Source organism: Arachis stenosperma, chromosome 4, assembly GCF_014773155.1.
Source record: "Arachis stenosperma cultivar V10309 chromosome 4, arast.V10309.gnm1.PFL2, whole genome shotgun sequence".
Classification (NCBI taxonomy): Eukaryota; Viridiplantae; Streptophyta; class Magnoliopsida; order Fabales; family Fabaceae; genus Arachis; species Arachis stenosperma.
Genome location: NC_080380.1, coordinates 46,604,229 through 46,676,317, shown reverse-complemented (window position 1 = coordinate 46,676,317; position 72,089 = coordinate 46,604,229). Strand labels below are relative to the sequence as shown.

The 72,089-nt window shown below is 37.3% G+C and overlaps 2 non-coding genes across 2 annotated transcripts; both read left to right on the top strand.

The window, feature by feature from the left end:
• Positions 1–18,742: 18,742 nt before the first annotated feature.
• On the top strand, positions 18,743–18,850 carry LOC130978586 (small nucleolar RNA R71). The gene has a single exon (XR_009086208.1). It is a non-coding gene; the product is annotated as a small nucleolar RNA R71 (small nucleolar RNA).
• A 17,103-nt stretch (positions 18,851–35,953) lies between these two features.
• Positions 35,954–36,061, top strand: LOC130977451 (small nucleolar RNA R71). Its single transcript, XR_009085141.1, has one exon. It is a non-coding gene; the product is annotated as a small nucleolar RNA R71 (small nucleolar RNA).
• Positions 36,062–72,089: the final 36,028 nt, after the last annotated feature.

The following is a 72,089-nucleotide window of genomic DNA, read 5'->3' as shown; positions in this document are numbered from 1 at the left end:
AAAAGAAGCTATTCAAACATGGATCTCTTCGGATCCTTGAAAGAGGAATGAAGAGATTAGCTAGAAATGCTTTCTCATGCTGGACCAAATTGAGTGTGGATGGGTATGTGGCTATAACCCTCTAAACATTTGATTTGGGAAGTTCATGTGGTATAATCAGTGACCACACTTCATCTCTTCTCATGAGCAATTGACCAAGGAATTGGCTATTGATCAAGATTTGAGAGATTGAATTGCAAGAAATTGTGATTCAATCACTTAAGATTGCCAAGGAGATCAATGAGTGCATTGATTGAGGAAGAGATGAAAATGAAATTGATCCGGAGAATGCAACATCTCCTAAGCCCAATGAACTCCCCATTTCTGATCTTACCCATTCTCTTTATGTTTTGCAATTTACTTTTATGAGCAATTCCCCCATTCCCATTTACAATTCTGCTATTTACTTTCAGTCATTTACTTTCTCGCCATTTTAATTTCTGCAATTATCAATTCTATTCATGGATTCGCTCAACTAGATCATTTCTCTAATTAAAGTTGCTTGATCAATCAATCCCTGTGGGATTCGACCTCACTCTATTGTGAGTTTTTACTTGACGACAAATTCGGTACACTTGCCGAATGGGAATTTGTTGAGAGACAAGTTTTACCCCGATCAATGAGTTATACTTGAAATTAGAATGCATGAATATGTAGAAAACATGGTTAATGGACAGTTAGATGTAGTATTATGATTACATGGATTGCCTAAAGTTAGGTGGAAAGTTTAAGTTAATTAAGGATTCAGATTTTAGTCCACTTGGCCAAATACAATCCTACCTTGACCCTAACCCCATTACAACCCTTAAAAGACCTCTTGATATGTGTATTTATGCATTAAATTTATGTTCATTGTTAGATGAAGAGCAAGCCTTAGAAAGCAAGGATAGTGGAGAATTGAGAGAATCGAACCTTAAATACTTGAGTGATTAGAGTGTATACACTACCAGTGAGGGTTCGATGCTCAATTCCTTGTTCCCTGCTTTCATAAGCTATTTTCTTCTACAAGTCTATTTGTGCTTCATTTTTATGATTTGAATTAGTAAAATCCAGTTCATATTTGTTCTTGAAAGATTTGTTTATTTTTAACCAAGTAGGTAGAAACATCTTAACATGTAGTTATTCATAGGTTGCATTCCATACTCTCTATCATTCCTCTTCATCTTTATAGCTTCTCTTGAGCTTAGCATGAGGACATGCTATTGTTTAAGTGTGGGGAGGTTGATAAACCACTATTTTATGGTTTATCCTGTACTCAATTGAGTGGTTTTTATCAACTCTTTACCCACTTATTCATACTATTTGCATGGTTTTACATTTGCCTTCCTAATTATGTGCTTTGATTGAAAACATGCTTCTTTGGACTTATAATTTCTAATATTAATCCTCTCTTATCACCATTAGATGCCTTGATATGTGTGTTAAGTGTTTTCAGATATTATAAGGCAGGAATGGCTTGGAGAATGGAAAGGAAGCATGCAAAAGTGGAAGGAATACAAGAAGTTGGAGAAATTGCTAAGCTGTCCAGCCTGACCTCTTCGCACTCAAACGGCTATAACTTTAGCTACATAGGTCTAAACGATGTGGTTCCAGTTGCGTTGGAAAGCTAACGTCTGGGGCTTCAATTTGATATATAATTTGCTATAGCTGCCCCGACGCCAGGCGACGCGAACGCATGGGTCACGCGGACGCATGACCTGGCAGGAGCGCAACCCGCGCGGCCGCGTGGACGACGCGACCGCATCACTTTTCCGCGACCTGTACGGACCAGAAAGCGCTGGAAGTGACTTCTGGGCTGCTTTTGACCCAGTTTTCAGCCCAGAACACACAGATTAGAGGCTGTAAAGTGGGGGAATGCATGTATTCATAATTATTCACTCATAATTCACTTTTCATGTTTTAGATGTAGTTTTTACAGAGAGAGGTTCTCTCCTCTCTCTTAGGATTAGGATTTAGGACTTCTCTTAGTTTTTAAGAGTGACTTTCGATCCAGGTTCAATGTTCCTATTTATGTTTCTCTTTTATTTTTATTTACTCTAATACTTTTATTTGTATTTGATTTATGTTGCCCAATTGGCTTATGAACTTTTCATGTTAAGATTTGAATGTTCTATTTATTATAATTTGAGGTATTTCAGTTTAATATTACTTTCTTTTAATTACATGATTATTGCTTCCCATCTGAAGGCATTTTTATTCGAGTAGTTTCAATTTTCTTTTCTTTTGGCTTTGGTTAAATAATTGGTGACTCTAGAGTTATCAAACTCATTGTTGATTGAAAATTGGAATTCATCCACTTAACTTACCTTCATAGTTAGAGGTTAACAAAGTGGGAGAAAAATCCAATTCTCATCACAATTGATAAGGATAACTAGGAAAGGACCTCCAGTTCTAATACCTTGCCAAAGGTTTATTTTACAGCTATTATTATTTTATTTTACTTGTCATATAATATATTCGCACCTTACTTCCAAAACCCCAATTTTACCTTTTTCATAGCCAATAATAAGAACATACCTCCCTGCAATTTCTTGAGAAGACGACCCGAGGTTTAAATACTCGGTTAACAATTTTTAAAGGGGGTTTGTTACTTGTGACAACCAAAACGTTTGTACGAAGGGATTTCTGTCGGTTTAGAGACTATATCTACAACGCAACTGCTTTTTATGACATTCTTTACTGGCAAAAAATCCTAACGTCAATCAGTAAAAATAATAACCTTAGAACCAAGTAAATAGGACCTAAACTTATCAACAGCATATACAACAGCTAATAATTCCTTTTCTGTAGTTGTGTAATTCTTTTGGGCATCATTTAACACCCGACTGGCATAGTAAATGACATGCACAAGCTTACCATGCCTCTGTCCTAAAATAGCTCCTATAGCAAAGTCACTAGCATCACACATTAATTCAAATGGTAGATCCCAGTCAGGGGGAGCTATAATGGGGGCAGAGGTAAGGTTTGCTTTTAGAGTTTCAAAAGCATGCAAACAATCAGAATCAAAGACAAAAGGAACATCGGCAACCAAGAGGTTGCTTAGAGGTTTAGCAATTTTAGAAAAATCCTTTATAAATCTTCTATAAAATCTTGCATGACCCAAGAAACTCCTGATTGCCTTAACATTAGTTGGTGGTGGTAATTTTTCAATTACTTTCACCTTTTCTCTATCAACCTCAATCCCCTTACTTGAAATCCGGTGTCCAAGAACAATACCTTCTGTAATCATAAAATTACATTTTTCCCAATTTAAAACAAGGTTTGATTCTTGACACCGTTTCAAGACCAGAGATAAATGCTTAAGGCAAGATTCAAAAGAATTACCAAAAATAGAAAAGTCATCCATAAATACCTCAATAAACTTTTCAACCATATCAGAAAAAATTGAAAGCATACACTTCTAAAAAGTTGCTGGAGCATTGCAAAGTCCAAAAGGCATTCTTCTGTAGGCAAATACTCCAAAGGGGCATGTGAATGGTGTCTTCTCCTGATCTTGAGGGTCCACTGCAATTTGATTATATCCAGAATATCCATCTAGAAAACAGTAAAATGCATGACTGATGAGCGGATAATTTATACGCTTCTTGGCACTGTTTTTAGTATGTTTTTAGTACATTTTAGTTAGTTTTTGTATGTTTTTATTAGTTTTTATTTAAAATTCACTTTTATAGGCTTTACTATGAGTTTGTGTGTTTTTCTATGATTTCAGATAATTTCTGGCTGAAATTGAGGGACCTGAGCAAAAATCTGATTCAGAGGTTGAAAAAGGACTACAGATGTTATTGGATTCTGACCTCCCTGCACTCGAAGTGGATTTTCTTGAGCTACAGAAGTCCAATTGGGGCGCACTTAATTGCGTTGGAAAGTAGGCATCCTGGGCTTTCCAGAAATGTATAATGGTCCATACTTTGCCCGAGATTTGATGGCCCAAACTGGCTTTGCAAATCAGCTTCAGAATTCCCGGCGTTTAACGCCGGAACTGGCACAAAAATTGGAGTTAAACGCCCAAACTGGCAAAAACGCTGGCGTTTAACTCCAGGAAAAGTCTCTACACATGAAAGCTTCAATGCTCAGCCCAAGCACACACCAAGTAGACCCCGGAAGTGGATTTTTACGTCATTTACTCATTTCTGTATACCCTAGGTTACTAGTTCACTATTAATAGGACCTTTTTACATTGTATCTTTACCTCATGACACTTTACACATTTCTTATTGTATCTTCTATGGCATGAGTCTCTAAACCCATGGTTGGGGGTGAGGAGCACTGGTGTGTCTTGATGGATTAATACAATTACTACTGTTTTTCATTCAATCACGCTTGCTTCTATTCTAAGATATCACTTGTTCCTAAACTTGATGAATGTGATGATCCGTGACACTCATCATCATTCTCACCTATGAACGTGTGCCTGACAACCACCTCCGTTCTACCTTAGATTGAGTAGATATCTCTTGGATTCCTTAATCAGAATCTTTGTGGTATAAGCTAGAATTGATGGCGGCATTCAAGAGAATCCGGAAGGTCTAAACCTTGTCTGTGGTATTCTGAGTAGGATTCAAGGATTGAATAACTATGACGATCTTCAAACTCCTGAAGGCTGGGTGTTAGTGACAAACCCAAAAGAATCACTGGATTCTATTCCAACCTGATTGAGAACCGACAGATGATTAGTTGTGCTCTGACAGAGCGTGTTGAACATTTTAACTGAGAGGATGGGAGGTAGCCATTGACAACAGTGAAACCCTACATACAACTTGCCATGGAAGGAGCCTTGCGTGCTTGAAGAAGAAGACATCAGGAAAGCAGAGATTCAGAAGATAGAGCATCTCCAAAACCTCAGCCTGTTCTCCATTACTGCAAAACAAGTATTTATTTCATGTTTTTTTACTTTTCACAATTAAACCTGAGAATTATTGATATCCTAACTAAGAGTTACAAGATAACCATAGCTTGCTTCAAGCCGACAATCTCCGTGGGATCGACCCTTACTTACGTAAGGTATTACTTGGACGACCCAGTGCACTTGCTGGTTAGTTGCGCGGGATTGCAAAAGTGTGATTGCAATTTCGTGCACCAATGACCAGCTAACCTCTCAAGCATCTGATCAATGAAAGGCAGGGGAAATGATCCTTCCTTGTAGCAGTGTTGGGCCTCCTGTAGTCTATACACATTCTCCATCTTGTGACTGTTCTTGTGGGGATAAGCTCATTCTTTTCATTCTTGATCACTGTCATCCCTCCTTTCTTGGGAACTACCTGCACAGGACTTACCCAAGGACTGCCAGAAATAGGATAAATAATTCCTGCTTCCCATAGTTTCATTACCTCTTTTGGACCACCTCTTTCATGGTTGGATTGAGTCTCCTTTGTGGTTACACAACTGGTTTGGCATCATCTTCAAGGAGGATCTTGTGCATACACTTGGTTGGACTAATCCCCTTCAAGTCACTAATGGTCCACCCAAGAGCTGTTTTATGACTCTTGAGCACTGAAATAAGCGCCTCTTCCTCTTCAGGCTTCAGGGAAGAGCTAATAATCACTGGATATGAGTCATTCTCACCCAAGAACACATATTTCAGAAAAGGAGGTAAGGATTTGAGCTCAAGCTTGGGGGCTTCCTCCTCTGCTTTAGGCGTGTGAACCATAGCCTTCTAGGGTGGTGAGTTATCAACTTCAACTAATTCATACTCAGAGATAGGATCCAGAATGTCATCAAGCACCTCAGCTTTCAGTACCTCTTGAACAAGTAGTTCAATAACATCTATTTTCATACACCCTTCAGAATCATTAGGGTGCTTGAAAGCTTCAAAAACACGAAGGACCACCTGTTCTTCATTGACCCTCAAGGTTAATTCATCGTTTTGTACATCAATCAGAGCTCTACCTGTAGCTAAAAAGGGTCTACCAAGTATAATAGAGGATTTTACCTCTTCTTCCATGTCTAATATAACAAAATCAACAGGAAAGATGAACGGTCCTACTTTAACAAGTAAATCCTCAACAACACCCACAGGTAATTTAATAGAAAGATCAGCAAGTTGAAGAGAAATACGAGTGGGTTTTACCTCCTCAATTTGAAGCTTTTTCATTACTGAAAGTGGCATTAGATTGATGCTAGCTCCAAGATCACATAAAGCTCTCTGAATGGTGACATCTCCAATGGTGCAAGGAATGACAAAGCTCCCTGGGTCTGGCATCTTCTCAGGAAGGTTGTGTTGAATAATGGCCCTGCATTCCTTGGTTAACACCACTGTTTCTTGTTCCTTCCAGTTCCTCTTGTGGGTTGATAAACCACTATTTTATGGTTTATATTGTGTTTAATTGTGTGGTTTTATTATGATCCTTACCCACTTATTCATTAATTTAGCATGCATTTATATTTCCTTCCTGAAATTATTACATGATTGAAAACTGCTTCCTAGAGACTTTTAATTCTGCATTTTAATTCTCCTTTATTCCATTCGATACTGTAATCTGTGTGTTAAGTGTTTCAGGCTTTATAGGGCATGAATGAGTTGGAGATTGGAAAGGAAGCTAGCAAAAATGGAAGGAGCATGAGAAAGTGAGGAGATAACCAGCGAGAAGTGACGCGGCCACATGGCTCACGCGTTCGCGCGAAAGAGGAGAAATCGCAGTGACGCGGCCGCATGGCTCACGCGACCGCGCGGATTTGAAAAGTACACGTGACGCAGAAGCGTGGACGACGCGAACGCATGGCAGGAAAAAACGCGAACGACGCGTCCGCATGGATGACGCGATCGCGTGACGAGCGCGATTTGCATAATCTGCAAAATTCGCTGGGGGGCATTTTGGACCTTATTTTGACCCAGTTTTCGGCCCAGAACAGCAGACTAGAGCCAGAGAACATGCAGAAACCAGAACAACAATTCATTCTACATAGTTTTAGTTTTAGATCTAGTTCTTACTCCTCTTCTAGGTTTTTCTCTCTAGACATTCATAGTTCTTAGGATTTTATTTTTCTATCACTTTTTGCATTGGGATACTGAGAAGAGTTATTACCTCATCAAGACTTTGTCATTCTAGTTCGTTTTCTTTACTTGGCTTTACTCTTCCATGTCCTTTGCTTTGTTAATTTTACCATTAGAATATTTTTAGGATTATTTAATACAAGGATTACTTTTATTTTTAATTGATTATTTTGATTTTTATTTTCAATGTCTTTCTTTAAGTCCTTTTTATATGTTATGAATTTTACATTCACAATGAGCGAGTAGTTCCCTAACTTGATGGGGGGTTGATTGAAAGGAACCCTTGAGTTGGAAAGCTTAAAAGAAAGATTGTAATTGGGTTTATTGTTGGATTGCCCTGTAGTCATTAACACCAATCCCTTTTAATTAAGTGGGTTGCAACTTGTGAACAGACGTAGCATTCTAACTTGTTTGACTTCCCTTACCTAGTAAGAGATAACTAAATAGGATAACCTTTAATTTTCAATTAATCTAGAGAGTAACTCAACAATAACGGGGATTCCAACTAATCAACTCTCAGTCAAGGCTTTTATTTACATTATTCAAATTCTCTAATTTAATTTCATGTTTACTCAACTCAAACCTTTTTGAAAACATCTGATTAATAAAATAGCACACTTTTCTGCAACTCGTTGGGAGACGACCTGGGATTCATACTCCCAGTATTTTAATTTCAAATTTCTGTGACACCTTTCTAAATTGGTAAGTGGATTTCTGGCGAGTTAAGAACTATACTTGCAACGTATATATTTTAATAATTTTTAATTCGCCAATTTCTGCTCGCATCAATTTTTGGCGCCGTTGCCGGGGAGTTGCAATAGAGTGCTAAAGTTATTAATTAGAATTTATTTATTTGCATTTTATTTTATTTTTGTCACTATGAGCTGTACGTTTCTTTCGTTAAATGACGCGTTCACTTCCTGATTCAAGCTTGCCAGTATTTGACCCTGAAATTGAAAGAACTCTTTCACGTATAATGCAAGCTCGGTGTCGGCGACTCCTCTTTGAGGACAAACCTGAACTGTCATCTAAGGAAGAAACAAGCTCCCTCTCTACTGATCCAGTTCATTTACGTGCAGGTGACATGGCAGTGCCCAGAAGAGTCACTATCCAGGAGGAAGGAGCCCCTGATTTTACGCTCCAACCATTCCAGGAACACCACCCAACAGTAGCTGTAGATTTTGAAATAAAGTCTTCACTACTCAACTTGATGCCCAAGTTTCATGGCTTACCTGCTCAAGAGCCTATCAAGCATCTTAGGGATTTCCAGACTACTTGTTCTACTGTTAAGCATTATGGCATTGATGAAATCTCTATTCTGTTGAAAGCCTTCCCATTTTCTCTGGAGGGAAAGGCAAGAGAGTGGTACTACACTCAACCCGCAATAACTGTTTCCAACTGGGATACACTTAGGAGAGAGTTTCTGGATAAATTTTTTCCAGCTGAAGTTGCCGATAAGCTGAGGAAGGACATGTCTATGATCGTTCAGGATGAATCTGAGACCCTCTATGAATACTTGGAACGCTTTAATAATCTTCAAGATGCATGCCCCCATCATATGATTGACAAGATAGTGTTGCTCGGTTACTTTACACAGGGTCTAAAATCTCAAGATAGGACCACACTGGAAGGTGCTAGCAATGGTTCTATGAAAAAGTACAAGACTACGGATGAAGCATGGCAATTGATCAGCGACTTAGCTGACTCTACTAAGAATCATAGGCAGAGACAAAGTCGGTCAAAAGCTGTTGCAGAGGTATCCACTAGTAAAGAGACTGCTGTTATAGCTCAGAGCTTATGTGAAATGACTAACTTGCTAAAACAGATGCAACTGAATCAACAATAACCTCAGCAAGTTCAGCCTTCTCCACCACAGCACAGCCAGCAGTTGGTTCCACAAAGAGTATGCGAAATCTGTGCAGATTACAGTCACTATATCGATGAGTGTCTGCAACTCCAATCAGAAGACAACACTGTAGCAGCCACTCATAACTTTCATGACCGCCCCAATCAAGGGTACAATCAAGGTGGCAACTATAACCAAGGATGGCAGGATAACTCTAACCAAGGTTGGAGAGACAATTCTAACCAGGGTTGGAGGGACAATTATAACAGAGGAGGCAGGGATAATAATGGAAATCAGAGGTGGAATAACAATAACAATTTCAGGCAGCAGAATCAGAATCAGTCCTACAGAGCACCTCATTTAAGACAGCCTCAAGCATCTCAGTAGACCTCTCAGATCACTTACCCCTCTTCATCTTCTAATGATGAATTACTACAAGCCATTGATCGGAGACAACAGACCATGGAAGACAACCTTACTTCTACTCTGAATGGTTTGAATTCTACTTTGCAAGCCCTTGTCTCACAGATTGGATCAATGAACAACTCCAACAACCAGTCCTCAAGCTCTGGTGGACTCCCCTCTCAATCATTACCCAACCCAAAGGGTGGCATTAATGCCATCATCCTAAGGTCTAGAACCACACTGCAGGAGAGGAATCAGGAGGAGCCAGGCCCACCAAAACACGCCTCAGCTGAAGAGGTAATAGAAATAGAAAATGTTGAAGAGGAGGAGGACATACAGGACATAGCTGAAGAAGAAGAAGCTCAACCACAAGAGGAAGCACCAAATGGCGCAGACACTGCAGAAAACACCACTCCCATTCCATTTTCACAACTTGCAAGGAAGCCAAGGAAGCAGTTGGAACCCAATCCCAAAATGGTAGAAATCTTCAAAAAGGTTGAGGTAACTGTTCCCCTTTTTAATGTTATTCAACAGGTACCTAAATATGCAAGGTTTCTAAAAGATTTATGCATACATAAAGACAAAATTAATGAATTAGAAACTATTCCTTTAGGAAGTTCTATATCTGCTTTAATGAAAAATTTACCTGAAAAGTGTAGTGACCCAGGTCCTTGTATAGTTAGTTGTACTATTGGTGGTGTAGTAATTTATGATTGCATGTGCGATTTAGGAGCATGTGTTAGTATAATGCCTTTATCTGTATATGATGTTTTGAGGCTCCCTCCCTTAAAAAGGTCGGCAGCTCATTTTGTGTTAGCAGATAAAAGCATTATTACAGTGGCTAGAGTTGCTGAAGACTTTTAGTGAAAATTAAAGGGCTCACATTCCCCACTGATTTTTATATCTTGGAGATGCCCCATAATGACTCAGATAAGCCATCATCAATCCTACTTGGGAGACCATTCCTGAAGACATCAAAATTCAAATTGGATGCTTTTTCAGGAACATACTCTTTTGAAATAGATGGCCGAATGGTAATCTTCAATCTGAATGAAGTCATAAACAACCCTCCAGAAGATCATTCTATCTTCCAGTGTGACATCATAGATGAAACCGTAGCTGAAGTTCACCAGGAAGAGTTTGAAGATAAGTACCTAGGACAAGGTCCAAGTGTCGGGAATTCTGAGGACAATGCAGGCACTCTACCACTGCCACCAGTTCCAGATAATCCAGAGTCAGATCATGACCAAAAGTTGGAATTGAAATCCCTTCCTCCACACCTCAAATATGCTTACCTTGAGGACTAGCGGAAGTTTCCAGTTATCATTGCACAGGACCCCACTCCTGAACAGGAAGAGCAGTTACTTAGTGTGCTGAAGAAGCACAAGAAAGCAATTGGGTGGGGTTTAGCAGACATAGTAGGCATCGATCCTCAAGTTTGTGAGCACAGGATATTTTTAGAAGAAGGAGCAAGACCTGTTCATCAACCCCAAAGAAGACTGAACCCCACTATTTTAGAGGTTGTCAAGAAGGAAGTGACCAGACTATTAGAGGCAGGTATTATCTATCCCATTTCAGACAGTGAATGGGTTAGCCCAGTACAAGTGGTACCCAAGAAGTCTGGAGTAACTACAGTGAAGAATGAGCATGGAGAGCTCATAGCAACCAGAGTACAGAATGCCTGGAGGGTCTGCATTGATTACAGGCATCTCAACCAAGCCACCCGTAAGGATCACTACCCTCTTCTATTCATTGATTAAATGCTGGATCGCCTGTCAGGTAAATCACATTATTGCTTTTTAGATGGTTACACAGGCTATTTCCAAATTCATATAGCTCCTGAGGATCAAGAAAAGACTACCTTTATATGTACTTTTGGGACTTATGCTTACAAGAGAATGCCCTTTGGCCTGTGCAATGCACCAGCCACTTTTCAAAGGTGCATGATGAGTCTTTTCTCTGATCTTATTGAGGACTGTATGGAGGTTTTTATGGACGATTTTAGTGTTTATGGTGATTCTTTTAGCCTTTGCTTAGATGGATTATCTAGAGTATTAGATAGATGTGTCAATACAAACCTTGTATTAAATTTTGAAAAATGTCACTTTATGGTAAAACAAGGGATTGTACTAGGACATGTTGTATCTAATACTGGCATTTCTGTAGACCCCGCAAAGGTGAATGTTATTTCTAGTTTACCTTACCCCTCCTCTGTGATGGAAGTCCGTTCGTTCCTTGGCCATGCAGGTTTTTACTGGAGATTTATTAAGGACTTTAGTAAGGTAGCACTTCCCTTATCTAGATTACTGCAGAAGGATATTGAGTTCGAGTTCAGTGAGGATTGCAAACAAGCATTTGATAAGCTGAAGACCGACCTGACTCAAGCTCCAATTGTGAAAGGACCAGACTGGAGCCAGCCGTTTGAAATCATGTGCGATGCTTCCAACCATGCAGTATGAGCAGCGCTGGCTCAGCGTGACGGTAAGGATCCTTTTGTTATTTCTTATGTGTCTAAGACTTTAGACACTGCCCAGTCCAATTATACTACTACTGAGAAAGAGCTTCTTGCTATTGTTTTTGCTCTGGATAAATTCCGAGCTTATTTACTTGGTACTAGAGTAGTAGTGTATTCGGACCATGCAGCTTTAAAGTATTTATTAGCTAAAAAGGAGTCCAAACCAAGGCTCATATGTTGGATACTGCTATTACAAGAATTTAATTTAGAAATAAAGGATAAGAGTGGTAACCAGAATTTAGTGGCAGACCATTTGAGCCGCCTTGAGCACATTAAGGATGATTCTACTCCTATAGATGATAATTTTCCATTTGATAACCTGCAAGCAGTATCTGAGGTAGTCCCTTGGTACGCACCTGTAGCTAATTATCTAGTTAGTCGCACATTTCCTCCACACTTTTCTAAGCATCAAAGAGACAAGCTGAAAAGCAAGTCTAAATATTATATATGGGATGACCCATATTTATGGAGATGTGGCCCTGATCAGGTAATTAGACGTTATGTGCCTCAATCAGAATTCCAGTCCATTTTAGAGGCATGTCAGTCATCTGAGAGTGGAGGACATTTTGGCCCTCAAAGAACAGCTAGAAAGATCTTAGACTGTTGATTCTGGTGGCCTACTCTTTTTAGAGACGCTGCTGAGTTTTGTAAATCTTGTCCCCTGGTCGGCGAAATTGTGAACTATACTTTTTCACAACTCTCATAATCCCTGGTAATGGCTCCAAAAACTTGGTGCGCTTAATACCATGGCATTACACAACTTCGCACAACTAACCAGCAAGTGCACTGGGTCGTCCAAGTAATAAAACCTTACGTGAGTAAGGGTCGATCCCACGGAGATTGTTAGTAATGAAGCAAGCTATGGTCATCTTGTAAATCTTAGTCAGGCAAACTCAGATATATATGGTGATGAACGAAAATAACATAGAAGATAAAGATAGTGATACTTATGTATATCATTGGTGTATGAGCTTCAGACAAGTGTATGAAGATGCCTTCCCTTCCGTCTCTCTGCTTTCCTACAGCCTTCATCCAATCCTTTCTTACTCCCTTCCATGGCAAGCTCGTATAGGGTCTCACTGTTGTCAGCAGCTACCTCCCATCCTCTCAGTGAAAGCGATTGCATATGTCCTGTCACGGCATAGCGGAATTCATCTGTCGGTTCTCAATCAGGCGCGGAATAGAATCCAGTGATTCTTTTGCGTTATCACTAACGCCCCCGCCCTCAGGGTTTGAAGCACGTCACAGTCATTCAGTCATTGAATCCTACTCAGAACACCACAGACAAGGTTAGACCTTCCGGATTCTCTTGAATGCTGCCATCAGGTCCTGCCTATACCACGAAGACTCCGAAGAATCCAAGAGATATTCACTAAGCCTCGAATGCTTGTAGAACAAGAATGGTTGTCAATCACCTTGTTCATAGGTGAGAGTGGTGATGGGCGTCAATCATCACCATCATCATGTTGAAGAACAAGTGATATCTTGGTAAAAGAACAAGCGGAATTGAATGGAAGAACAATAGTAATTGCATTAATACTCGAGGTACAGCAGAGCTCCACACCCTTAATCTATGGTGTGTAGAAACTCCACCGTTGAAAATACATAAGAACAGGGTCTAGGCATGGCCGAATGGCCAGCCTCCCAAAGATCTAAGATAGCATAAAACAAAGATAGCTACCAAAGTCTCGATACAAATACAATAGTAAAAGGTCCTACTTATAGATAACTAGTAGCCTAGGTGTACAAAGATGAGTAAATGACATAAAAATCCACTTCCGGGCCCACTTGGTGTGTGCTTGGGCTGAGCAATCAAGGAAATTCGTGTAGAGAACTTTTCTGGAGTTAAACGCCAGCTCCCATGCCAGTTTGGGCGTTTAACTCCAACTTTTATTCCTGTTCCGGCGTTTAACGCTGGAATTCCTGAGGCCGGATTGCTTTGCGGGTTTGGGCCATCAAATCTTGGACAAAGTATGGACTATTATATATTGCTGGAAAGCCCTGGATGTCTACTTTCCAACGCCGTTGAGAGCGCGCCAATTGGGCTTCTGTAGCTCCAGAAAATCCACTTCGAGTGCAGGGAGGTCAGAATCCAACAGCATCTGCAGTCCTTTTTGGTCTCTGAATCAGATTTTTGCTCAGGTCCCTCAATTTCAGCCAGAAAATACCTGAAATCACAGAAAAACACACAAACTCATAGTAAAGTCCAGAAAAGTGAATTTTAAATAAAAACTAATAAAAATGTACTAAAATCTAACTAAAAGATATCAAAAACATACTAAAAACAATGCCAAAAAGTATACAAATTATCCGCTCATCACAACACCAAACTTAAACTGTTGCTTGTCCTCAAGCAACTGAAAATCAAATAAGATCAAAAGAAGAGAATATGCAATGAATTCCAAAAACATCTGTGAAGATCAGTATTAATTAGATGAGCGGGGCTTTTAACCTTCTGTCTCTGAACAGTTTTGGCATCTCAATCTATCCCTTGAAATTCAGAATGGTTGGCTTCTTTAGGAACTCAGAGTCCAGATAGTGTTAATGATTCTCCTAGTAAAGTATGATGATTCTTGAACATAGCTATTTATTGAGTCTTGGCTGTGGCCCAAAGCACTCTGTCTTCCAGTATTACCACCGGATACATACATGCCACAGACACATAATTGGGTGAACCTTTTCAGATTGTGACTCAGCTTTGCTAAAGTCCCCAATTAGAGGTGTCCAGGGTTCTTAAGCACACTCTTATTTGCCTTGGATCACAACTTTATTTCTTTTCTTTTTCTTTCTTTTCTTTTTTTTTTTTTTCGATTTTTTTTTTTTTTTTTTTCGGTTTTTTTCTTTTTTTTTTTTTTTTTTTTTTTTTGAATAGCTTTTTCTTGCTTCAAGAATCATTTTATTGATTTTTCAGATCCTCAGTAACATGTCTCCTTTTTCATCATTCTTTCAAGAGCCAACATTCATGAACCACAAATTCAAGATACATATGCACTGTTTACACATACATTCAGAGAACAAAAATATTGCCACCACATCAAAATAATTAAACTATTATAAAATTCAAAATTCATGCAATTCTTCCTTTTTCAATTAAGCACATTTTTATTCAAGAAAGGGGATGGATTCATAGGACATTCATAACTTTAAGGCATAGACACTAAGACACTAATGATCATAAGACACAAGCATGGATAACATAAAGCACTAAAAATTTCGAAAAACAAGGGAATAAAGAACAAGGAAATCAAGGAATGGGTCCACCTTAGTGATGGCGGCTCTTCCTTGCTTTTGAAGGTCCTATGGAGTGCTTGAGCTCCTCAATGTCTCTTCCTTGTCTTTGTTGCTCCTCCCTCATGATTCTTTGATCTTCTCTAATTTCATGGAGGAGAATGGAGTGTTCTTGATGCTCCACCCTTAGTTGTCCCATGTTGGAACTTAATTCTCCTAGGGAGGTGTTTAGTTGCTCCCAATAGTTTTGTGGAGGAAAGTTCATCCCTTGAGGAATCTCAGGGATTTCTTGATGAGAGGGGTCTCTTGTGTATTCCATCCTTTTCTTGGTGATGGGCTTGTCCTCATCAATGGGGATATCTCCTTCTATGTCAACTCCAACTGAATAACAGAGGTGACAAATGAGGTGAGGAAAGGCTAATCTTGCCAAAGTGGAGGTCTTGTCCGCCACCTTATAGAGTTCTTGGGCTATAACCTCATGAACTTCTATTTCTTCTCCAATCATGATGCTATGGATCATGATGGCCCGGTCTATGGTAACTTCGGACCGGTTGCTAGTGGGAATGATTGAGCGTTGTATGAACTCTAACCATCCTCTAGCCACGGGTTTGAGGTCATGCCTTCTCAATTGGACCGGCTTTCCTCTTGAATCTTGCTTCCATTGTGCGCCCTCTTCACATATGACTGTGAGGACTTGGTCCAACCTTTGATCAAAGTTGACCCTTCTAGTGAAAGGATGCTCATCTCCTTGCATCATAGGCAAGTTGAACGCCACCCTCACACTCTCCGGACTAAAATCCAAGTATTTCCCCCGAACCATAGTAAGATAATTCTTTGGATTCGGGTTCACTCTTTGGTCATGGTTCTTTGTGATCCATGCATTGGCATAGAACTCTTGAACCATCAAGATTCCAACTTGTTGAATGGGGTTGGTGAGAACTTCCCAACCTCTTCTTTGGATCTCATGGCGGATCTCCGGATATTCACCCTTTTTGAGTAAAAAGGGGACTTCGGGGATCACCTTCTTCAAGGCCACAACTTCATAGAAGTGGTCTTGATGCACCTTTGAGAGGAATCTATCCATCTCCCATGACTCGGAGGTGGAAGCTTTTGCTTTCCCTTTCCTCTTTTTAGAGGTTTCTCCGGCCTTTGGTGCCATAATGGTTATGGAAAAACGAAAAAGCAACGCTTTTACCACACCAAACTTAAAATGTTTGCTCGTCCTCGAGCAAAAGAAGAAAGAAAGGAGTAGAAGAAGAAGAAATGAGGAAGAGGGGGAGGGTAGTGTGTTCGGCCAAAGGGGGAAGAAGTGGTCTTTAGGTTGTGTGAAAATGAAGGGTTGAAGAAGGGTATTTATAGGAGAGAGGGGGGTAAAGGTTCGGCCATTTGAGGGTGGGTTTGGGAGGGAAAGTGGTTTGAATTTGAAGGGTGAGGTTGGTGGGGTTTTATGAAGGATGGATGTGAGTGGTGAAGAGAAAGATGGGATTTGATAGGTGAGGGGTTTTTGGGGAAGAGGTGTTGAGGTGATTGGTGAATGGGGGAAGAAGAGAGAGAGTGATGGTAGGGTCCTGTGGGGTCCACAGATCCTGTAGTGTCAAGGAAAAGTCATCCTTGCACCAAATGGCATCAAAATCCACGTTTTGACCCATTTCTGGCGTTAAACGCCGGGCTGGTGCCCATTCCTGGCGTTTAACGCCAGGTTGTTGCCCTTTACTGGCGTTTAACGCCAGTCTGGTGCCCTTTTCTGGCGTTAAACGCCCAGAAAGGTGCCAGACTGGGCGTTAAACGCCCAACTGCTAGGCTGACTGGCGTTTGAACGCCAGCAGCATCTTCCTCCAGGGTGTGCTGTTTTTCTTCCTGTTTTTCATTTTGTTTTTGCTTTTTTCATTGTTTTTGTGACTTCTTATGATCATCAACCTACAAAAAAGATAAAATAACAAAAGAAAATAATTAATTATAAAACATTGGGTTGCCTCCCAACAAGCGCTTCTTTAGTGTCATTAGCTTGACAGAGGACTCCCATGGAGCCTCAGAAACACTCAGAACCGTGTTGAAACCTCCCAACACCAAACTTAGAGTTTGAATGTGGGGTTTCAACACCAAACTTAGAGTTTGGTTGTGGCCTCCCAACACCAAACTTAGAGTTTGACTGTGGGGGCTCTGTTTGGCTCTGTTTTGAGAGAAGCTCTTCATGCTTCCTCTCCATGATGATAGAGGGATATCCTTGGGCCTTAAACACCATGGATTCTTCATTCACTTGAATGATCAACTCTCCTCTATCAACATCAATCACAGCCTTTGCTGTGGCTAGGAATGGTCTGCCAAGGATGATGGATTCATCCATGCACTTCCCAGTCTCTAGGACTATGAAATCAGTAGGAATGTAATGGTCTTCAATCTTCACCAAAACATTCTCTATAAGTCCATGAGCTTGTTTTCTTGAATTGTCTGCCATCTCTAATGAGATTCTTGCAGCTTGCACCTCAAGGATCCCTAATTTCTCCATTACAGAGAGGGGCATGAGGTTTACACTTGACCCTAAGTCACACAAGGCCTTCTTGAAGGTCATGGTGCCTATGGTACAAGGTATAGAAAACTTCCCAGGATCCTGCCTCTTTTGAGGTAGTTTCTGCCTAGACAAGTCATCCAGTTCTTTGGTGAGCAAGGGAGGTTCATCCTCCCAAGTCTCATTTCCAAATAACTTGTCATTTAGTTTCATGATTGCTCCAAGGTATTTAGCAACTTGCTCTTCAGTAACATACTCATCCTCTTCAGAGGAAGAATACTCATCAGAGCTCATGAATGGCAGAAGTAAGTCCAATGGAATCTCTATGGTCTCATTTTGAGCCTCAGATTCCCATGGTTCCTCATTGGGGAACTCACTGGAGACCAGTGCACGCCCATTGAGGTCTTCCTCAGTGGCGTTCACTGCCTCTCCTTCCTCCCAGAATTCGGCCATGTCTATGGCTTTGCACTCTCCTTTTGGATTTTCTTCTGTATTACTTGGGAGAGTGCTAGGAGGGAGTTCAGTAACTTTCTTGCTCAGCTGACCCACTTGTCCTTCCAAATTTCTGATGGAGGACCTTGTTTCATTCATGAAACTTTGAGTGGTCTTTATTAGATCAGAGACCATTGTTGCTAAGTCAGAAGTATTCTGCTTAGAACTCTCTGTCTGTTGCTGAGAAGATGATGGAAAAGGCTTGCCATTGCTAAACCTGTTTCTTCCACCATTATTGTTATTGAAACCTTGTTGAGGTCTCTCTTGATTCTTCCATGAGAGATTTGGGTGATTTCTCCATGAAGAATTATAGGTGTTTCCATAGGGTTCTCCTAGGTAATTCACCTCTTCCATGGAAGGGTTCTCAGGATCATAAGCTTCTTCCTTAGATGAAGCATCCTTAGTACTGTTTGGTGCATTTTGCATTCCAGACAGACTTTGAGAAATCAAATTGACTTGTTGAGTCAATATCTTATTCTGAGCCAGTATGGCATTCAGAGCATCAATCTCAAGAACTCCTTTCTTCTGATTAGTCCCATTGTTCACAGGATTCCTTTCAGAAGTGTACATGAATTGGTTATTTGCAACCATTTCAATCAGCTCTTGAGCTTCTGCAGGCGTCTTCTTCAGATGAAGAGATCCTCCTGCAGAGCTATCCAAGGACATCTTAGATAGTTCAGAGAGACCATCATAGAAAATACCTATGATGCTCCATTCAGAAAGCATGTCAGAAGGACATTTTCTGATTAATTGTTTGTATCTTTCCCAAGCTTCATAGAGGGATTCTCCATCCTTTTGTCTAAAGGTTTGGACTTCCACTCTAAGCTTACTCCATCTTTGTGGTGGAAAGAATTTTGCCAAGAAGGCATTGACTAGCTTTTCCCATGAGTCCAGGCTTTCTTTAGGTTGAGAGTCCAACCATATTCTAGCTCTGTCTCTTACAGCAAAAGGGAATAGCATCAGTCTATAGACTTCAGGGTTAACCCCATTAGTCTTGACTGTGTCACAGATTTGCAAGAATTCAGCTAAAAACTGATGAGGATCTTCCATTGGAAGTCCATGGAACTTGCAATTCTGTTGCATTAGAGAAACTAATTGAGGCTTAAGCTCAAAGTTGTTTGCTCCAATGGCAGGGATAGAGATGCTTCTCCCATAAAAATCAGGAGTAGGTGCAGTAAAGTCACCCAGCACCTCCCTTGCATTGTTTGCATTGTTGTTGTTTTCTGCTGCCATGTTTTCTTCCTTGAAGAATTCGGTCAGGTCCTCTAAAGAGAGTTGTGCTTTGGCTTCTCTTAGCTTTCTCTTCAGAGTCCTTTCGGGTTCAGGATCAGCTTCAACAAGAATGCCTTTGTCCTTGCTCCTGCTCATATGAAAGAGAAGGGAACAAGAAAATGTGGTATCCTCTATGTCACAGTATAGAGATTCCTTTAAGTGTCAGAGGAAAAGAGAAATAGAAAGAAGAAGGAGAAGATAAATTCGAACTTTAGTTAGATAAGGTTCTAATTGTGCATTGAGAAGGAGTGGCACTCCATAAATAGAAGGATGTGAGAAGGAGGGAAGAAGATTTTCGAAAATTAATTAAAATACTTTGAAAACATTTTTGAAAAACATCAATTGATTTTCGAAAATCAAAGTGGAAAAGAAACCAAGTGATTTTTGAAAAAGATTTTGAAATTAGAAATTAAAAAGATTTGATTGAAAACTGTTTTGAAAAAGATGTGGTTAAAAAGATTTAATTGAAAAGTTATGAGTTTAAAAAAAAAAATGTGATTGAGAAGATATGATTTGAAAACATTTTTAAAAGATATGATTTGAAAACCATTTGAAAAGATATGATTTTAAAAATGAATGACTTGCCTAACAAGAAAAGATATGATTTGAAACATTCAAACCTTTCTCAACAGAAAAGGTAACAATCTTGTGATGTTCAATCAAATCATTAATTGTTAGTAAGTATCTTTTAAAAAGGAAAGAAATTGATTTTGAAAACATTTGATTGAAAAGATTTGATTTGAAAAAGATTTGATTTTGAAAAACTAAAAAAAAATTTGATTTTGAAAACAAAATCTTCCCCCTGCACCATCCTGGCGTTAAACGCCCAGAATGGTATACATTCTGGCGTTTAACGCCCAAAATGCACCCTTTTTGGGCGTTAAACGCCCAACCAGGTACCCTGGCTGGCGTTTAAACGCCAGTCTGCCTTCTTCACTGGGCATTTTTGAATGCTCAGCTTTTTCTGTATAATTCCTCTGCAGCATGTTTTGAATCTTCAATTCTTTGTATCATTGACTTGAAAGGACACAAATTAAAAATATTTTTGGATTTTTTTGATAATCAAAATGCAAAAGGAATCAATTAACAATGCATGCAAGACACCAAACTTAGCAGTTTGTGTACTACTGACACTAACAACATGAAAATGCATATGAGACACACAAAATACTTCAAGTCAATAGAATTCAAAGATCAAAACAAAGAAATATATGCATGGATTCGAAAAATATAACAAAAACATGCATTTGACACTAAACTTAAGATGAGACTCTAGACTCAAACAAGAAATATTTTTGGGATTTTATGGTTTTGCAAATTTTTTTGTATTTTTCGAAAATTAAGTGAAAAAAAAGTATCAAAATTCTTAATGAGAATTCCAGGAATCAGTGCAATGCTAGTCTAAGGCTCCGGTCCAGGAATTAGACATGGCTTCACAGCCAGCCAAGCTTTCAAAGAAAGCTTCGGTCCAAAACACTAGACATGACCAAGGTCAGCCAAGCCTTAGCAAATCACTGCTCCAACAGCAAGATTGATACGAAATCAACAAGCTCTTGTGGTGATAAGTTGAAACCTCGGTCCAATCAGATTAGACATGGCTTCTCAGCCAGCCAGATTTCAACAAATCATCATGAAACTCTAGAATTCACCTTCAAGAATTTCGAAAAAAATACCTAATCTAAGCAACAAGATGAACCGTCAGTTGTCCAGCCTAAACAATCCCGGGCAATAACACCAAAAATTTGATGTTGTTGCCGGATCTTGGCTCTGATGTTACCAAAAGCTTGCTCAAAACATGAACAATCCCCGGCAACGGCGCCAAAAACTTGGTCGGCGAAATTGTGAACTATACTTTTTCACAACTCTCATAATCCCTGGTAATGGCTCCAAAAACTTGGTGCGCTTAATACCATGGCATTACACAACTTCGCACAACTAACCAGCAAGTGCACTGGGTCGTCCAAGTAATAAAACCTTACGTGAGTAAGGGTCGATCCCACGGAGATTGTTAGTAATGAAGCAAGCTATGGTCATCTTGTAAATCTTAGTCAGGCAAACTCAGATATATATGGTGATGAACGAAAATAACATAGAAGATAAAGATAGTGATACTTATGTATATCATTGGTGTATGAGCTTCAGACAAGTGTATGAAGATGCCTTCCCTTCCGTCTCTCTGCTTTCCTACAGCCTTCATCCAATCCTTTCTTACTCCCTTCCATGGCAAGCTCGTATAGGGTCTCACTGTTGTCAGCAGCTACCTCCCATCCTCTCAGTGAAAGCGATTGCATATGTCCTGTCACGGCATAGCGGAATTCATCTGTCGGTTCTCAATCAGGCGCGGAATAGAATCCAGTGATTCTTTTGCGTTATCACTAACGCCCCCGCCCTCAGGGTTTGAAGCACGTCACAGTCATTCAGTCATTGAATCCTACTCAGAACACCACAGACAAGGTTAGACCTTCCGGATTCTCTTGAATGCTGCCATCAGGTCCTGCCTATACCACGAAGACTCCGAAGAATCCAAGAGATATTCACTAAGCCTCGAATGCTTGTAGAACAAGAATGGTTGTCAATCACCTTGTTCATAGGTGAGAGTGGTGATGGGCGTCAATCATCACCATCATCATGTTGAAGAACAAGTGATATCTTGGTAAAAGAACAAGCGGAATTGAATGGAAGAACAATAGTAATTGCATTAATACTCGAGGTACAGCAGAGCTCCACACCCTTAATCTATGGTGTGTAGAAACTCCACCGTTGAAAATACATAAGAACAGGGTCTAGGCATGGCCGAATGGCCAGCCTCCCAAAGATCTAAGATAGCATAAAACAAAGATAGCTACCAAAGTCTCGATACAAATACAATAGTAAAAGGTCCTACTTATAGATAACTAGTAGCCTAGGTGTACAAAGATGAGTAAATGACATAAAAATCCACTTCCGGGCCCACTTGGTGTGTGCTTGGGCTGAGCAATCAAGGAAATTCGTGTAGAGAACTTTTCTGGAGTTAAACGCCAGCTCCCATGCCAGTTTGGGCGTTTAACTCCAACTTTTATTCCTGTTCCGGCGTTTAACGCTGGAATTCCTGAGGCCGGATTGCTTTGCGGGTTTGGGCCATCAAATCTTGGACAAAGTATGGACTATTATATATTGCTGGAAAGCCCTGGATGTCTACTTTCCAACGCCGTTGAGAGCGCGCCAATTGGGCTTCTGTAGCTCCAGAAAATCCACTTCGAGTGCAGGGAGGTCAGAATCCAACAGCATCTGCAGTCCTTTTTGGTCTCTGAATCAGATTTTTGCTCAGGTCCCTCAATTTCAGCCAGAAAATACCTGAAATCACAGAAAAACACACAAACTCATAGTAAAGTCCAAAAAAGTGAATTTTAAATAAAAACTAATAAAAATGTACTAAAATCTAACTAAAAGATATCAAAAACATACTAAAAACAATGCCAAAAAGTATACAAATTATCCGCTCATCATCCCCCATGCTAAAAATTTGGTAATATATCCAGGAGGGATGAGATGCTTCAACAAATTATGCTTTTCTGTGAAATTTTTTATGTTTGGGGCATTGACTTCATGGGTCCATTTCCAAATTCTAATGGCTATTTTTATATATTGTTAGCTGTGGATTACCTTTCCAAATGGGTGGAAGCAATTCCTACCCGTACTGATGATGCTAACACTGTTGTTTTCTTTGTGAGAAACTATATTATTTGCCGCTTTGGATCACCACGAGCAATCGTGAGCGATCAAGGCACCCATTTTTGTAACAGGAGACTAACATGATTAATGAAGAAGCATGGGATAATTCATAAGGTTGCAACAACATACCATCCTCAGACCAATGGGCAAGCCGAGGTGTCAAACAAAGAGATAAAGCATATCTTGCAGAAGATAGTCAAACCTCATAGAAAAGACTGGAGCACCAGGCTACAAGATGCACTATGGGAATATAGGACAGCATATAAAACACCCATTGGAATGAGTCCTTTCTGCTTAGTTTATGGAAAAGCTTGTCATCTCCCAGTTGAAGTAGAGCACAGAGCTTTTTGGGCAGTCAAGGAGTGCAACATGAAAATTGAGAAAGCCGGAGTTGAAAGGAAGTTGCAACTGCAAGAACTGGAGAGCCTTTGCCTAGAAGCTTATGAGAACTCAAGAATATACAAGGAGAAGATGAAGGCTGTACATGATCAGCACATCAAGAGAAAAGAGTTCCAACCTGGGGATTTAGTACTCCTTTACAAATCTCGACTGAGGCTCATGCCAGGCAAGTTGAGATCAAGATGGGAAGGTCCATACAGAGTAGAGAAGGCCGAACCATACGGAGTTTATCACCTAAGCCATCCTTCAAGCTCTGAACTTATCAAAGTTAATGGACAACGTCTGAAGCTGTACCATGGCGAGAAGATGCAGAAAAACAAGGATCTTGAGATCTTCCTCTTGGAAGATCCTCACTCAGCAGAAGATTGAGCTAGTGGAGTGTCCAACTTACGGACGTTAAAGCAAAGTCCTAGGTGGGAGACAACCCACCATGGTATGATCGTTCTTTTCTTTATTTTTAGTTTTTCTATTTAATAACTCTTCTTTTTATCAGCACATTTCGTGCATCTGTATTTGCATAATTTAAAAAAAAATGACACGCGACGCGACCGCATCAGCGACGCGTCCGCGTCCAAAGGAGAGGGGAGAAAATAAAAAACGAACAGATAGTCACGCTGGAGCGTGACTGGAGGCGTGCCAGTGGCACAAATCATCCTACGCGACCGCGTCGCTGACGCGACCGCGTCACATGGGATTAATGACCTCCCACACGGCCGCGTGGGGCTGCCCCACGCGGCCGCGTGCCTTGATTTTCGACATAAAAAGGGGTGCACAACGAATTATTGTGCGAGAGTGGTGCTGGATTGGTTCTGGACGCACAATCCCTATCACGCGACTGCGTCGCCAACGCGTCCGCGTCATTCCTTTCTGAAGCCCACTCACGCGATCGCATGCCCCACGCGATCGCGTCACCCCGAATTTAGCAAATATATAAATTCGAACAGAGAGTTGTGCAGGCGCGAGGCTGCACTCGCGCCAGAAGCATAACAAGGGTCACGCGACCACGTGACCGACGCGACCGCGTCAACTGAATTAAAGCGCAATCACGCGAACGCGTGCCCCACGCGGCCGCATCGCTTGCGCCGCACAGCTCTACCTGAATTGCCAACATATCTTATCTTTCTCTTCTCCAAATCCTAATTTTTCTTTTCCCTCCTTATTTCTTCCTTCTCCCTTCTTCCTTCTATCTCACCTTTCACTCTTTCTCTCTCCCCTTCATTAACAAGGTTTTATTTTCTTCTTCCCTCCTTCCTTTTCTATCATTCTTCTTATTTTATATGTTATTTTCTTTTCTTTTCTTTTTCTTTTCATTATCCATATTTTCTTTCTTCTTCTTTCTTTTTTACATGGTGTTAGCAATTTATTTGAGTCATTATTCTTCATTATATGCTTGTGGATTGTTGTAATTTGTTTGGCAATTATATATTATTTTCTTTAAAGGTTTGCTTGCATGTTTGCTTTAATACTTTCTATACCTTATTTACCATGCATGCTATGTGTTTGTGAAAAAGCCCATATGGCATTATGCACTTCTCTATTATACTTTCTACTATTCAAAGCATGTTTTTCACAAATTCCCTTTACCATTTTATTAATTGAATTTAATTGCCAATACAAACGTGATAGTTTGTTACGAAGTGATGCTTGATCTATGCTACTCATGCCCTTGCCGGCATGCCAATAATCATCTTGCATCTACTTACCCTATCATGCACTGGTTCTATTTCCTTTAATGATATTTTCACATGTTGTCATGATCATGTGTTTATTTCATTCATCTTTACCGTGCACTGATTATCACTCACTCAATCCTCTTCCTTGCTTTATTTCTTTGGATTTAACTTACTTTCTCTTCCCTTTTTCAGAATGGCCACCAAGAAAGGCAAAGAGAAAGCTACCCCTAAACCCACAGCAAGAAAAGGAACAAAGAGAGCATTAGTGGCAGGACCTTCTTCAACTGCGGTCAAGCCCTCAACAAAAAGAATTAAAAGGATTATCAAGGTTGATGAAAAGGAGAGAGCCTTCCCAGCCAAGGACACTGCACGATTCCCAAATCGCTACTGTGAGCAGATGTTTCCTATTCTGGCAGCTCAAAATTACAACAATGAACACCTTCTTATCCTTCCGCTTCGTATTGCTGAATTTGTTGAGCCACAAATTGCACAAAGACATTGGGGATTCTTACAGAGACAGCCACGACAGGTTAATCTTTCTTGGGTCGTTGAGTTCTACTCCAACTTCCACCTGCCGACTCTGCAGTCTGTCTATTTACACCAGAAGCAAGTTCCCATTACAGAAGAGGCCATACAGCAAGCCTTAGATCTCCCACCTGCTCCAGAAGGATTGGACGCCTTTCAGAAAGCCGCAATCAAGCGCCAGGCATACACCTTTGACTGGGATGCTGTTCTCAGAGTTATCGCTCAACCTAGCAGTAAATGGATCTTCGGATACCATCGTTCCCATCCTAAGGGAATCTCGGCTTCCGCACTCACCTTAGAGGCTTACGTATGGGCACAGATTATGTCCTATTACGTCTTCCCGAGTACTCATGAGTCCTCCTTCATCGCAGACATGGCCGTTCTACTATGGTGCATCCTCACAGACCAGCCTCTTAATTTACTAAGACATATCCGGAATGCTATGGAACATGTGCAGATCGCAGGCAACCTACCTTTCCCCGCATTGGTCTCTGATCTTAGCCATTCTTCCACGGGATGATCAGTATGTCCTTAACGGGAGATATCTCATGCCACAACTTGCCACTACCTGACTTCCGGAGGTAATTTCTCTTCCCTAGCACCAATAAATTAGGATATTTTAGTTAGATTTTCTTTCTTTTATAGAATAGGAGGTTAGTTGCATGCATGTTCTACTTGATTGAAAAGACAATAAGTTTCTTCTAAGACTCTATCTTTGGAACAAAATTTCACTAATTTTAATTAAAAAAATTTTTATGATAAATTTGCTTGAAGTTGTATTTGGAACATGATGTTTGAGCTAAAGAACACACAACCTGTGAAGATTTGAGCCTTTATGCATGGTTACATTATTTAACCATAATTATTTTATTCTTGTGTGTTTACTTCTCTATGATTGTAATCTATATTTTGTTTCATCCTATATGTCCAATATTTATTATGTTTATATGCTTGCATATGATTGAGGCCATTATTTGTTTAAACTCACTTATCCAAATTAAGCCTACCATTTTCAATTACCTTTGTTAACCACTTTGAGCCTTTAAATCCCATTTGTTCTATATTTTACCACATTACTAGCCTTAAGCGAAAAAACAATTGTATATCCCAAATTGAATCTTTGGTTAGCCTAAGATAGAATTGTGTATGCTAGTTAAGTTTGGGAAATTGTGGGAACAAAAGTTATTAAGGGAATGTGTCATGATAATATAATGGGAATTTGGATACCTACTCATGTGAAACTATAAGAATTAAAAATCTATGTGCATTGATAAATAAATAAAAAAATCATTAAATAAATAAGGGGACAAAATTACCCCAATGCTGAATTGAGAATTCAAAGATCAATGCACATATGATAAAAAAAAATTGATACATGAGTATGGAATGTAAAAGGGAATTCTGGATAGCTAGGTATGAATTCTAAGACTATATAAAATATATAGGTTGGGTTAAAGCTTGGGTTAATTAAAGATTCAATTTATAAGCTCACTTAACCATATATGTATCCCTACCCTTACCTTGGCCCCATTACAACCTTGAAAAGACCTCATGATGTTTGCATTGGTATATTAACTGTTGTTGATTGGTTAGGAGAAGAACAAAAGTTAGAGAGCATGATTAGAGAAGGATAGAGTGATTACCCTATACACTAGAGAGATTAGAGCATACATACATCATCAGTGAGGGTTCAATGCTTGAATCTCCATGTTCCCTGCTTTCATGAGCTATCTTCTTGCACTTTTATCTGTCTTACTGTATAATGGTAGAATTAGTGGAATTTGATTTGTAATTATTTTGAAGAGCTTATTTGCTTTTGATCAAGTGGGCAAGAATCATATAGTTGCATTCATATATATAGGTTGCATTGCATTGCATGAGTTTCTACATGTTCATACTTTTTTATCTTATCTCCTTCAGTTAAGCATGAGGACATGCTAATGTTTAAGTGTGGAGAGGTTGATAAACCACTATTTTATGGTTTATATTGTGTTTAATTGTGTGGTTTTATCATGATCCTTACCCACTTATTCATTAATTTAGCATGCATTTATATTTCCTTCCTGAAATTATTACATGATTGAAAACTGCTTCCTAGAGACTTTTAATTCTCCTTTATTTCATTCGATGCCGTAATCTGTGTGTTAAGTGTTTCAGGCTTTATAGGGCATGAATGAGTTGGAGATTGGAAAGGAAGGTAGCAAAAATGGAAGGAACATGAGAAAGTGAGGAGATAACCAGCGAGAAGTGACACGGCCGCATGGCTCACACGTTCGCGTGAAAGAGGAGAAATCACAGTGACACGGAAGCGTGGACGATGCGAAAGCGTGGCAGGGAAAAACGCGAATGACGCGTCCGCATGGATGACGCGATCGCGTGACGAGCGCAATTTGCATAATCTGTAGAATTTGCTGGGGGCCATTTTGGACCTTATTTTGACCCAGTTTTCGGCCCAGAACAGCAGACTAGAGCCAGAGAACATGCAGAAACCAGAACAACAATTCATTCTACACAGTTTTAGTTTTAGATCTAGTTCTTACTCCTCTTCTAGGTTTTTCTCTCTAGACATTCATAGTTCTTAGGATTTTATTTTTCTATCACTTTTTGCATTGGGATACTGAGAAGAGTTATTACCTCATCAAGACTTCGTCATTCTAGTTCGTTTTCTTTACTTGGCTTTACTCTTCCATGTCCTTTGCTTTGTTAATTTTACCATTGGAATAATTTTAGGATTATTTAATACAAGGATTACTTTTATTTTTAATTGATTATTTTGATTTTTATTTACAATGTCTTTCTTTAAGTCCTTTTTATATGTTATGAATTTTACATTCACAATGAGCGAGTAGTTCCCTAACTTGATGGGAGGTTGATTGAAAGGAACCCTTAAGTTGGAAAGCTTAAAAGAAAGATTGTAATTGGGTTTATTGTTGGATTGCCCTCTAGTCATTAACACCAATCCCTTTTAATTAAGTGGGTTGCAACTTGTGAACAGACGTAGCATTCCAACTTGTTTGACTTTCTCTTACCTAGTAAGAGATAACTAAACAGGATAACCTTTAGTTATCAATTAATCTAGAGAGTAACTCAACAATAACGGGGCTTCCAATTAATCAACTCTCAATCAAGGCTTTTATTTACATTATTCAAATTCTCTAATTTAATTTCCTATTTACTCAACTCAAACCTTTTTGAAAACATCTGATTAATAAAATAGCACACTTTTCTGCAACTCGTTGGGAGACGACCTGGGATTCATACTCCCAGTATTTTAATTTCAAATTTCTGTGACACCTTTCTAAATTGATAAGTGAATTTCTGGCGAGCTAAAAACTATACTTGCAACGTATATATTTTAATAATTTTTAACTCGCCAATTTCTGCTCGCATCATGGGTCAACAATTCTTTCATAAATTTAGCATAGAAAGGCATTTGCTATAGAGCCTCTGCAAAGGGAATGTTGATCTGTAGCTTCTTGAAGACATCTAAAAATTTAGAGAACTGCTTTTCTTTGGAAGCCTTCTGAAGTCTCTGAGGATATGGCATTTTTGGCTTGTATTCAGGAGCCTTTGGCAATGTAGGATACGTGTCTAGAGAGTCAAGAAATGGGTTGTCTGCACACTTTGGAGCGGCGTGCTCCACTTCTTCCTTTTTCTCTTCTGGAGCTTCCTTTTCAACTAGCTCTTCATTAGCTCTTGTCTCAAAGCCAGCTGTTTTACCACTTCTCAATTAAATCACCTTGCAGTCTTCTCTTGGGTTCACCACTGTATCACCCGAAAATGTACTTACAGACCTTTCAGGTATTTGCTTGCTCAGCTGGCCCATTTGCACTTCCAAGTTTCTAATGGAGGCTCTGGTTTCCTGCATAAAACTCCTCATCATCTCCCAATTAGAATCATCCTTGGATTTAGAGTTGGCCTGCTGAGGCTGAGATTGGCGGTTATTATAACTATTTTATTGGAAGCAGCCCTGAGAATTATTGTTAAAATTCTGAGTTCTCTGAGGTTGGTCTCTCCACCCAAAATTTGGGTGATTTCTCCATCCTTGATTGTATGTCTGAGAATAGGGGTCATTATTGGGTTTTCTAGAACCGCTCCCCATATAATTAACCTGTTCAGAAGAGGATTGAGCATAATCATAGTTGTCATTCTGCACTAAATGTCCTGCTATGTCATAAGAGATCTCTTGAAATGGATTTTGGGTGTTGATAGCTGAGACTTGCATGCCACCCATGTGTTGAGTAAGTAGATTTATTTGCTGAGACATAAGCTTGTTCAGAGCAAGAATAGCATTAAGAGCTTCCACTTTCATGACACTCTTCTTCTGAGGAGCCTCAGAGTTCACAGGATTCCTGTTAGATGAGTATAAATATTGGTTGCTAGTAACCAATTCAATAAGCTCAATAGTCTCCTCTAGTGTCTTCTTCTTGTGCAATGAACCTCTTGCAGAATTATCTAGGCACATTTTGGACATTTCACCCAAGTCTTCATAAAAGATGTCTAGTTGAGTCCATTTGGAGAACATGTTTGGAGGGCATTGCCTAGTCAGTAGCTTGTATCTCTCCCAAGCTTCATACAGAGTCTCACCATCCTTCTGTCTAAAGGTCTGAACCTCCATCCTAAGCTTAGTCAGCTTCTTTGTGGGAAAAATTTTGTGAGAAACTCAGTAACCACCTTGTTCCAAGTATCCAAACTCTCCTTGGGTTGAGAATCCAGCCATAGCTTTGCTCTATCCCTCAGAGCAAACGGGAAGAGCATGAGTTTGTATACATCTGCATTTACTCCATTTGTCTTCACAGTATCACAAATTTGTAGAAAACTAGAAATAAATTGATTTGGGTCTTCGTGGGGAAGACCATGATACTGGCAGTTTTGTTGCACCAGGGTGACCAGTTGAGGCTTCAACTCAAAGTTGTTCGCCGCAATAGGAGGCACCACGATGCTTTTTCCATAAAGATCTGCAGTCGGAGAAGAGTAAGAGCCAATCACTCTCCTTTGTTGTTCATTCTCATTCGGGTTTGCTGCATTGGCATTCTCAGTATTAGTTGGATCCATAGTGGATTCTGTACCTTGTAAAGTTGGTGCACGAAATTGTGATCACTACAACTTCGCACAACTAACCAGCAAGTGCACTGGGTCGTCCAAGTAATACCTTACGTGAGTAAGGGTCGATCCCACGGAGATTGTTGGTATGAAGCAAGCTATGGTCATCTTGTAAATCTCAGTCAGGCAGACTCAAATGGGTATAGATGATGAACGAAAATAACATAAAGATAAAGATAGAGATACTTATGTATATCATTGGTGTAAGAGCTTCAGACAAGCGTATGAAGATGCCTTCCCTTCTGTCTCTCTGCTTTCCTACTGCCTTCATCCAATCCTTCTTACTCCTTTCCATGGCAAGCTCGTGTAGGGTTTCACTGTTGTCAGCAGCTACCTCCCATCCTCTCATTGAAAACGATTGCATATGCTCTGGTCACAGCATAGCGGAATTCATCTGTCGGTTCTCAATCAGACCGGAATAGAATCCAGTGATTCTTTTGGCGTCTGTCACTAACGCCCCGCCCTCAGGAGTTTGAAGCACGTCACAGTCATTCAGTCATTGAATCCTACTCAGAATACCACAGACAAGGTTTAGACCTTCCGGATTCTCCTGAATGCCGCCATCAAGTCCTGCCTATACCACGAAGATTCCGATTAAAGAATCCAAGAGATATTCACTAAGCCTTGGTTGCATGTAGAACAAGAATGGTTGTCAGTCACCTTTATTCATAGGTGAGAATGATGATGAGTGTCACGGATCATCACATTCATCAAGTTGAAGAACAAGTGATATCTTAGAACAAGAATAAGCGGAATTGAATGGAAGAACAATAGTAATTGCATTAATACTCGAGGTACAGCAGAGCTCCACACCTTAATCTATGGTGTGTAGAAACTCCACCGTTGAAAATACATAAGAACAAAAGTGATCATTGGTTTCGGCCCCAAAGAGGGAACCAGAAGAACCAAGATGTGATCTAAGAACTAGATGTCCAAAGATGATAAATACAATGGTAAAAGGTCCTATATATAGAGAACTAGTAGCCTAGGGTGTACAGAGATGAGTAAATGACATAAAAATCCACTTCCGGGCCCACTTGGTGTGTGCTTGGGCTGAGCAATGAAGCATTTTCGTGTAGAGACGTTTTCTGGAGTTAAACGCCAGCTTTCATGCCAGTTTGGGCGTTTAACTCCAAGTTTTATGCCAGTTCCGGCGTTTAACGCTGGAATTTCTGTAGGTGACTTTGAACGCCGGTTTGGGCCATCAAATCTTGGGCAAAGTATGGACTATTATATATTACTGGAAAGCCCAGGATGTCTACTTTCCAACGCCGTTGAGAGCGCGCCAATTGGGCTTCTGTAGCTCCAGAAAATCCACTTCGAGTGCAGGGAGGTCAGAATCCAACAGCATCTGCAGTCCTTTTCAGTCTCTGAATCAGATTTTTGCTCAGGTCCCTCAATTTCAGCCAGAAAATACCTGAAATCACAGAAAAACACACAAACTCATAGTAAAGTCCAGAAAAGTGAATTTTAACTAAAAACTAATAAAAATATAATAAAAACTCAACTAAAACTACCAAAAACATACTAAAAACAATGCCAAAAAGCATACAAATTATCCGCTCATCACAACACCAAACTTAAATTGTTGCTTGTCCCCAAGCAACTGAAAATCAAATAAGATAAAAAGAAGAGAATATACTATAGACTCCAAATTATCAATGAAACTGAGCTCCAAATTAGATGAGCGGGACTAGTAGCTTTTTGCCTCCGAACAGTTTTGGCATCTCACTTTATCCTTTGAAATTCAGAATGATTGGCTTCTTTAGGAACTCAGAATCCAGATAGTGTTATTGATTCTCCTAGTTAAGTATGATGATTCTTGAACACAGCTACTTTATGAGTCTTGGCCGTGGCCCAAAGCACTCTGTCTTCCAGTATTACCACCGGATACATACATGCCACAGACACATAATTGGGTGAACCTTTTCAGATTGTGACTCAGCTTTGCTAAAGTCCCCAATTAGAGGTGTCCAGGGTTCTTAAGCACACTCTTTTTGCCTTGGATCACAACTTTATTTCTTTTCTTTTTCTTTCTTTTTCTCTTTCTCCCTTTTTTTCGTTTTTCTCTTTCTTTTTTTTTTCCTTTTTTTTTTCCTTTTTTTTTTGTATTCACTGCTTTTTCTTGCTTCAAGAATCATTTTTATGATTTTTCAGATCCTCAGTAACATGTCTCCTTTTTCATCATTCTTTCAAGAGCCAACAATTTTAACATTCATGAACCACAAATTCAAAAGACATATGCACTGTTTAAGCATACATTCAGAAAACAAAAAGTATTGTCACCACATCAAACTAATTAAGCTAGTTTTAAAGATGAATTTGAAATCCTGTACTTCTTGTTCTTTTGTGATAAAAACAGTTTTCATTTAAGAAAGGTGATGGATTCATATTCATAGCTTTAAGGCATAGACACTAAGACACTAATGATCATAAGACACAAACATGGATAAACATAAAGCACTAAAATTCGAAAAACAGAAGAATAAAGAACAAGGAGATTAAAGAACGGGTCCACCTTAGTGATGGCGGCTCTTTCTTCTTCTTGAAGATCCTATGGAGTGCTTGAGCTCCTCAATGTCTCTTCCTTGTCTTTGTTGCTCCTCTCTCAAGATCCTTTGATCTTCTCTAATTTCATGGAGGATGATGGAGTGTTCTTGGTGCTCCACCCTTAGTTGTCCCATGTTGGAACTCAATTCTCCTAGGGAGGTGTTTAGTTGCTCCCAATAGTCTTGTGGAGGAAGGTGCATCCCTTGAGGCATCTCAGGGATCTCTTGATGAGAGGGGTCTCTTGTTTGCTCCATCCTTTTCTTAGTGATGGGCTTGAGGTCATGCCTTCTCAGTTGAACCGGCTTTGGATGCCATAAGTGGTTATGGAAAAACAAAAAAACAATGCTTTTACCACACCAAACTTAAAAGGTATGCTCGTCCTCGAGCAAAAGAAGAAAGAAGAGAGTAGAAGAAGAAGAAATGGAGGAGAGTGAGATGGCTTTGTGGTTCGGCCAAAAGAGGGGAAGAAGTGGTGAAGAGAAAGAGATGTTGAGGTGATTGGTGAATGGGTGAAGAAGAAGAGAGAGTGGTGGGGTTGTTTGGGGATCCTGTGGGGTCCACAGATCCTTAGGTGTCAAGGAAAAGTCATCCCTGCACCCAATGGCATCAAAAATCACGTTTTGAGCCAATTCTGGCGTTAAACGCCGGGCTGGTGCCCATTTCTGGCGTTTAACGCCAGGTTCTTGCCCTTTTCTGGCGTTTAACGCCAGTCTGGTGCCCCTTTCTGGCGTTAAACGCCCATAATGGTGCCAGACTGGGCGTTAAACGCCCAACTGCTAGCCTCACTGGCGTTTAAACGCCAGTGAGTTCTTCCTCCAGGGTGTGCTATTTTTCTTCCTGTTTTTCATTCTGTTTTTGCTTTTTCAATGGATTTTGTGACTTCTTATGATCATCAACCTACAAAAAACATAAAATAACAAAAGAAAATATATAAAATATAATCATTGGGTTGCCTCCCAACAAGCACTTCTTTAATGTCAATAGCTTGACAGAGGGCTCTCATGGAGCCTCACAGATACTCAGAGCATTGTTGGAACCTCCCAACACCAAACTTAGAGTTTGAATGTGGGGGTTCAACACCAAACTTAGAGTTTGGTTGTGGCCTCCCAACACCAAACTTAGAGTTTGACTGTGGGGGCTCTATTTGTCTCTGATTTGAGGGAAGCCCTTCAAGCTTCCTCTCCATGGTGACAGAGGGATATCCTTGAGCCTTAAACACCAAGGATTTTTCAATCACTTGAATGATCAGTTCACCTCTATCAACATCAATCACAGCCTTTGCTGTGGCTAGGAAGGGTCTGCCAAGGATGATGGATTCATCCATGCACTTCCCAGTTTCTAGGACTATGAAATCAGTAGGGATGTAATGGTCTTCAATCTTAACCAAAACATTCTCTACAAGTCCATGAGCTTGTTTTCTTGAGTTGTCTGCCATCTCTAGTGAGATTCTTGCAGCTTGTACCTCAAAGATCCCTAGCTTCTCCATTACAGAGAGAGGCATGAGGTTTACACTTGACCCTAAGTCACACAGAGCCTTCTTGAAGGTCATGGTGCCTATGGTACAAGGTATGGAAAACTTCCCAGGATCTTGTCTCTTTTGAGGTAGTTTCTGCCTAGACAAGTCATCCAGTTCTTTGGTGAGCAAGGGAGGTTCATCTTCCCAAGTCTCATTTCCAAATAACTTGTCATTTAGTTCCATGATTGCTCCAAGGTATTTAGCAACTTGCTCTTCAGTGACATACTCATCCTCTTCAGAGGAAGAATACTCATCAGAGCTCATGAATGGCAGAAGTAAGTCCAATGGAATCTCTATGGTCTCATTTTGAGCCTCAGATTCCCATGGTTCCTCATTGGGGAACTCATTGGAGGTCAGTGCACGCCCATTGAGGTCTTCCTCAGTGGCGTTCACTGCCTCTCCTTCCTCCCAGGATTCGGCCATGTTAATGGCTTTGCACTCTCCTTTTGGATTTTCTTCTGTGTTGCTTGGGAGAGTATTAGGAGGGAGTTCAGTAATTTTCTTGCTCGGCTGTCCCACTTGTGCCTCCAAATTTCTAATGGAGGACCTTGTTTCAGTCATGAAACTTTGAGTGGTTTTGATTAGATCAGAGACCATGGTTGCTAAGTCAGAGGGGTTCTGCTTAGAATTCTCTGTCTGTTGCTGAGAAGATGATGGAAAAGGCTTGCCATTGCTAAACCTGTTTCTTCCACCATTATTGTTGTTGAAACCTTGTTGAGGTCTCTCTTGATTCTTCCATGAGAAATTTGGGTGATTTCTCCATGAAGAATTATAGGTGTTTCCATAGGGTTCTCCTAGGTAATTCACCTCTTCCATTGAAGGGTTCTCAGGATCATAGGCTTCTTCCTTAGATGAAGCATCCTTAGTACTGCTTGGTGCATTTTGTATTCCAGACAGACTTTGAGAAATCAAATTGACTTGTTGAGTCAATATTTTATTCTGAGCCAGTATGGCATTCAGAGTGTCAATCTCAAGAACTCCTTTCTTCTGACTAGTCCCATTATTCATAGGATTCCTTTCAGAAGTGTACATGAATTGGTTATTTGCAACCATTTCAATTAGCTCTTGAGCCTCTGTAGGCGTCTTCTTCAGATGAAGAGATTCTCTAGCAGAGATATCCAAGGACATCTTGGATAGTTCAGAGAGACCATCATAGAAGATACCTATGATGCTCCATTCAGAAAGCATGTCAGAAGGACACTTTCTGATTAATTGTTTGTATCTTTCCCAAGCTTCATAGAGGGATTCTCCATCCTTCTGTCTGAAGGTTTGGACTTCCACTCTAAGCTTACTCCATCTTTGTGGTGGAAAGAACTTTGCCAAGAAGGCATTGACTAGCTTTTCCCAAGAGTCCAGGCTTTCTTTAGGTTGAGAGTCCAACCATGTCCTAGCTCTGTCTCTTACAACGAAAGGGAATAGCATCAGTCTGTAGACTTCAGGGTCAACCTCATTAGTCTTGACTGTGTCACAGAATTGCAAGAACTCAGCTAAAAACTGATGAGGATCTTCCAATGGAAGTCCATGGAACTTGCAATTCTGTTGCATTAGAGAAACTAATTGAGGCTTAAGCTCAAAGTTGTTTGCTCCAATGGCAGGGATAGAGATGCTTCTCCCATAGAAATTGGGAGTAGGTGCAGTAAAGTCACCCAGCACCTTCCTTGCATTGTTGGCATTGTTGTTGTTTTCGGCTGCCATGTGTTCTTCTTCTTTGAAGAATTCGGTCAGGTCCTCTAAAGAGAGTTGTGTTTTGGCTTCTCTTAGCTTTTGCTTCAAGGTCCTTTCAGGTTCAGGGTCAGCTTCAACAAGAATGCCTTTGTCTTTGTTCCTGCTCATATGAAGGAGAAGAGAACAAGAAAATGTGGAATCCTCTATGTCACAGTATAGAGATTCCTTGAGGTGTCAGAGGAAAAGAAAAGTAGAAGACAGAAGTAGAAAATTTGAACTTATCAAAGAAGATGGAGTTCGAATTTTGCATTAAGGAATAGAGTTAGTTCAGAAATAGAAGGATGTGAGAAGAAGGGAAGTAATTTTCGAAAATTAAGTTAAAAGATTTTGAAAATATTTTTGAAAAACACCATTTGATTTTCGAAAATAAAAGTGGGAAAGAAATCAAGTGATTTTTGAAAAAGATTTTGAAATTAGAAATTAAAAAGATTTGATTGAAAACTATTTTGAAAAAGATGTGATTAAAAAGATTTGATTGAAAAGTTATGGTTTTAAAAAGATGTGATTGAGAAGATATGATTTGAAAACAATTTTAAAAGATATGATTTTAAAAATTAATGACTTTCCTAACAAGAAAAGATATGATTCAGACATAAAACCTTCCTTAACAGAAAAGGCAAAAAATGTTCAATCAAATCATTAATTGTTAGTAAGTATCTTTGAAAAAGGAAAGAAATTGATTTTGAAAACATTTGATTGAAAAGATATGATTTGAAAAAGATTTGATTTTGAAAAACTTTGAAAACTTGAAAAAAATTGATTTTGAAAACAAAATTCTCCCCTTGTGCCATCCTGGCGTTAAACGCCCAGAATGGTGCACATTCTGGCGTTTAACGCCCAAACTACTACCCTTTTGGGCGTTAAACGCCCAGCCAGGCACCCTGGCTGGCGTTTAAACGCCAGTCTGTCTTCTTCACTGGGCATTTTTGAATGCCCAGCTTTTTCTGTATAATTCCTCTGCAGTATGTTCTGAATCTTCAATTCTCTGTATTATTGACTTGAAAAGACACAAATTAAAAATATTTTTGGATTTTTAATAATGAGGAATAATCAAAATGCAACTAAAATCAAATAACAATGCATGCAAGACACCAAACTTAGCAGTTTGTATACTATTGACACTAACAAACTGAGAATGCATATGAGAAACAACAAAACACTCAAGTCAATAGAATTCAAAGATCAAAACAAGGAAATCATCAAGAATAACTTGAAGATTAATGAGGACACATGCATGAATGCAATAAGAACAGAAACATGCAATTGACACTAAACTTAAGATGAGACTCTAGACTCAAACAAGACATATTTTTTGGATTTTATGATTTTGTAAATTTTTTTTTTTTTTGTGCTTTTTCGAAAATTAAGTGAAAAGAAAAATAAAGGTATCAAAATTCTTAATGAGAATTCCAGGAATCATGCAATGTTAGTCTAAAGCTTTAGTCTAAAGGAATTAGACATGGCCGGCTAAGCTTCAGCAGGACATTGCATTCAAGAGCTAAATTGATGATGATCAATCAGCTTTGGTGATGATAAGAACATCACCTTGAAACACTAGAATTCATTCTTAAGAACTCTGAAGAAAAATAATACCTAATCTAAGCAACAAGATGAACCGTCAGTTGTCCATACACAAGAACAATCCCCGGCAACGGCGCCAAAAACTTGGTGCACGAAATTGTGATCACTACAACTTCGCACAACTAACCAGCAAGTGCACTGGGTCGTCCAAGTAATACCTTACGTGAGTAAGGGTCGATCCCACGGAGATTGTTGGTATGAAGCAAGCTATGGTCATCTTGTAAATCTCAGTCAGGCAGACTCAAATGGGTATAGATGATGAACGAAAATAACATAAAGATAAAGATAGAGATACTTATGTATATCATTGGTGTAAGAGCTTCAGACAAGCGTATGAAGATGCCTTCCCTTCTGTCTCTCTGCTTTCCTACTGCCTTCATCCAATCCTTCTTACTCCTTTCCATGGCAAGCTCGTGTAGGGTTTCACTGTTGTCAGCAGCTACCTCCCATCCTCTCATTGAAAACAATTGCATATGCTCTGGTCACAGCATAGCGGAATTCATCTGTCGGTTCTCAATCAGACCGGAATAGAATCCAGTGATTCTTTTGGCGTCTGTCACTAACGCCCCGCCCTCAGGAGTTTGAAGCACGTCACAGTCATTCAGTCATTGAATCCTACTCAGAATACCACAGACAAGGTTTAGACCTTCCGGATTCTCCTGAATGCCGCCATCAAGTCCTGCCTATACCACGAAGATTCCGATTAAAGAATCCAAGAGATATTCACTAAGCCTTGGTTGCATGTAGAACAAGAATGGTTGTCAGTCACCTTTATTCATAGGTGAGAATGATGATGAGTGTCACGGATCATCACATTCATCAAGTTGAAGAACAAGTGATATCTTAGAACAAGAATAAGCGGAATTGAATGGAAGAACAATAGTAATTGCATTAATACTCGAGGTACAGCAGAGCTCCACACCTTAATCTATGGTGTGTAGAAACTCCACCGTTGAAAATACATAAGAACAAAAGTGATCATTGGTTTCGGCCCCAAAGAGGGAACCAGAAGAACCAAGATGTGATCTAAGAACTAGATGTCCAAAGATGATAAATACAATGGTAAAAGGTCCTATATATAGAGAACTAGTAGCCTAGGGTGTACAGAGATGAGTAAATGACATAAAAATCCACTTCCGGGCCCACTTGGTGTGTGCTTGGGCTGAGCAATGAAGCATTTTCGTGTAGAGACGTTTTCTGGAGTTAAACGCCAGCTTTCATGCCAGTTTGGGCGTTTAACTCCAAGTTTTATGCCAGTTCCGGCGTTTAACGCTGGAATTTCTGTAGGTGACTTTGAACGCCGGTTTGGGCCATCAAATCTTGGGCAAAGTATGGACTATTATATATTGCTGGAAAGCCCAGGATGTCTACTTTCCAACGCCGTTGAGAGCGCGCCAATTGGGCTTCTGTAGCTCCAGAAAATCCACTTCGAGTGCAGGGAGGTCAGAATCCAACAGCATCTGCAGTCCTTTTCAGTCTCTGAATCAGATTTTTGCTCAGGTCCCTCAATTTCAGCCAGAAAATACCTGAAATCACAGAAAAACACACAAACTCATAGTAAAGTCCAGAAAAGTGAATTTTAACTAAAAACTAATAAAAATATAATAAAAACTCAACTAAAACTACCAAAAACATACTAAAAACAATGCCAAAAAGCATACAAATTATCCGCTCATCAAAAGTCTTGCTTATTGTAAACGCCGCCTGAAAGTCCTTTCAGGTTCAGGATCAAAGCCTAAGAGATGTTCTTTGTCTCTATTCCTGTGCACAAACAAACAGAAAACAAGAAAGAATGGGAATCTCTACGTCAGAGTGCAAAGAATTTCCAATGAGGTAACCTGTGTAAAGAGATAAAAATATTGAATAAAATAAATAAAAGAAAAATAATAAATAGGTAACACCAAACTTAATTTCAGAAATTAAGAAAAATATTGGTGCTATTTATTTATTAAAAATATTTTTGAAATTTTTATTTATTTATTTATTTATTTTTTCAAAATTTTTTTAAAATTAGATTTTAATAAAAAAATAATAAAACGCCTAATCTAAGCAATCAAACAACTAATAGTTGTTAATCACAATCAATCCCCGGCAACGGTGCCAAAAACTTGGTGCAAAATTTTACAACCCACAAACTAACCGGCAAGTACACCGGGTCGTACCAAGTAATACCTTACGTGAGTAAGGGTCGATCCCACAAGGATTGATGGATTAAGCAACAATAGCATTTGATAGGATTAGTTAGGCAAGGAGAAAAGAGTATTTTGGTATTCAAAGAGCATTAAACATAGACAAATAAATAAGTTGGGAATAATATAATGAGAAGATAGTTAAGGTTTCAGAGTTATCTATTTTTCCGGATTTACTTTTTATTACTAACTAATTTAATCATGTAAGATTTAATTCATGGCAAACTATATGTGACTAGACCCTAATTCCTTAGACCTTCCTAGTCTCTTCTAAAATTCATTAACTGCCAATTCCTTGGTCAATTAATTTCAATTAGAGGGTGATGATCAATTTCCAGTTTATATTCCAAAAGAATCCTAATTATCCAAAAATAAGGGGATTATATGTCACGTATCCCGTTAAATACAAACAATTAAAAATTTAGTATAATATATTTTCAAGCTGTTGTTCAAGTAAAGAGCTTTTCCAAGTTTTACAAGAACTCAATTAGAATATGGGTCATACTTCCGTTCCACCCAATATTCATAAAATGAAGAACGAAAACAATTATTGAAATATAAATCAAAACATGGATTAAATTAGAAAGATCAAACGAATAAATCCATACAAATAGACAGAGCTCCTAACCTTAACAATGAAGGATTAGTTGCTCATGACTCAGTGAAAATAAGGATTCAGGTAAAAATGTCTATGTGTCTAAATGTACAGAGTTGCCATCTGATGGCATCTAAATTCCTATTTATAACTAATCCTAATTATTTTAAAATCTAATTATCTAAAATTAAAATTAATATCTTTTCCTAATTTAAAATCAAATTTGAATTTAAATCAGAATTAACTAACTACTCTGCGTCTTGTAACGTGGGGACCACTTGGCTTCACTGGATCCGCGCCTAACTTGGGTGCTAAAATGAGGCCCAGAAATTACGCTTCAGCATTTTCTGCGTTTCTGCACGTGGCGCATGTCACGCGTACGCGTTGCTGATTTTCTTCGCAAGTCACGCGGACGCGTCGATCACATGAACGCGTCGCTGTAAATTTCTTCAAATCACGTGTACGCGTCAATCACGCGTACGCATCGCCGTGGAAAGTTCCAAATCACGCGTACGCGTCAGGCACGCGTGCGCGTCGCTTCTCGCAGCCATCTCCTTTGATTCTTGTGCTGCAGAAACTCTGTCAAATTCTGCCGAATGCTACCTAAAATAAACAGTATTGCACAAAACTCAAAAGCATCCATAGTGGCTAAAATATAATTAATTCTTAATTAAACTTAACAATTTAAGTACAAATTCACTAGGAAAAGATAGACAAGATGCTCACGTATCAAGCACCCTCCACCGTCATAGTATCAGAGACAATATCATTGAGACAAATTTTCATTGAAATATCTTCAGTAACGTTACCTCCACTCCTCCGTTTGAAACCTATCATTGACTTTCTGGTAAGTTGTTTCAAGTTTGGATTTTTGTTCTCCTTTCTAAGTTTGGACATGACATTGTTGTTGTGTTGGACATTATTCATGGGATAGGATATCTCCTATAAAGCATTAGAAGAAAAATTAATATGAGTATATGTATCAATATTTTCTGATTCACCCTCATTTTCTGCTCTAGAACCCGAATTGGCAGCAAATAATTTATTTTTTTGTTTTTTCTTATCATTTTCACACTCAATTTTGAGAAACTATCAAAAAGTCAAGTAGGTGGAGATTTTTTCTTCGGTTGAGTTGGAATAGAACTATCATGAGGTTGATTAGGATTGAAGGAAGCTCTCTTTTCAATTAAACACCTACTGATTTGATCTGCCTTAAGCCATTCACCAACTCTATCTTTCTTGATATTGTTTCGGGTAGAATCATCAATAAAAAATTGGCAGTTCTTATATTCATTCTCCAATTTTGCACAATAAATACAGAACACACCTATACGTTCATAGTGTACTCTAATTTCCAACATTTTCTGATTAGGATCAAACAATTTCAGTGTATTCCTCACTCTTTTATCACCGTTCAGTTTCACTTTAGCCTTCATTGTGCGTGTATCTTTGCCTCTAACTTCAAATAGAGCAACATCTTCAATTTGACCAAGTCTCCCACCCAATTTTCGGCCAACCTCAAGCATTTTGTATTGTTCAGGCAATCTCGAAAATTGTACCCATACAGGAAAAGAAGATATTTGATTATCCTCCATGTTTATTGAATGCTTCCATCTACGAACGTGAAGAACAAAACTCTTGAATAACCAAGGCAAACCCCTCTCAATTCGAGTCATATCAAAGTCTTTCTCAAAGAAAATTGAAACTGATTTTTGGCTTTTTCGACTACTTTGAATCCTTTTGTTTTATTCCTTATTGCATAGAGAGCTCCTTCCATAGTACCTATGAAAAAGATTCGATCTGAAAAAATTATTTTAGACAGGTTCTGTGTGCAGGTTTGAATTCCTTCGAAACTTTTGCATAAGTTAGAACGATAAAATTATTCTCCTGATCACTATTAATTATATGGGAGTTTTGAGTTTCTGATTTGTTGCTCGTAGAGAAAATTAAAATTAATATTTGATGATTCTGGAAAAAACTAAGATATATAGAATGAGTGAATTAGAAAATAGAGTGAATTAAAAAAGAAATCCAGCATAAGAATAAATTTAAAAAAAAAAAAGAAAATTAGGAAACCAAGTGAGGTGAATTAAAAAGAAAAAAGAAATTAAGAAAAAAAAGTAGAGAAAAATAAAAAATATTTTGACAAAGATAAAATAAAAAAAAAAGTGTAACCACAAAGACAACGTAATAAAACTGTAGCAGAGCATGGACGAACCCATAAGAAGTTAATACGATAAAAATACTAATAATTAACAGATGAATACATCCAATATGAAAAATATAATTGCACTATACATATACGTACACATAGTCACATAGACATCTCGTACATAAAGCGGTGCCACTCAACTTGTAGAGCCCACAGGTGACAGGCCAAGGCGTTGACTTTCTGTGCTTTCGCCTCGCATTTATCATCATTCATCAATCAACCCACCACAATTTCAACCTCTTTTCTATTTTTTAAATTCTTTCTTTTGTGTGTTGCTGCATGGGAATGTGTTATATATTATTAAAATCGATTTTTTTTAATTAATGGTACAGTTGACGTTTGATGTTTCTAAAAGTATTTTTTATTGGGTCACACTAGTGTAAAGATTCATTTTATACAGATTTTATACAGATAATTTTTTTGTGGTTAAAACTAGTGACATGTGTCCTTTTTTCTTTTATTAGAGAGAGTTCTAATATAAATGCAAAGACTGTAATTATAATACCGTACAACTATTTGTAGATTATTAAATATTAATTACTAACTTCCATTTGAAAATGGTTAAAGCAATTAAAAATTATTAAAAGTTTATTATACTTTTTTTTCTTATATAACGACCATAACTTTTTCGGTTCGGATTATTGGCTCAAGTTTATTTTCTTTTTTTTCTTAATATAATATACTAATAAATTAAATAATTTATAATTATATGACGGTAAAATAATACATATTTAACCATTTAAATAATAATAATACATTTTTTATTTTTTTCTTTACGTCTTTATTCACAACTTTTTAAATAATAATTATAAAAAAATAAAATTCGTATGATATATAAAAAATTGTTAAATATTCATTTATAAGTATATATTAAAAAAATAATTATAACATGTATTGTTAATTTGTTATAAACATTTTAACATTTTATTAGTTTGCTTTCTTTTCATTTTTACATGAAAATAATTAAACATGTTAAACAAAATTAATACATTATTACATTTATGTTTAATTTTTATTAATTAATGGAAACTATTCTAACATGATATATAACTTAGTTAAAGTATATGAACTATATTTTTTTTCTATTAAAATTATATTGTCTTTACTGAAAAAAAGATGATTTTAATTTTACTTCTGATGGTTTCAGTGGCTAAGAGAAGGGGGCTTGAATCTTAGCCCCTTTTTTTTGCTTGAATACACTTGCTGGACTTAGAGGAGACTTTTCTGTTTTTAGCTCGTCCCTAGCTACGAGACATTTTCATTTTGTCTCGTCACTTGGCACGAGACATTTTTTATTTTTCATCAGAACAGTAGAAACAGAAGTGAAGTAGGAGAGAGAGAAGATTACACCCAGATATATCCTGGTTTAGCTGCTAAGTGCAGTGCAGCCTACATCCAGTCTCCATCACAACAATGATGGAATTTCACTATAATCATCCAGATTACAAGTTGTAAAGTGCTAACCCAACTTACAAAGGGATTCCCACAAAATCATGAAACACAACATAGATGAACAAATGAACTCTAAGACATCTATGGCTTTTTCTTTAATTTTGCACTCTCTGGCTTTTTCCGCTCTATGGCTTTTTCATACAAACCTCACTGTTTGCCTTTTTCCATGAGACTCAAGACATGACAAAATTAAACAGAAAAATTACAAAATAGAATACATTGAAGGAGAAGAGAAATCTGTTAGCTCAGGTAGCTCTGAGAACTCTGTGCCTTGCACTCTCAATTTTTCTCCTTGAATCAAACCATGACTATTCACCTCTTTTATAGAGAAGTGAAGTCTTCACAGTTTGAAAACACACACCCGAGCTTAGCTTCCTTTCCTTCAAAACAAAACCGGTTCGGCCACATAGAGAGAAGAGGTAACTCATGCAAAAACCAACATGCAAATACCTCTAGTCCTTCCTTGGTCATCACTCTTCATCAATCCGAGCACTCCATCCTTGGCTTCCTCTCCAAGATGGATTTCTGGCCCTTGATGCTTCATGATGATGATGATGGCTTCATCTGCTCCAATCTCTGCCTCTTCCATCACTTCGCCACTCTAGCTACTTCCTGTGGTGGTTGAGCAGAATCAGAGACAAGCCATGCCTCCAAGAATCTCACCTTGTTGGCCGAATCTTCTTCTTTCCTTTTGAGTATGAAGGATCCGAGATTACCTTACCAAATCTTACCACATTTGGTGATTATCTCAGCCACAACATATTTTTGGTTTTCTTTTTCTTGCCATCATTAACTTGATGGCCTTGATGCATGCAACTTCTTCTTTTTCCTTTTGATAGCTTAGTGTAGCTTCCATGGTTGCTGTGACATGACCGAAGAGAAGAGAGAAAGGGATGAGAGAGAAGATTGCACTTTAGTGAAGATAAGAAAGAGAGTAAGATAAATTAATTAGATTCGAAACCCAAGCCTAGAAGCGTATAGTGCACTTAAGGCTATCACATCATTTCTCCACTTTCTCTTTCCATTTTCCAAGGTCTACATTAAGTACAATAGAACAAAATTTGAAATCCATTCAAAAGTGAATTTGATTTCCGTGGAAACATGCATGGAACTCTTTCTCTCTATTTCTCAATTTGGACCAAGTAAATGGATCCTTCCATCAAACTTAGTTTGGGCTAAGTGACATCAATTATGGCCCAATAATAATTCAGCTTCACTTTGTTGATTATAATCTTTGAAATTAAAGCTGAACAAAATTCACACTTGGGCTTTGCAACATTTCTTTTATTTTTGTTCGGCCCAATATTAAATCCTGCATCACAAAATTATTAATTAACATATGTTAAATGAAAATTAAATTAATAATTTTGTAATTAATTATTTTAATAATGTTTGTTCATCATCAAAATTAAATTAGAGTTTTTCAAACTCGTCAACTTCAAATAGTTTTTCAAATTTATATATCTAACAATTAAATTCTTAATACAAAATTTCAAAAAACTTATTAAAATTATATAACCCAATTTTCACAGTTTAATTTAAATACAATTTTCAGCCATAAAATATATTTTTTATATGCAACAAAATCATATATCATATGATAATATATATGTGATATTTACTAATTCAAATCACATTAAATAATCATAATTTATCTATTATATAAAAGAGATATAAAAATATTTTGATGTCTAATTTTTTTTAAATATTTTTTATTGTACAAAATTTATAAGATAAAATATTTTATATGTGAATAGACTAAATTTATACTTGCATGAGAAGAAAACTAGAGGTCATTAACTTATTTATACAAAAGACAAGAGTAGAGGAACAAGAGTACAAAATAACAAACTCCTAACTCAGCCTGCGAAGTCAAGGCTGGCCGAAGAATAGCTACATACATATATATACATCCCAAAATCCAAAATACATAGACAAATTCCTAGTTCTCCATAATCCTCTAGGAGGAGCAAAATAAACTAGTATATAAGAGGAGAATCTATATATATACATATGTCAAAAGATCAAAAGAATCCCCAAAGGAAACCACTTCGCTGCAGAAGCTCTAGACGCCTAGCGAGGTGCCTCTCGACCTACATCTGAAAAAAATAACAACACCTCACCTATATCATATCATGAATATCCATACATACACACTTAATTCCCAACACACTTCATTGCTCTCTCTCTGTTACGGACCATAAAGGGTCCAGCCCAGCTAATCATCGGGTCGGAACGGCACCTCTGACCCAGGCCCAAGCCATCCCCCATCACAGGATGAATCCGACGGGTCAACTCCCAATATCCGATCCGGGGTCCATCCGACCTATCATCCGTTCGACCCAGGTCACCAGTCGAGTCGGTATTCCCGGGCAACACCCGAATCTCCAACCCAAAATCCGGGACAACCTGCTCTTCCCACGTGGACTAGGACAGCTCATGGAAGCTTCCTGGCCAGTGTGTTAGGTCACTCATGGGCCCGCCCAGCACGGTATATAAGGGGAGAGGTCTGTTCTCCTCCCGAGGTACGTGACATTTTTACCTAATTCGGCTATCGCTTCGTACGGATACTGATTTGATCGTCGGAGTGTCCTTGCAGGTGGCCACCCCCCTCTATACCACCTCCGACGTCTCCAATTCACCTCCCTGCCTTCACTCCACGCCGGCTCAGGGTCTCTCCAACTCACCTCCTCGTCATCACCCGACCTATCGAATACTCGAGATCACCAGGTACGAAACACTCTCATACTTATTTTTGGTCCCACTTATAGAATTAAAGGTGAGAGATCACACTTTATTCTCTCCAATGTTAAAAAAAATTGAGAGCATCCATTTTTGATGACACTCTTTACACTCCAAATCCAACCAATCCACTTCCACCAATTTAGTTCCTGCTGAAGAGAAATTCAACTCCTCAAGGTACTTTTTTAGGTTCCATCATTTTACCCAATACCTTTAGGAGGAACTTGACCCTTTTTTGACCATGTTTTTAGGTCATTTTAAAAATTATTTATGTATAAAAAAAGTTTATATTTTTAGTACACAATCATCCACTTACAAAAGCAACAATTAAGAGAATAAAAATTTTTTTGTAAACATGGTTAAATTATTTATCTAGAAAATGCATCAAGAATTAATGAGACTTCTGTAAGATATTAATGAGCTATCAATTCGAATTTTATACAATACTCTTTTACCCATTTTAATAGCTCATGAATATTTTTTTAATAAATTTATTTAAATTATACCACAAAAAGTATTTTATTCTATACAAAATAATTAAAAAATGGCTTAAAAGATATTAGAAGTACTATAAAAATTTGTAATGTCCTACTGACTTAGGACATTAAAAAAATACTCTACATAGTCAATAATAATTTAGAAATTAAAAAAAATATATTTTTATCATGTATTTACCTAAATTACTAAAATATTACAAACTTTTATGGTATTCCTAACATTTTTTAAGCCATTTTTTAAAATTGTTTTGCATAGAATAAAGGGCATTTTAAACTATTTTTATAGGATTTAATTAATATATATTTTTTGGACACAAAATAAGATTATTATTAGTAAAATATTTTAAATATTTGTATTTAATAAATGTAAAATAAATATATTAAAATTTTAATTTTTTTTTGTTTTCAATAAAAAAATAATTTATAATATTAATATATACTCCTAAAAGACAAAATAGCTAAACCTTATTTTATAAAGTGACAAATTTCATTTATTTTTCTAAAAATAATTTAATAAAAGAATCAAATTAACAAAAATTTAAAATAAAAAAATTAATTTGTCTTTTTATATTATTAAAAAACTAATTTATTCATTAAAATATCGTGAATTAAAATTTCAATATTTATTTATTAAGTACTAATTTAAATGAAGCAAAATTATTAAAAAAATTAAGAACATTATTTTGCATGCTAATTGCTTGTTAAAAATAAAATAAATTCAGCTAATATTAAATTAGTATTATCTTTGTCAATTATTCTTTTTAAGTTGTTTGAACAAATTTAATTAAAACAATGTCTTAACTGTTATTTTTAAAAAATTATTTTTAATTTATATCTAAAATTATTTTATTTTACATGTAGTATAAACGATGTTTTATAATAATTTTTATTTAATACTATACTAGAAAAAACTTTAATCACAAAAAAATACTAAAAAACTTTAACATAATATCAGGTCATCCTTTAATTCTCAAAAATTTCGTTTTTTACTGTTTCGTAACAAAAATAGTAGTCTCTAACTATACTGTAATAATTACCAAGTTTATTTTCTCTTTCTTACATTATCATTACATCACTGAAGCCATATGTTGTATAATGTATGAACAAAAAAACATATCTTTAAATTTGTATAATTTTTTGCTCTGTATACTATAATTCACCTTTTTTATTTATTTTATTCAACTAATTTATTTATTTATTTTAATTTAGATCAATGTTAAATTATATAATATTTTATTTAATTATATTAATTATAATTAATTATTTATATTAATTATTTAATTTGATAAAAATAAATAAATTTATTTTATTTTAATTTATATTAATTATTTATCTTATATATTTTAATTAATAATTTTTAAAATATCATAATTAATTTTTTTATTTTATTTAACTAAAATAAATATCAAATTATTTAATATTTTATTTGACCACATTAATTATAATTAATTAATTATATTAATTATTTAATTTAACTAGAATAAATAAATTGATTTAGTTTTAATTTGTATTATTATTTTGTTTTATGTATTTTAATTAATGACTTTTAAAAATTATAATTTTCATAGACATTTTATAAAATATTTTTTATTTATATAACTTACTTTATTGAATCAAAGAATGACAATTAATTTATAAATTTAGTTAACAGGTGTTTTTAGGAGACATTATAATTTTATCATTATTAAAAAATTTTAAATATTTTTATTTAATAAATGTAAAATAGATACACTAATGATTTACATTTTCTATATTTTTAATAAAAAATTTTAAATTTATGAATTTAACACATAATATATAGATAAAACCCTTAATTTATTATATCAATACTTAATGTAATTAATTTAAATATATTTATTTAACTTATTTACACCGATGCATGTTTTATTTTTGGATTAATACAAAAGGGTAAAAATTTACTGACACCATTGAAAAAGCAAGCACATAAATCTCAATATTATATACGAGGAGGATGTTTGTCATTCTATTATTTTTTAATAATATCTCAAGACTAAAATATATATAGAATAACTATTGGCATGACCTCCTAATGATATTTTATATCAATAAAGAATAATACCAAACATGAAGAATAAATTTTATTAACTATAATAATATAAATTTTAATTATTGATCATTTTAAATTGATTGAATTTTAACATTATTATATATTATGTATAGAATTAACTATATAAGATAATAAAATTAAGCAATTGTGTTTATTTAATTTAAATAAAATTTTACAATCTTGTGACAAAATCTTAAAAGACTATCTTTTTATATCATTAGTAAATGAAATAGATATTTTTTTATTAGTTAAAAGAATAGTTATAGGAGAACTAAACTTCAAAGAAAGGAGAGTTAAAATAAATAACCTCAATCATATTGGTCATTGTAACATATTCAAAAAAAAATATATGCATTTGATAAAGTTATTACAGTTATGTACATAGAAAAGGAATTTTGATATGTTTGAGGTCATTGTAACATATTCAAGAAAAAAATATATGCATTTGATAAAGTTATTACAATTATGTACATAGAAAAGGGATTTTGACTTTGTGTTATGAGATGCCACATAAAAAGTGGCATTGAATCTGTATTCCTTTATATTAGAAGAATGTAGTACACTTAAAATTCAAAATATTACTAAATATAATTGAGGATTCTATATTCATGATCTAACTCGATTATCCTCAAAGAATGTTGTTAGTGAGAACCAAACTCAATTTGAAAAAAGACTACTCTTTTAATTAATAAGTACTGTTATAAAACATTTAATAAATACTTGAGTGAGATCTTTTTCTTTTTACACATAACAAAGATTTGCTTTTCGAACAAAAAATTATTGTATTTGATGGCCAAATCGACTTCGATTTTTAAATAATCAATATCACTTTTATTTATATTGTAAAAAATGATTTTTTTTTTGTTGAAAAAGCATGTATTAATAATTATTATTTTACGTATGAACAACTCGAGATTTTAAATACATATTCTTTCTATCATTCCACAAGAGTTAAGAGTTAGGTCAAAATATTGTACATTCAATTATATAGTATTCATCTTATCTTTTGTAGTGTTTGTAGGTGTTTAAACTAACAAAAATATGAAACTGTTTATAGATATAAATACAACTACGTACTTCAACTCAAAAATAGATAAAATATATTAATAAGGTTCAACGGATAATAACGTTGGTCATATTATTTTAATTCTAGTAATGAATATAATACTAAGACATAAAATAGTTCTAAATAGATATGGATAAAAACAGTTCTTTACAAATAATTTTATTTTTATAATAATAAAAAAAGTAATTCAATGAAAAATTTTATTTAATATTAGATTGTACTTGATCAAATCGATTTTAATATAAGAGTAAGAGCATTTAAAAATTTTATTCATAATGTCTACAAATTCTACTATTAATGTTATTTAAAAAAAATTTAAAAAGATATGATTTTAATATAAATATTTTAATTTAATCATAAATTATATATTATTATTAATGAATAATTATTATATTTTAAAAATAAATAAAATTATCATTCGTTAATTTTATTATTTTTAATATTAAAAATAAATAAATTTTAAATTTAATTAATTTTATATCACAATAGTTACTGTGTGTATTTTTATTTAAAAATTTAAAAAAATATTTATATATTTTTGTATATTATTTCGTGCATAACACGGATATATATTAATAAACCAATAAGATACTACTATTTATAGATAGATGCCAACAAAGTTTTAATCAATGGCATCAATATTATAATAAAAAAGTTTGATTATTATATTGATCTTTATAATTTTATCAAAATTTTTAATTAGGTTTTCGTATTTTATTATTCAATTGGATTCTTATACTGTTTTTAATTTTGTAATTAGATCTTTTTAAATATAAAAGATATTAAAATTAACTGGATATTTTTTTTGTAAATTAAAAGTATCTATAATTAAGAACATAATTAGATCTTTGATCATAAATTTTTTGAGAGAAATATACTGTTAATTTTAATATTTTTGACATAAAAAAGACTTAATTACAAAATCAAAAATAGTGTAGAGACATAATTAAAAAAAGTATAAAGACCTAATTACAAATTTGACAGAACTATATACATAGACTAACAGAGTAATTAAACCTAATAAAAATTTAGTTGTCCTAAAGCACATTTTAAATATATGATAATAAATTTGTTTAAAATTTTTAATGTATTTAATGTATTAGAAATGTAAAAAAAGTTTCATTTTTTAAATAATTGTAGTAGAATATTTTTTATGTTGTTTTTAATTTATGTTTTTAGAATATACGTTACCAAAAATTTTAGGATAAATCACATAAATAAATTAAATGGGTTCTAAATTTACATAAATGTTCTAAATGTAAAGAGATTACATGAATGTTTCAATTGTATATTTATATAAATCAAATTCAATTGATGCAAATTATTAGGTGTACTAGTAAATTAAATTCATTAGAATAGATTTACTATGAAAAACTATTTTAGCGAAGACTATTCCATGTAAATTGATCTATTTGGATTCAGTTTACGTACAATGAAACTAATAGCTTCAATTTAGTAGCAGCAACTTTCATAAAGGTAAATCGAAGCTATAAGAGTTAAATCATGCCCAATATAAATAAAATCTATTGATTTCGTTTAATGATTTTGATTACCATGGTAAATCGCCGAAATCACTTAATTCGATTTATAGTAAATTGATTTTAATGATGACTTCGATTTACTAGTATAGCTATTCATTCGAATAAATTGAATTCGATTTACATTAAAAAAGTATAAATCGAATCAATTGAATTTGACTAATATAAATATGCAGTTGAGATATCCATATAACTTCTTTGCATTTAGGATATTAATATAAATTTTGAACTCTTTCAGTTTGTTTACGTTTTTTATCCAAATTTTTATAATAATAATATGATGATGATCATGATGATGATTACACTATGAAAGTTTTAAAATAGCGACCGATTTCAGTGACCGAAAAAATTGGTTGCTATATCGACTGATTTGGCGACCGATATAAGAATTCAAGGACTAGAAAAATATTGGTCGCTAAATCGATCGCTAAATTACAATCAGCAACCAATTTTAGTGATCAAAGAAATTGGTCACTAATAGTGATCAAAGAAATTGGTCACTAATAGTGACCAATTTAGCGACCGATAAGGTTTTAATACAAGTAACATAAAGTTGGTCACTAAAAACGGTTGCTATTTTTTAACTTAGCGCCCGAATTAGCAACCGAAATGAGAAAGTAATGCTTACGATTTGGTCACAAAATTGATCGTTATTTTTTAATTTAGCGACCGATTTTGCAACTAATAGAAAAATAAGCTAAAAAAGATTGGTTGCTAATGGTGCGGATTTTAGAATTTTCACAAACTAACCAGCAAATGCACCGGGTCGTACCAAATAGTACCTCAGGTGAATGAAGGTCGATCCCACGAGGATTGATGGATTGAGCAATAATAGTCAAATGATTCCTTAGTCAGGCAAGGAGAAAGTGATTATTTTGGGGTTCAAAAGCTTTAAATAGCAACACAGAGAATAGAAAACGCAAATAGTGAGAAAGTGGTATAAAAGATATGAGATAAGGTAGTTAAGGTTTCGGAGATATTTACTTTTTCGGAATAAGTTTTCTTACCAACTATTTTAATCATGCAAGATTCATATCATGGCAAACTATCAATGACTAAACCCTAATGTCTGAGTGACTTAGTCATCTCTAACCTAGTTAACCGCCAATGTCCTGGTCACTTAATTTCGATTAGAGGGTGAGGTTTAATTCTAATTTATGGTCACAAAAATCCTAATTACCCAAAACTAAGAGGATTATATGTCACGTATTCCAATTAGTTCAAGTAATTAGCAATTTAGTAGGAATTTGCTTTCAAGCTGTTGTAACTTTTTCAAGAATCACAAGAACACATATAGAATAAGGGTTATACTATCGTTCTACCCAGATTCATAAGATGAAGAATGAAAACAAACCTTGAAACTGAATCAATACATTAATTAAAATAGAAAAGCAGCAGTATTAATCTATAGAAATAAACAGAGCTCCTAACCTTAATCGAGGAGGTTTAGTGGCTCATACTTTAGAGAGAAAACAAGAGTTCAGAAATTTGTGAAAGTGCGGAAGTGCGAAGATCCCCTAGAAAGGTGAATATTTTTCTTTTTATATCTAACCTAATTTGATTTGAAACTAGAATAAAATAATAAATTCTAAAACTAAAAGATATTGTTTGTAAATAAAAATTACAAAAATAAAAGAAGATAATAATTAAGAGATAAATCCACTAAAGATGCTTCATTGATGAGGGATTTGGTTCGGATTGCTAGCATTAAACACCAAGCTGGCGTTTAGTGCCCTTGAATAAAGCAGCCAGCTTCCCAATGAATCTGAGTTATTGGTGCTAAACGCCAGCTTGGCATTTAGCACCCAAGGGGAGATAGCTCTAAATCTTCTTCTTTTTGCACAAAACTTTGTCAAATTGCTTTGAATTTTACCTGAAATAAATAAAAATACTAAAACACTCAAATTAGCATCTAAAGTGGATTTTAACACTAAAATATAATAAAACTTAACAAATTCTAACTAAACCTGACTAGAAAACAAAGGGAAAATAAGGTACAGATGCTCACTCATCACAACACCAAACTTAAACGATTGCTTGTCCTTAAGCAACTAAAAACACTATAGGACTGAGAAGAGAAAACGCCTAGGACTTGAATGTTTGTTTAACCACATGTCTAGTGATGAGCGGATAATTTATACACTTTTTGGCATTATTTTTAGGTAGTTTTTAGTGTGTTTTAGTTACTTTTTAGTATATTTCTATTAGTTTTTATGAAAAAATCACATTTCTGGACTTTACTATGAGTTTGTGTATTTTTCTGTGATTTCAGATATTTTCTTACTGAAATTGAGGGACCTGAGCAAAAATTCAATTCAGAGGCCGAGAAAGGACTGCAGATGCTGTTGGATTCTGACCTCCCTGCACTCGAAGTATATTTTCTAGAGCTACAGAAGTCCCGATTGGTGCTTTCTCAATTGCGTTGGAAAGTAGACATCTTGGGCTTTCCAACAATGTATAATAGTTCATACTTTGCCCGAGATTTGATGGCCCAAACTGGCATCCAAACGCCTACCAAAGACCTTTTTCTGGCATAAAACGTCGGAACTGGCACTAAAGCTGGAGTTAAATGCCCAAACTGGCACCTAAGCTAACGTTTAACTCCAAGGATGGCCTATGCACGTGAAAGCTTCAAAACTCAGCCTAAGCACACACCAAGTGGGCCTTGGAAGTGGATTTCTGCACTATCTACTCATTTTCTGTAAACCTAGTTTACTAGTTTAGTATAAATAGCACTTTTTACTATTGTATCGGGGGTCTTCTTCCTCTGTTTTTGAATTCTTATGCCATTTGGGAGGCTGGCCATTTGGCCATGCCTAGACCTTTTTCTCTTATGTATTTTTAACGGTGGAGTTTCTACACCTCATAGATTAAGGTGAGGAGCTCTGCTGTTCCTTGATGACAGGTCATCATATACCCATTTTTCAAGCTAATTTCACTTGTTTTACTAGTCTTTATGCACTTTCTTGCATCCTAAGTAAGCAATTTGGAATGAAAATGCATAATTTCTTTAAATCAAACAACCACCATTAAATTGATGCTAAATCATGAGGTTTAAGCCAAAATTAATTGATTTTTAATGAATTATAAACTTTATGAGTTTAGAGATACTTTGATTGGTTGTTTTGGTTTCTTGTAGGTGAGGAAAAGAAGAAAAGAAGAAAAACGTGGCTTAAAGAAGTGTGGCCAAGAAATGAGAAGTGTGGTGCAACATAGAAGGAGGAGGCAAACACTACCCTCCATAAGAGCACACTGCCCTCCAGGAGTGCAGCATATTGAACCAAGCCTTGAAAAGCATCGCTGCCCTGCCCACAACAAGGGCGGAGCACAATTTGATGCCAAGGACCAAAGGAAGCAAAAACTCTGTCCTGCCCTCCTCAAGAGCAATATCGGGCTTTCATGGAAAATAATTCAAAGGAAATTGCTTCCTAGTGCTTCCTATGGGTTTCGAACCCAAGAGCAAGGAGGAAGGGAGTAGCGCTCAATCACAAGGAAAACAAGCAAAAATTGCCTTGCTTTCAATCTCCAAGAATCGAACACGGCACCATGAGGAAGCAAGGAACTAGGCGTTACTTTGTTGCCAAGAAAACCAAGGAAAAAGGAGCAACTTGTGCCTCCACCGAGTTTTGAACGTGGGACTTCACCATTGGCACATTTTCCTGCCCTCCACAAGGGCAGGGCAGCATTTCTTGGTGCATGGCGCAGCATCTTGGCACGGCCAGGACTTGAGCACTCGGTCAGCAGCATGCACGCACGGGCAGCACTTGGCGTACCATGACAACTCTGCCCTGCCCTCCACAAGGGCAGGGCAGCATCCTGCAGCATCACACGCAACACTCAGCACGCACGAGGCCTCATGCACCATTTCCTGCTCTGCCCTCCACAAGGGCAGGGCAGCCTCCTGGAAGCTACTTTCTCATGGGCTGAAAATTGGATTAAAAATCCAATTTAATTCATTTCTTCACTAAATCAAAAGCCCATCCAAATTCCAAAATCCAGGAATAGAAAGTGTATAAATAGGAGATAGTTTGATGTAATTAGAACCCTTCTTTGGATTTTTGAATTTTTACATTTTGAAACTTCATCTTCTCTGAGAGCTTTGAACTGAGATTTGAGAGAATTAGAAAGGAGAATTGATCTCTCTTCTTCCTCGTTCTTGCTTGAGCACTTTTTACTTTTCTTGTTTGAGTCTTGGGTGTGAAGAATTGAGGAATTTCTGTCTCAATCTCCATTTAAGAGCTCTTTGATTACCTCACTGCATAATTGAGTTGAATCCAATTTCCTTTATTGCTTCCTCTTTAATTTCTTGTTAATTGCTTTGTGAATTTGGATCTGGGAAGGCAATTGAGATCTAGACTTTGCTATCTAGTCTCTGGAGTCCTGAGATCCCATTTTCCTTTTGGTTCTTCTGTGAACCCCTGCTGCAATTTAATTTCCCTTTCTGTTTGAGATCTAACAGAACTCAAATCATCTCTTGCTTTGATAATTGTTGCAATTTAATTTCCCTTGCTTGAATTCTGAAATCCCAGTCCTCAAATCCCTTTTCCATTAAAGCAATTTATATTTCTTGCACTTTAAGTTACTGCAATTTACATTTCTTGCACTTTAAGTTTTAGTCATTTAATTTCTTGTTCTTTAAGATTAAGCTCTTTTACTTTCAGTTCTCTTTAATTTCTGCAATTCTTCCCTCCCCCTTTACATTTTCTGTCATTTACTTACTGTTGGATACAAAATCACTCAACCAAAACTTGATTCACTTGACTAAATCAACCACTAAACTAAAATTGCTCAATCCTTCAATCCCTGTGGGATCGACCTCACTCCCGTGAGTTTTATTACTTGATGCGACCCGGTACACTTGCCGGTGAGTTTTGTGTTGGATCGTTTTTCACACATCAAGTTTTTGGCGTCGTTGCCGGGGATTGAAATAGATTGACAATGATTAAGTTAAGTGGAGATCTAGATCAAGCATTTTTTCTTTATTTTTAACTAACACGCTAACTGTTTGAATTTTTGCTTAAACTAACTAAAACTTCATTCAGCAATAGATTGAAGTTTCACTGGTTTTTTGGATCTGTGTGTTTCTTATTGTGTGTTTGTATGTCAGGTACAGGAAGAGCTTCCCCTATTCTCTCTGAAATTGACCAAAGAACTCTTCGAAGAATAAGAAGAGCTGAAAGAGGGAAGAACGTTATTGGAGAGGAAGAATCTGAGGAGGAATTCCAAGAAATGGAAGGAGATCCATCAAATCTCAATCAACCAGAAGGAGGGGCCAACAATAACCCACAACAAAGAAGAGTACTGGCTTCCTACACATTTGCAAATGCTAGACATTGTGGGAGTAGCATTCTTACCCCTAATGTCAATGCAAACAACTTTGAACTAAAGCCACAACTCATCACATTGGTCCAAAACAACTGCTCTTTTGGAGGAGGGCCATTGGAGGACCCGAATCAACATCTATCTACCTTCTTGAGGATTTGTGACACTGTCAAAACCAATAGTGTGCCTCCTGACAGTTACAAGTTGCTGCTCTTTCCATTCTCTCTCAGGGACAAAGCTACTCAATGGCTAGAAATATTTCCAAAGGAAAGCATCAACACTTGGGATGATTTGGTGAGCAAGTTTCTTGCCAAATTTTATCCTCTTCAAAGGATCATAAGATTGAAGACTGAGGTACAGACATTCACTCAAATGGATGCTGAAAATTTATATGAAGCATGGGAAAGATATAAGGCTCTGCTGAGGAAATGTCCACCAGAGATGTTCACTGAGTGGGATTAGTTGCAGAACTTCTATGAAGGACTTACTCTGAAAGCTCAAGAGGCACTTGATCACTCAGCTGGAGGATCATTGTAATTGATAAAAACTGCAGAGGAAGCTCAGAGCCTCATTGATATGGTGGCTAACAACCAATATTTCTTTGCTCACCAAAGGCAACGCCAACCGTCACAGAGGAAGGGAGTGTTGGAATTAGAAGGAGTGGATACAATTTTGGCTCAACACAAAGTGATGCAGCAACAGATTCAGCAACAATTTGAGCAAATGGCCAAGAGAATTGATAACCTTCAGGTTGCATCAGTGAGTGCCACAAGCCAACCATCAACTCCTTGGGGGCAGAATAAAGAGAACCAAGAAGAACAGCAACAAGAGCAAGTGCACTATATGAACAATCAAAATTCTGGATCAAATGAAGTGTATGGTGACACCTACAACCCATCCTAGAGAAAACAGTAGGAAGCACAAGAAAGGATTGGGCTAGGAAGTTGGAAGATGCACTCTGGGCGTACAGGACAGCTTTCAAAACTCCCATTGGGAAGTCCCCCTTTCAGCTATTATATGGCAAATCTTGTCACCTCCCTGTAGAGCTTGAACACAAAGCCTTTTGGGCTACTAAACTCCTAAACCTTGACTCTGAAACAGCAGGGGAGAAAAGGTTGTTGCAGCTAAATGAGCTGGATGAATTTAGGCTAGAAGCCTATGAAAATACCAAGATATACAAGGAAAAAGCCAAGAGGTGGCATGACAGGAAGATCTTGAAGAAAGAATTCAAACCTGGGCAACAAGTACTATTGTACAACTCAAGACTCAAGATATTTCCTGGCAAGCTTAAATCCAAGTGGACTGGTCCATATTTGGTAACTAAGGTCTTTCCTTATGGGAGTATTGAATTGCTAGACGAAGCAACAAAGAGTCGATTCACAGCAAATGGTCACAGAGCAAAGCTATACCTAGGAGGACAATGGGACAAGAAAAAAGAGGTTCAGAATCTAAATCCTTCTTGAAGTAAAAATAGAAGATGTCAAGCTAGTGACAATAAAGAAGCGCTTGTTGGGAGGCAACCCAACCTGAGGTAGTTTCTTTTCATAGCTTTTTCAATAAAAATGTTGAATAATTGGTATGCATTGCAAGGAGCTAAGTTTGGTGTTGCACACCAAAACAACTTAAGGGAGAATGAAAGATTCTAAGTTTGGTGTTCCACCAAAAATCTCATTTAAAAGCACATTCTCACCTCTTGCATAATGCTAGCTCCAAACAAATTATTCAACTATTTAACTGCTTTCTAGCTTTAATCTCATAACCTTTAGCAAGAACACAAGGTTTCACATATGGTTAACTTGCTGCATCAGAGGCAGTGGCAAGCAATTAAGTTTGGTGTCTTCAACACCAAAATAAATCCTAGAGCCACACTCAATTTATGCATACTAACGATGCAATTAAGGGCTTGAGACGCAAGCAACTTTGAGAATTATGCAGGACATGAGTCAACAACTGAAGATATTGTGCATCTTAACTCAAAGAAAACACAACAGAAGGAAAAATCAAAGGGCTGCAACTTCAAAGGTTGTATCTAAACTTAATCCTTGCTGCTGTGAATTGTTTTGAACATGGGAACCATTATATATCCTGCTAAAGTGTTTATCTAGTTGCAAGTGAAGTTGTTTGATTAAGTATGCTAATCTACATAATGCTTGTCATCCATCACCTAGCTGAATTTTGTTTTGTTTCCCATATGCTTGAATAAAAGAGAATTGTTTGAATTAGAAAGTAAATATCCAATGTTGCATAAGTTAGAATGGAAGTTAATGGTGGTGTATGTGTTTGATTAAATGCATAACTCATAAAATAATTGCTGCATAATGTCATTTTCATTGAAGTGTGAGCTAGCTTGCTGTTATAAAGGTTCTTATCAGTAAAGAAAAAGCCCTTGAGAACAAAAATAAAACAGAAAGAAAAAAGGAAGAAGAAAAAGCCAATGTGGCAAGAAAAACAAAGAATAAAGGCTGGACACCAATAGCTTGGACCCTAGGACACATGCCTGTGGTGTTCTTGTACTAGGATATGCTTGGATAAGTAAATTCTGAGGGGTATTTCAAAACCCAGTCACTTAGATCAACTGATTTGGGATGACCAATTGAAAGTCCACAATAAAGAGCAACATAGATACAGAACATTTAGTTATCCAAAGAGATGCTGGGCATCAATGATCCTAGGAGAAAATAGTGAGCCATGTATCTGTGGTGGAAAGATGTTGAGTAAAAATAAAGCCAAAGGCTACTACTGCAACATTAGACACCAAGCCTCCAAAGAATAATAAGCTTGTTAAGCAACATGAGAAAAGAAAAGTTAGCAAGGGAGCAAGTAAAGAATAAACCTTATAACAGCAAGTTTAGTAAACCTTTGAGGAAAAATGTATATTATATAACAGCAACAATAACTGAGTTATCATTGTCTGCATAAAAACTCCATGAATCAAGTTCTGCTATATGCCTAATAAGGATATGTTTGCTCTTCTTTTTCATTTCATTTTCTCTTAGTGTTGACGCTTGCTTGGGGACAAGTAAGAATTAAGTTTGGTGTTGTGATGACAGGTCATCATATACCCATTTTTCAAGCTAATTTCACTTGTTTTACTAGTCTTTATGCACTTTCTTGCAACCTAAGTAAGCAATTTGGAATGAAAATGTATAGTTTCTTTAAATCAAACAACCACCATTAAATTGATGCTAAATCATGAGGTTTAAGCCAAAATTAATTGATTTTTAATGAATTATAAACCTTATGAGTTTAGAGATACTTTGATTGGTTGTTTTGGTTTCTTGTAGGTGAGGAAAAGAAGAAAAGAAGAAAAACGTGGCTTAAAGAAGTGTGGCCAAAAAATGAAAAGTGTGGTGCAACATAGAAGGAGGAGGCAAACACTGCCCTCCACAAGAGCACACTGCCCTCCAGGAGAGCAGCATATTGAACCAAGCCTTGAAAAGCATCACTGCCCTGCCCACAACAAGGGTGGAGCACAATTTGATGCCAAGGACCAAAGGAAGCAAAAACTCTGCCCTGCCCTCCTCAAGAGCAATATCGGGCTTTCATGGAAAATAATTCAAAGGAAATTGCTTCCTAGTGCTTCCTATGGGTTTCGAACCCAAGAGCAAGGAGGAAGGGAGTAGCGCTCAATCACAAGGAAAACAAGCAAAAATTGCCTTGCTTTCAATCTCCAAGAATCGAACACGGCACCATGAGGAAGCAAGGAACTAGGCGTTACTTTGTTGCCAAGAAAACCAAGGAAAAAGGAGCAACATGTGCCTCCACCGAGTTTCGAACGTGGGACTTCACCATTGGCACATTGCCCTGCCCTCCACAAGGGCAGGGCAGCATTTCTTGGTGCATGGCGCAGCATCTTGGCACGGCCAGGACTTGAGCACTCGGTCAGCAGCACGCACGCACGGGCAGCACTTGGCGCACCATGACAACTCTGCCCTGCCCTCCACAAGGGCAGGGCAGCATCCTGCAGCATCACACGCAACACTCAGCACGCTCGAGGCCTCATGTACCATTTCCTGCTCTGCCCTCCACAAGGGCAGGGCAGCCTCCTGGAAGCTACTTTCTCATGGGCTGAAAATTGGATTAAAAATCCAATTTAATTCATTTCTTCACCAAATCAAAAGCCCATCCAAATTCCAAAATCCAAGAATAGAAAGTGTATAAATAGGAGATAGTTTGATGTAATTAGAACCCTTCTTTGGATTTTTGAATTTTTACATTTTGAAACTTCATCTTCTCTGAGAGCTTTGAACTGAGATTTGAGAGAATTAGGAAGGAGAATTGATCTCTCTTCTTCCTCGTTCTTGCTTGAGCACTTTTTACTTTTCTTGTTTGAGTCTTGGGTGTGAAGAATTGAGGAATTTCTGTCTCAATCTCCATTTAAGATCTCTTTGATTACCTCACTGCATAATTGAGTTGAATCCAATTTCCTTTACTGCTTCCTCTTTAATTTCTTGTTAATTGCTTTGTGAATTTGGATATGGGAAGGCAATTGAGATCTAGACTTTGCTATCTAGTCTCTGGAGTCCTGAGATCCCATTTTCCTTTTGGTTCTTCTGTGAACCCCTGCTGCAATTTAATTTCCCTTTCTGTTTGAGATCTAACAGAACTCAAATCATCTCTTGCTTTGATAATTGTTGCAATTTAATTTCCCTTGCTTGAATTCTGAAATCCCAGTCCTCAAATCCCTTTTCCATTCAAGCAATTTATATTTCTTGCACTTTAAGTTACTGCAATTTACATTTCTTGCACTTTAAGTTTCAGTTATTTAATTTCTTGTTCTTTAAGATTCAGCTCTTTTACTTTCAGTTCTCTTTAATTTCTGCAATTCTTCCCTCCCCCTTTACATTTTCTGTCATTTACTTACTGTTGGATACAAAATCACTCAACCAAAACTTGATTCGATTGACTAAATCAACCACTAAACTAAAATTGCTCAATCCTTCAATCCCTGTGGGATCGACCTCACTCCCGTGAGTTTTATTACTTGATGCGACCCGGTACACTTGCCGGTGAGTTTTGTGTTGGATCGTTTTCCACACATCATTCCTCATGAATTAATGCAAGTACTATTATTTTTCTTTCAATTCACGCCTACTTCTTCTCCAAGATATACTCTCGTACTTAATTCAGTTAAGTCAGACTGAAGGGGTGATCCGTGACAATCACCCACTATCTTCAGTACTCGCTTAGACAAGATCTGCGTGCCTGACAACCACAAGTAGTCTACATGATGTTCAACGTAGTCAGTGGACGCCAGCTGGAGTATATTCTCTTGGGTCTCTGGTCCATGCGTTTGACTAGCATCTCTTGACAACAGAGCATTCAAATCAGTGAGATCAGAACCTTTGTGGTATAGGCTAGAAATAATTGGCAACATTCTTGAGATCCGGAAAGTCTAAACCTTGTCTGTGGTATTCCGAGTAGGATCTGGGAGGGGATGACTGTGATGAGCTTCAAACTCGCGACTATTGGGCGTAGTGACAATGCACAAAAGGATCAATGGATCTTATTCCGACACAAGTGAAAACCGACAGATGATTAGCCCTGCAGTGAGAACCGTAGCCAGACCATTTTCATTGAGAGGACGGATGGTAGCCATTGACAACGGTGATCCACCAACTTACAGCTTGCCATGGAAGGGAGTGCGCATGATTCAATGGAAGCAATAGGGAAGCAGAGGTTCAGAAGCAACAAAGCATCTCCAAATACTTATCTGAAATTCTCACCAATGAATTACATAAGTATCTCTATGTTATTTTATTTTTTATTTATCTTTTAATTATCAAACCCTTATAACCTTTTGAATCCTCCTGACTGAGATTTACAAGATGACCATAGCTTGTTTCAAGCCTACAATTTCTGTGGGATCGACCCTTACTCACGTAAGGTATTACTTAGACGATTGGTGCACGAAATTGTGATCATCAATGGCGCCATCAACATGGTACGCTCAATTGCAATCTCAACTCTTTATCACAACTTCGCACAACTAACCAGCAAGTGTACTGGGTCGTCCAAGTAATAAACCTTACGCGAGTAAGGGTCGATCCCACAGAGATTGTTGGTATGAAGCAAGCTATGGTCATCTTGTAAATCTCAGTCAGGCGGATTCAAATGGGTATGGAGGATTAATGAATAAAACATAAAATAAAGATAGAGATACTTATGTAGTTCATTGGTGAGAATTTCAGATAAGCATATGGAGATGCTTTGTCCCTTCCGTTTCTCTGCTTTCCTACTGCCTTCATCCAATCCTTCTTATTCCTTTCCATGGCAAGCTGTATGTTGGACATCACCGTTGTCAGTGGCTACAGTCCCGTCCTCTCAGTGAAAATGTTCAACGCGCTCTGTCACAGCACGGCTATTCATCTGTCGGTTCTCGATCATGTCGGAATAGAATCCATTGATTCTTTTTCGTCTGTCACTAACGCCCCACAATCGCGAGTTTGAAGCTCGTCACAGTCATTCAATCCTTGAATCCTACTCAGAATACCACAGACAAGGTTTAGACCTTCCGGATTCTCTTGAATGCCGCCATCAATTCTAGCTTATACCACGAAGATTCCGATTAAGGGATCCAAGAGATATCCACTCAATCTAAGGTAGAACGGAGGTGGTTGTCAGGCACACGTTCATAGGTGAGAATGATGATGAGTGTCACGGATCATCACATTCATCAAGTTGAGGAACAAGTGATATCTTAGAACAAGAATAAGCCGAATTGAATGGAAGAATAATAGTAATTGCATTGATACTCGAGGTACAGCAGAGCTCCACACCTTAATCTATGGTGTGTAGGAACTCCACCGTTGAAAATACATAAGAACAAGGTCTAGGCATGGCCGAGAGGCCAGCCCCTATGATCTAAGAACTAGATATCCAAAGATGATCAAAAGATCTAAAGTGATCCAAAGATGAAAATACAATAGCAAAAGGTCCTATTTGTAGAGAACTAGTAGCTTAGGGTTTACAAAGATGAGTAAATGACATAAAAATCCACTTCCGGGCCCACTTGGTGTGTGCTTGGGCTGAGCATTGAAGCTTTCATGTGTAGAGACTTTTCTTGGAGTTAAACGCCAGCTTTTGTGCCAGTTTGGGCGTTTAACTCCCATTCTTGTGCTAGTTCCGGCATTTAACGCCAGAATTTTTGAGCTGACTTGGAACGCCTGTTTGGGCCATCAAATCTCGAGCAAAGTATGGACTATTATACATTGCTGGAAAGCCCAGGATATCTAATTTCTAACGCAATTGAGAGCGCGCCAATTGGTCTTCTGTAGCTCAAGAAAATCCACTTCGAGTGCAGGAAGGTCAGAATCAAACAGCATCTGCAGTCCTTTTCAGCCTCTGAATCAGATTTTTGTTCAGGTCCCTCAATTTCAGCCAGAAAATACTTGAAATAACAGAAAAACACACAAACTCATAGTAAAGTCCAGAAAAGTGAATTTTAACTAAAAACTAATAAAAATATAATAAAAACTAACTAAAACATACTAAAAACAATGCCAAAAAGCGTATAAATTATCCGCTCATCAACGATCCAGTGCACTTGCTGGTTAGTTGTGCAGAGTTGTGAAAAGTGTGATCACAATTTCGTGCACCAAGTTTTTGGCGCCTGATGAGCGGATATTTTATACGCTTTTTGGGGGTATTTTCATATAGTTTTTAGTAGGATCTACCTACCTTTTAGTATATTTTTATTATTTTTTATGCAAAAATCACATTTCTGGAATTTGCTTTGAATTTGTGTGCTTTTCTATGATTTCAGGTATTTTCTGGCTGAAATTGAGGGACTTGAGCAAAAATCTGATTCAGAGGCTGATAAAGGACTGCTGATGCTGTTGGATTCTGACCTTCCTGCACTCAAAATGGATTTTTAGGAGCTACAGACACCTAAGTGGCACATATTCTGGTGTTAAACGTCAGAAACTAGTTGCAAGCTAGAGTCAAACGCCAGAAATAAGTTACAAACTGGCGTTCAACTCCAAAGAAGGCCTCTACACATGAAAGCTTCAATGCTCAGTCCCAACACACACCAAGTGGAACCCGGAAGTTGATTTCTGCACTATCTGTCTTAGTTTACTCATTTTCTGTAAACCTAGGTTACTAGTTGAGTATCAAAACTACTTTTAGAGATCTATTTTGTACCTGATGACATTTTACATCTGAATTTGTATCTTTGACAGCATGAGTCTCTAAACCCCATGGTTGGGGCTGAGGAGCTCTGCTGTGTCTTGATGGATTAATGCAGTTATTTCTGTTTTCTATTCAATCACGCTTGTTTTTATTCTAAGATATTCATTCGCACGTCAACATGATGAATGTGATGATCTATGACACTCATCACCATTCTCAATCTATGAATGCGTGCCTGACAACCACTTCCGTTCTACCTTAGATTGAATGTATATCTCTTGGGTTCCTGGTCCATGCGTATGATTGCCTCTCCTGACAACAGGGCATTCCATTCCTTGAGATCAGAGTCTTCGTGGTATAAGCTAGAAACAATTGGCAGCATCACTGAGATTCGAAAAGTCTAAACCTTGTCTGCGATATTTCGAATAGGATTCGGGAAGGGATGACTGTGACGAGCTTCAAACTCATGAATGCTGGGCGCAGTGACAACGTGCAAAAGGATCAATGGATCCTATTCCAACATTAGTGAGAACCAACAGATGATTAGCCATGTACATGGACCCTTTTCACTGAGAGGACGGCTGGTAGCCATTGACAACGGTGATCCACCAACATACAGCTTGCTATGGAAGGAAACCTGCATGCGTGAAGAAGAAGACAGTAGGAAAGCAGAACTTCAGAAGACAGAGCATCTCCAAAACCTCAACCTGTTCTCCACTACTACATAACAAGTATCATTTAATTCATGCTCTTTTACTCTTCGCAATTAAAACTAAGAACCACTATTGATATCCTGACTAAGAATAATAAGATAACCATAGCTTGCTTCAAGCCGGCAATCTCCGTGGGATCGACCCTTACTCACGTAAGGTATTACTTGGACGACCCAGTGCACTTGCTGATTAGTTGTGCGGAATTACAAAGTGTGATTATAATTTTCGTGCACCAAGTTTTTGGCGCTGTTGCCGGAGATTGTTCGAGTTTGAACAACTGACGGTTTATTTTGTTACTTAGATTAGGAAAAATTTGTATTTTTGGTTTAGAGTCTTTTACTTTCTTTTCAAATTTTTTTTTCAAAAATATTATTTTTCTTTATTAATTGTTAGTTTCTCATTGAGTCTAGCTGCATGTTTTAAGTTTGGTGTCCTTTGTGTTTTTGTCATCTAAAAAAATAGTTTTTCTCTGTTCAATCCTTGCATTTGTTGAATGTGTCTATTTTCTTAGGAATAGTTGCCCCTTTTGAGTCTTCCTCTCTAAAATCTTTTTAAAAAATAATTTTTCTTTGATTAAATCTTGTGCCAAATTTTAAGTTTGGTGTTCTCTTGTTAATTTTTCTTTAGTTTTCAAAAATTTTATTTTGGTTTTCTAAAAATTTTAAGTTTGGTGTTCTTTCTTTTTGTTCTTATTGTTCTTGTGAGTCTTCAAAGTGTTCTTGAGTCTTCTTTGTGTTTTGATCTTAAAATTTTTAAGTTTGGTATTCCTTGGTGTTTTTCCTCCAAAATTTTCGAAAACAAGGAGCATTAGATCTAAAAATTTTAAGTCTTGTGTCTTTTATATGTTTTTCTCTTTCATAATAAAATTCAAAATAAAATAAAATAAAATAAATATCTTTTCCTTTAATTACTCATTAATTTTCGAATCCTTTGGTTGACTTAGTCAAAATTTTTCAAATCATTTTTTAAAATCATATCTTTTTCAAAAACTTCCTAACCACTTTCTCTCTCCTCACTTTTTTGAAAATTCTCATAAAACATTTTCAAATCTTTTTTATTTTAGTTTTTTATTTTATTAATTCGAAAAAAATGTAATAAATAAATATAATAAAATAAATAAAATAAATCCACATCATCTCCCTTTCTCCATTATGTACCTAAGTGGAAATGAACAGTCCAGAAGGACTCTAGGGTCATATGCTAACCCCACTAATGCTTCATGTGGGAGTAGTATCTGTATATCCTCCATCGGAGTCAATAGTTTTGAGTTGAATCCTCAACTTATTATCATGGTGCAGCAAAATTGCCAGTATTCCGGTCTTTCACAGGAAGAACCTACTGAGTTTCTGGCACAGTTCTTACAAATTGCTGACATAGTATATGATAAGGAAGTAGATCAGAATGTCTACAGATTATTACTGTTTCCATTTGCTGTAAAAGACCAAGCTAAGAGGTGGTTAAATAACCAACCTAAAGCTAGCATAAGAACATGGAAATAGTTGTCAGACAAATTCCTGAATCAATATTTCCCTCCTAAGAGGATGACACAGCTAAGGCTGGACATCCAGTGCTTTAAACAAGAGGATAATGAATCCCTTTCCAACGCCTGGGAGAGGTACAGAGAGATGCTAAGAAAATGTCCCTCTGAAATATTTTCAGAATAGGTGCAGTTAGACATCTTCTACTACGGGCTTACAGCAAAGGCTCAGATATCTCTAGACCACTCAGCTGGTGGATCTATACACATGAGAAAATTAATTGAAGAGGCTCAAGAGCTCATTGATACAGTTGCTAGAAATCAGCATCTGTACTTAAGTAGTGAGTCATCTAAACAATAAAGAGGCTAAGGCAGTATCCACTGAACTTAGTCCTCTAGAACAAGTTGCTGAAATCAATCAGCAATTATGTTATTTGACAGAACAGTTGGCAGAATTTAAAGAGATGTTACAAGACACTAAGGATGTTAACAGGAACTTGGAAGCACAACTTGACCAGACAAGACTGCAGTTATCAAAATAGATAACAGAAGAGTGCCAAGCAGTTTAATTAAGGAGTGGAAAAACATTGAATACCTCAGCTAAAAGCAGCGGAAAGCCAAAAAAGAACAAATAATAGAGGATGACTAGACTGCTACCCAAAATCACTCTGAGGACAGTAAGAGCCCAGAGAGGAATGATTCTGGCGTTCAAACACCAGAAAAGGGTGAAAAACTGGCGTTAAACTCCCAGTGGATGCCTAATTCTGGCGTCCAAACGCCAGAAAAGGGAGAAAAATTGGTGTTAAACGCCCAACCCATGTTCAGTTCTGGTGTTAAACGCCAATCCAGCCCCCAATCTTGGCGTTCAAATGTCTATGAGGGGTCAGACACTCACATGTGCTGATAATAACTCCCTCAAGAAGGCTTCTCAACCTACCTCTGTAGGAAATGAACCTGCAGCAACCAAGGTTGAAGAATACAAAGCCAAAATACCTTATCCTCAGAAACTCCGCCAAGCGGAACAGGATAAATAATTTGCCCGCTTTACAGACTATCTCAGGACTCTTGAAATCAAGATTTTGTTTGCAGAGGCACTTGAGCAAATACACTCTTATGCTAAGTTCATGAAAGAGATCTTAAGTCATAAGAAGGATTGGAGAGAAACTGAAAAAGTTTTTCTCACTGAAGAATGCATTGCAATCATTTTAAAGAGCTTACCAGAGACGCTTAAGGATCCTGGAAGCTTTATGATACCATGCACATTAGAGGGTACCTGTACCAAGACAGCTCTATGTGATCTTGGGGCAAGTATCAACCTAATCCCTGCATCCACTATCAGAAAGCTTGGCTTGATTGAAGAGGTCAAACCAACCAAGATATGTCTTCAACTTGCTGATGGCTCCATTAAATACCCATCAGGCGTGATTGAAGACATAATTGTCACAGTTGGGCCATTCGCCTTTCCCACTGACTTTGTAGTGCTGGAAATGGAGGAGCACAAGAGTGCAACTCTCATTCTAGAAAGACCTTTCCTAGCAACTTGACGAACCCTCATTGACATCCAAAAAGGGGAAGTAATCCTGAGAGTTAATGAGGATGAGTTTAGGCTGAATGCTATTAAAGCAATGAAGCATCCAGACACATTAAAAGACTGCATGCGTGTTGATATTATTGACTCCCTGGTACAGGAGATCAGTATGGCTGAGAGTCTCGAATTAGAGCTAGAGAATATCTTTAAAGATGTTCGGCCTGATCCGGAAGAACCAGAGGAAATAAAAGAACCTCTGAAAATTCCTCAGGAAGAGGAGAAGCCTCCTAAACCCGAGCTCAAGCCACTACCACCATCCCTAAAATATGTATTTCTAGGAGAAGGTGAAACTTTTCCTGTAATCATAAGCTCTGCCTTAGAGCCACAGGAAGAGAAAGCACTAATTCAGGTGCTAAGGACACACAAGACAGCTCTTGGGTAGTCCATTAGTGATCTCAAGGGCATTAGCCCAGCCAGATGCATGCACAAGATCCTACTGGAGGATAATGCCAAACCAGTGGTTCAACCACAAAGGCGGTTGAATCCAGCCATGAAGGAGGTAGTGTAGAAAGAGGTCACTAAATTACTAGAGGCTGGGATTATTTATCCCGTTTCTGATAGCCCCTGGGTGAGCCCTGTCCAAGTTGTACCCAAAAAGGGAGGCATGACAGTGGTTCATAATGAAAAAAATGAACTGGTTCCTACAAGAACAGTTACAGGGTGGCGTATGTGTATTGACTATAGAAGACTCAATACAGCCACCAGAAAGGATCATTTTCCTTTACCATTCATAGACCAAATGCTAGAAAGGCTAGCAGGTCATTACTATTACTGCTTTCTGGATGGCTACTCAGGCTACAACCAAATTGCAGTAGATCCCCAAGATCAAGAGAAAACAGCATTCACATGTCCATCTGGAGTATTTGCCTACTGAAGGTGATGACAAGTCATCTTAGGTTAGGCTAGTTTCACAAGCCTTTTTCATTAGTTTTTACTTGGTTTTATGCACTTTCTTGAGCCACAAGTAAGCCATTTGGGTGGAATTTCATGTTTCCTTAGATTCAATCAACCATGGATGAATTGATGCATTTTCATGAGTTTTTGTGCAATAATTGCTTATATATCAAGAAGAAGAAGAACTCTCATGATTATAGCATAGCTTTGATGCAATTGTTGATTGATGATAGGTGGAAAGAGGCTTGGAAGAAGGTTGAAGAAAAGGGGACAGCAAGGGGCAAGAAGAAGGATCACGTTTGAGCTTAAGTTTGCCTCAAACTTGGACTCAAACGTGAGGAAGAGTGCAACCACAGCCTGAAGGGGTATACTTCCAACAATAATAACTTGAGCTACAGAGCTCCAAATGAGGTGATTCAAAAAGCAATGGAAAGTAGGAATCGAGAGATTTCCAAGCATATATGGCACTGCATGGTGGACACTAAAATTGAGGGAGAAAACTACCCTGAAATGTGCACAAACGAACATGGTGTCAACCTGCAGTGAAGCCAACTGACCTCTGCACCTTCGATGGAGTATAACTCGAGCTTTAAAGCTCCAAACTATGCACTCCCAAAGGCATTGGAAAGTAGACATCAGGGCTTTCCAACAATATATAATAGTATGGGGTGGACAATGCGTTTGAGCCTTTAGAATCTGGCGTTTTCGACCACGTTTGAGGCAAACGTCGCCTCAAACGTTGCACACCAAAGCCAGCGACCCTGTCCCCATAAAAGGAGCATAACTTGAGTTGTAGATGTCCAATTGAGGTGATTCTAATTGGGTTAGAAAGCTGACATTTAGAGCTTTCCAACCATATATAATAGTCTATAATGGACATGAAATTGGCAACGTTGACAAGCGGATAAAGTAGCATCCCAAGACTTGATGTGCAACAAGTGTCAACATTGGAGTTCACGTTTGCGCCAACGTTTGCCTCAAACTTGAGGTCAAACGTTGGCCATATTTCAGCAAGGAAAACCAACCCCTGAAGCTCACCATGCCTGCCCCAGCGTTTGCCTTAAACTTGAGGTCAAACGCTGGCCAAAGAATGCCGTGGAGGAGATCACGTTTGAGCTCACGTTTGACCTCAAACGTGAACCCAAACGTGGATGACAGCAAATGGCCTTCTGCATAATGCCACACACGAAGATGTTTGAGTCAATGTTTGCCTCAAACGTTGACTCAAACGTAAATACCCCAAGGTCCAATTTGCAAGCGGATTTCTTCTCAAGACTAAGGCCATCCGGATCCATCTTCAACCCAATTTCACTCCAAAGCAAGCAAAGCCCAATTGACATCACTCAAAGGCACAAGGATCAGTTAGATTAGGATTTTTCATTTTGAAATTTAATTTGTTTTCAATTTCGTTTTCATTTTGTAAAAGCCTATATAAAGGTATTGGTTTCATTTTATTAAAAAGGCTGGCTCCACTAGGGAGCATTAGGAGTAGAGAGCTCTCACTTTTAGTTTTCCTCTTTTCTGTT